This window comes from Urtica dioica, chromosome 3, assembly GCF_054948205.1.
Source record: "Urtica dioica subsp. dioica isolate 48M chromosome 3, U.dioica_male_clone48M_v1_H2, whole genome shotgun sequence".
Classification (NCBI taxonomy): domain Eukaryota; kingdom Viridiplantae; phylum Streptophyta; class Magnoliopsida; order Rosales; family Urticaceae; genus Urtica; species Urtica dioica.
The window spans coordinates 20,115,240-20,187,328 of NC_142758.1; the positions used below are offsets into that span (position 1 = coordinate 20,115,240).

At 49.1% G+C, this 72,089-nt stretch overlaps 1 pseudogene; it reads left to right on the forward strand.

Moving 5' to 3' along the window:
* Positions 1-21,776: 21,776 nt before the first annotated feature.
* Positions 21,777-49,312, forward strand: LOC149402469 (uncharacterized; annotated as a pseudogene).
* Positions 49,313-72,089: the final 22,777 nt, after the last annotated feature.

Here is a 72,089-nt window from a genome sequence, read left to right on the forward strand (position 1 = left end):
TAGAGCACTCGTGGGCTCAAGATTAATCGCTCGATCAAGAGAGGCGGCACTCGGGAGTCCCCGGAAAGCGCTTCAGAATCTCCGAGAGCGAGAAATCGTGGAGAATCCGCTTCAGGCCAAGGATGGCATCCAGAGAAGCGGAGAGAAGTCTCAAGTTCCTTGAGAAAGAATGGGATGGCTTTCCCCTCAATGGGAGGGGGTATTTATAGGTGTTTGGGGGCCTTAGAAGGCTTCTTTTTCGTCCATGTGGGACTAGGAACGCATGTGGCATCAAGTGGAGGCGCACGGCGCGCGCGGCGCACAACGCGCGGCGCGCGGCGCGCGGGTCACCAGGCGCGGCGCGCGATGCGCGCCGCTGGATGTGCGGCGCGGGATGCGCGGCGCGGGCGTGTCATCGCGCGGCGCGCGGTCTGCCTGGCGCGGCGCGCGGCCTATCTGGCGCAGCGCGCGGGCTGCTGCGCTTGGTTGGCCGGCGCGGCTGCGCGCGCGGCGCATGGCCCGTCTCGTCGGGCTCTTGCGGGCCTTCGAATACCATTCTTGCCACATGATATATGAAGGTTTCCACTTGGCGAGAGTGACTCGATTCGAGGAGCGACTCGAGGCTCGACTTGAGGAGTGAAGCTCAACTCGAGGAGACCAACTCGAGGCTCGACTCGAGGAACAACTCAAGGCTCGCCTCGAGGAGCGAAGCTCGACTCGAGGAGATTGACTCGAGGCTCGACTCGAGGAGCGAAGCTCGACTCGAGGAGATTGACTCAAGGCTCGAATCGAGGAGCGAAGCTCGACTCGAGGAGTCAAGAGTTTAGGCGAGGGCTTGAAGACCTTCCGCTCTTCAGGACCTCCGGCCTGACCATCGGCCCTTTGAGCGAGGTGCCTTCTTGGCGTCTCGGGTTTTCCGAAAACGACCGACAACACCTATCACCCTCGTTAAGGGCGCATCATTCAGGCGACGCCTTTGGCGGAGGCCGAGACCATCGACGTTGTCACCTTCACAAGGGTTTTGGACGCGGACGGTGAGCTTGGAGCGTCCCTCCCGGGACCTCGAGACCGAGCGTCCTCGGGTATTGCGCGAGTTTTGACGCCTTGACGTGGTCGCCCGAGGGTGTTCCCTCGAGGGCGCGTGCGCGTGCTCATAAGAAAGTTGACGTCTCGGTGCGGCCGCCCGAGGGTGTCCCATTGGAAGCGTGCGCGTGCGTCCCCTTTCGTGAGCAAGGTGGTTGAGGTCGGTCTCGAGGTTGATGTCATCGACATTGTTGGAGTCGAGGAGGTCGGCGATGAGCGCGCCGGTGACACCGGGGCGGTCTAGGAGCTCGGCGAGCCTTCGAGCCGTGTCCTCTCGGACTGCGGCCTCGGGGTCATTCGCCGGGTCTCGGGGCTGGCTCTCGTTATCACGAGGTTGCCCTTCGAGACGGTGCGCAGAGCCTTGGAGGTCGCGCCTCGAGCTAGTCGCTCGGGCGCCCACGGAGGTGGCGGGGCTACGACTCATCTCTCGAGAGTCGTAGAAGTGAGAAGAAAACCGGTAGAGGGGATGTGTTGCCAAGGTCGAGAGATCCCCTCCTTCTAGCGCCAAAATGTTGTCGCTGATTTTTGGACAACTATTTAGGAGCCCAGAGTGGTTAGACCCAAGGCCGGACCAAGTGGTCTCACTCCGGCTCGAGCGTGTCGGACTTGGTGTCCCAAGTCGTCCCTTAGCTGTGGGTGAAGCTCACCTTGTCTCGATACCTAAAAAGCAAGAAAGAGATTGTGAACTACAAAGGGGAAACAGGGGGGGTGCCCCTGTTTACCTCTCCGACGCTCAACATTAGTGGGATTGAGGTGGAGTACAGAGGTTTTAGGGGTGGTGAGAGGCCAAAGATGAGCGAAACGAGCGAAGTACGAGTTCGGCAGCGTTTCGGGACTCAAAATTGGATTACCTGGACCAAGGGGAGGTGCCTTGGTATTTATAGGCAGCCAAGGGGTGGTTTGAAGACCCCTTGGCCGAGTGAACAAGTTTGGGTCGGCCAATGGCCGAGGGAAGGCTCTAGAGCCGGCCATTGGCCGAGGGAAGGCTCTAGAGCCGGCCTTTGGCCGAGGGAAGGCTCTAGAGCCGGCCAATGGCCGAGGCAAGGCTCTAGAGCCGGCCATTGGCCGAGGCAAGCCTTGGGCGGGCCAATGGCCGAGGCAAGCCTTGGGTCGGCCAATGGCCGAGGCAAGCCTTAGGGCCGGCCAATGGCCGAGGCAAGCCTTGGGCCGGCCAATGGCCGAGGCAAACCTTAGGGCCGGCCAATGGCCGAGGCAGGCCTTGGGCCGGCCATTGGCCGAGGCAAACCTTAGGGCCGGCCAATGGCCAAGGCAAACCTTAGGGCCGGCCAATGGCCGAGGCAAGCCTTGGGCCGGCCAATGGCCGAGGCAAACCTTAGGGCCGGCCAATGGCCAAGGCAAGCCTTGGGCCGGCCATTGGCCGAGGCAAGCCTTAGGGCCGGCCAATGGCCGAGGCAAACCTTAGGGTCGGCCAATGGCCGAGGCAAGCCTTGGGCCGGCCATTGGCCGAGGCAAGCCTTAGGGCCGGCCAATGGCCGAGGCAAGCCTTTGAGCCGGCCATTGGCCGAGGCAAGCCTTAGGGGCGGCCAATGGCCGAGGCAAGCCTTGGGCCGGCCAATGGCCGAGGCAAACCTTGGGCCGGCCATTGGCCGAGGCAAACCTTGGGCCGGCTGCATGGGCATTTGACTTGGCCCTTGGTTTGGGCCGGCCCCTGGTTGGGTCAGGGCCTCGCCGTTCAAGACCTCGTACCGGCCACGAGGGTCGAGGAAATGCCTTTGTCCTCGTCGGCCCTAGACGGGCTTACAACACGCGCTCACCCGACTTGCTGCGCAAAAGAGGAAAGTCGAGAAGTACTACAACTCAAAGATCAAGCTGAGGAAGTTCGCCAACGGAAGCCTCGTTCTTCGAAGGGTGTTCCAAAACACCAAGGTGCAAGGTGCGGGAGTTCTAGGCCCCACCTGGGAAGGCCCGTACCGTGTGCGCCGAGCCATCCACAACGGCACGTACGAGCTCGAGAACATGGAGGGACTCGTGTTCACACACCCGTGGAACGCGGAGCACCTTCGGCAATGTTACCAATAGATGTTCATTCGTCCATTTCACGCTTTGTTGTTTTCATGTAATTTTTGATTCTAGCAAAGACAATTTAAAATTTCAAGTTTGGCCAACGGCCTGGGATGTAATTTTTGAACCATTTCAATAATTTAATGAATTACATTTCACTTCAAAACATTGTATCTTAGTTTCTAGCCTCCTCTACGAGCACCCAAGAAACTCCGGGGGCTAAGGAGGATAAGGTGTGGGTAACAAGCCCGCCTACTCCACTTTTCACGCACCAAGCGGTAACAAAACACCCGTAAATCGGATCCGCGCACCGGACCTCCGACTTCGTACCCTCCTCGTGCGACGCTCTCGCACGGGTTGAGGTCGTACGCCGAGAGATAGCGAAACGTCGACAAGTTGGATCCGCGCACCGGACCTCCGGCCTCGCACGTCTTTTGATGCGACCCTCTCGCGCACCGATGCACCTTGCGCACCGATAGGCGGCAAGACATCGATGGATCACGTCCGTGCACCGGATCGTCGATCCCGGCAGTCAAAACCCAAAACGTGACACGCGTACCAACAAGTACCACGCTCACTGGGAACTGCGAACTCATCCCAATACGCACGCCGATAGGTAGCGTACTCGCCGGAGGATGAGCGCGATGGCCACCCGGCTCGCGCACGCCGATAGGCGGCGAGTCACGAATGGATGGCCAAAAGTCGCACCCGCCGGATGAAACTGGTCTAGCCAGCGTCCGCGGGAAACTTCGCCGCCAAATGCGGCAGTAAGCCGTGCCAACCGGTTACGCTAAGCATAGTAAGCCGGGCTCGTAAGACACGCACTATTCAAATTGCGCAAACCGATATACTGAGCATGATAGATCGAGAAAATAAGACGCATAACGAATGTAAAAACTTCAATCAAAGCAAGACAATGTCACACAATCAAACCGGCGAGAAAAACAAAGAAAGTACGATGCATGCCGAACAAATGAGAATCCGAAAGCAAACGATACGTAAGCGCTAAACAATTGCACGAAAAACTAAAGAAAAGTTGGCTACTCCGAGCCGAAATCGACCTGCTCCTCATCTTCTTCGGGGCAAGAAACGCCGAACCCGCCGACAGCTTCTCCTTCCGGTTGATGGGCCGTCGATTGCGCAGCCTCGGCAGGGATTCGGGGATGCGGGTCGTCCTCCGGCAGCTCGTCGTCGTAAGGAGGGAACATGGTGTTGAAAAAGGAAAACGTGGTCCCGCAAGACGCATTCTCCTTCGCGGTCGCTTCCCGAACTCGCCTGGCCGCCTCGTAATGAGCCGCCTCCAACGCCAAGTCCCAGTCGTCCTCCAAGTCGGTCTTGGACCGCACGGCATCTTCCTTCTCCTCGGCAAGGGTCTGCGTCTCCATCCGAAGGGTATCCCTCTCCCTCTCGACCTTAACCCGAGCGATCTCGCTCGCCGATAGTCGAGCATGGACGATGCTCAGCTCTGCATCCCGGCTCGAGAGTGCCGTCTGAAGCTTCTTTGTTTCCCCCAGGAAGGTGTCGGCTGCCTGCTCCGCCTTCTCACGAAGCGCCTTCTCGGTGGCCAATTCCCTGCGAGTTCGCTCTAGCTCCCCCTCGAGCGCCTCAAACTCGTGGGCGGTGCGAGCCCCCGCTAGGGCGGCAGCATGCGCGGCCGCCATGCTCGTCTTCTCCTTCTCCATGATTTGCATGCGTCGTAGCATATCTCGGAGAATGCGATCGCCCCGCTCTTGGCGCGCGAGCATCTGCAAGAAAATGAAACGCGGATAATTACGGTAAGCACGACATTCATATATAACACAAGTAAACGAGTCATACCTTTCGGGCGTCGCCGATCCCGTTCTGGAAGTGCTCAAGGTCGCTCGTCGTCAGCAGACCCTTGAAATCCCGCAAGGAGGTCTCAAGGATCCCTCGGGAGCATTGGTCTCTCAGCTCTGCCGCCTCCGCTAGGAGCATGGACTCCAAGCTGTCTGACACCGTCGATGTGTGAGCGCGTTTGTGGCCGGACGGTGACCCGAGAGAAGCCGACGATAATGGTCGCTTGTTGGAGGAGATCGCTTCATTCCTCGCCCGCGACGGCGACCCCCCGCGACGGGTCTCAGCTGAAGGACGAGCCTCGATCGTGGCATCGCCGGTGGGCGTCGCTCTCGGCATTTGAGTACGCGGTCGATGACGTCGGGCCATGGTACCTATAGAGAAGAAAAGAGCATCGGTCAGTTAAAACATAACGATAGGCATAAGTGATGGAAAACGACGATAGCACGGTAACGCAAAAGTATATGCGCGGCCAGTACCCCCCGCGTCGGGGGAAGGAGCTGACGAACCCCCCGCCTCGGACTCGGAATCCCCCGTGGCCCCCGCGTCGGGGCCGGGGCACGAAGGAACATCGTCGCTAGGCACAAACCACCCAGTCCTTGCCATTAGGTCTGGGGACTCGAAGAGCGTTCCTTGCCGCCTCGATTCCGGGACCGCTCTAATCACCGCGTCGAGCTCGGATCCTTCGAGGTCACCCACGGGTGGGAAGTCAGACGCTGCACCGAAGACGAGAGGCGCAACCCCGAAAGCCGATTCGGACACCCATACCCAGGGGTATCTGTGCTTCGAATTCACCTTGGAGAGAATGGCGAGTCGCTTGCGATGCGACGCTAGGTAGAAGCCCGGCTTCCCGGGCACCCCTCGCACCATCATGAGGTCCTGAATATCGTCGGCAGTGATGGCCCTTTTCTTCGCCCGAAAAAACATCATGTGGCACGCCGCAACCACCCGATAGAAGGATGGGGACATCTGCGAGGCGTGCACCCCTAATCGAACCAACAGTTCTTGGATAACCGGCTGGAAAGGCAGTCTTAGTCCTCCACGGAGACTCGCCTCGTGAATCGCGGCGTACCCCTTTCGCGGGCGAGTTGGAAGATCGTCGGGTAGTGGTCTCAAGATCGACACGGACTCCGGGATGCTGTAGCGCCTTCTCAGACTCATGAAGTTGATGATCGAAAGCGAACTCGGGACGTCGACGCCCGAGCAATCGAGCTCACCTCGTATGGCCGACTCTCCAATCGGGAAGGCCGAGGCCCGCGTTTCTTCCCGCGCGGTTGAGGAAAGCGGCACGGCAGGTACGTCGTGGTGGTTAGGCGAGTCGCTCGAACGATTGGCGTCTGGAGCCACGCTGGGGCAAGGCGGGGCCTCGTCATGGCCGCCCTCACAAGCCGGCTGGCTCCCCTCGGCCCCGGCATGGTTGCTCGAGAGCGCGCCCGGTTGCCGTCCAGTCAATCCACCGTCGTCGGGCCGGCTCGGCTCCCGACCGGCCGCGCTTCTTCCGGTGTGCGCGTGTAACCCGAGGACCCAGCCCATCTCGTGGCTGGGCGATTCCTCCGCGCGCGGGCCCGGCGCGAGCGGCCCGGCGCCTCCCACGCACGCATCTGGCCCGCCGGTTCGGCCCGGCTCCCGGCTAGCCAGACTCTCGGCCCGTGGGCTCTGCCCGGGCGCCTCGGCGTTCGCCCCATGTGCACCCGGCCCGGCGATCTGGCCCGGCTCCCGGCCGGTCGGGTTTCCCTCGCGCGCGCACGGCCCACTGGCCCAGTCCAGCCCCTGCCCGGCCGGACCCTCTTCCCGCGCGCCTGATCCAACCCCCCGGCCCAGTTCCTGGCCGGCTGGGTCCTCAGCACACAAGCCCGGCCCACTCGGGCCTAGGGTTTCCCCAGGGGCCAAGCAGGCCGCCATCTCCTGCCCCGCGCCACCAGGCCGGGCCGCCCCCCGCCCGACGTCGGCTCCTCCATGGGCGGCGTCCCCCGGCGGCGCTCGACTCCACCGGCGCGGCTGGGCTCGAGGAGCTCTCCCCCGGGGCGCGGTCTACAGGCCACCCGGTGACCTCCCCCGCGTCGGGATCGACCCAGACGGCGCCGACGCCGGCCGACGCGCCCCCCCCCCGGCGCTGTTCTCGCCGTGCGCGGCTTCCCCGGGGTCGACCGCTGCGCCCGGGCGGCTTTCCCCGCCAACGCGACAGGTTGGCGTCCCGACGGCCTCCCCCGGCCGAGTGAGGGCCCCCTCGAGGTCGGGGTCGACCCAGTTCGCGCCCCCCGTGGCCGAGGCGCCATCCCCGCGGTCGCCCTCCTCCGGTGCGCCCCCTCTAGTGTCGGCCGCTCCGGGCGCGACTGCCTCCGGCACGCGCGCGCCATCCAAGCCACCGATGAGCGTCAGGGCGTTGTCCCTCGGCCTGGGTGGGTTTTCCTCGGCATCTCCTGGGCCGCCGGCGTCGCCTTGAGCCCAGCCACCTCCTCCGGCACACGCGTTGTCTCCGGCGTCCACCTGCCGGCGCTGGCCGTCTCCGGCACAAGCGCCCCCTTCATCGCCGGTCAACCATGCTTCAACCAAGGCGAGATCTTCCCCGGCCATCGTAACGACGCTGCTCGTGCTCGATGAGTGATGCGCGTTAGTAACGCTTGGAAGAGATGAGAATTGAGTCCAAAAAGTCTCAAAGTCCACGTGTTGATCCCCAAGCAAGTGAAACAAATCGTCTTCAATGGTCCCACACCCCGATAGGTGGTCAATGCGGTCCATGAGCGCGAATAACGAGACGAGAGTGACCGACAAAAATAAAATAATAATATAAAAGGGCGTCGAAACGTACCTCTTGGCGATGGGCTGTTCCGGTGGGCCAATGACGGCGGAGGCTTCGAGTTTATCACACGAGTTACACTCGATAATAAACTCGGGGGGCTAATGTTACCGGTCCGTCCCGGCCCGGTACGGCAACGACATCATATGGCGGCTTCCCCGAGCCTTTCCCGGTGCACGGCCACCTCAAAGCCGGCCATGGCCGAGTCAGAGCCGGCCATGGCCTTCACGGCCGAGTCAGAGCCGGCCATGGCCGGGTCAGAGCCGGCCATGGCCTCCACGGCCGAGTCAGAGCCGGCCATGGCCGGGTCAGAGCCGGCCATGGCCTCCACGGCTGAGTCAGAGCCGGCCATGGCCTCCACGGTCGAGTCAGAGCTGGCCATGGCCGGGTCAGAGCCGGCCATGGCCTCCACAGCCGAGTCAGAGCCGGCCATGGCCGGGTCAGAGCCGGCCATGGCCCCCACGGCCGATTCAGAGCCGGCCATGGCCGGGTCAGAGCCGGCCATGGCCGGGTCAGAGCCATCCATGGCCGGGTCAGAGGCGTCTCTCGGCCAAGGGGCTGTCCACGACGCTCCTTGGTCGCCTATAAATACCAAGGTACCTCCCTTGGTCCAGGTAATCCGAATTTGAGTACTGAAACGCTGTCGAACTCGTACCTCGCTCGTTTCTCTCAAGTCTCGACCTCTAAACACTAAACCCTCTACAAACCACCTCAATCCTGCTAATGTTGAGCGTCGGAGAGGTAAACAGAGGCAACCCCTCTGTTTCCCCTTTGTAGCTCACACCTTCTTTGCTTGCTTTTCAGGTGCCTGGACGAGTGTTGTCGCTGTTTTTCGGACAACTATTTAGGAGCCAAAGACGGTTAGACCCAAGGCCGGACCGAGTGGTCTCGTCTTGACTCGAGCGTGTCGGACCCGGTGTCCCGAGTCGTCCCTTAGCTGTGGATGTCCCTTGAGTTCGTCAGAGTACCTGAAAAGGAATAGAGAACATGTGAACTACAAAGGGGAAACATGGGGGGGTGCCCCTGTTTACCTCTCCGACGCTCAACATTAGTGTGACTGAGGTGGAGTATAGAGGTTTTAGAGGTGTTTAGAGGCCAAAGCTTGAGAGAAACGAGTGAGGTACGAGTTCGGCAGCGTTTCAGTGCGCAAGAATGGATTACCTGGGTCAAGGGAAGGACCCTTGTATTTATAGGCAGCCAAGGGGTGGTTTGAAGACCCCTTGGCCGAGTGAGCAAGGTTGGGCCGGCCTTGGAGGAGGGCCGGCCTTGGAGTGCCGGCCGTGGAGGGCCGGCCATGGAGGGAGGCCGGCCTTGGAGTGCCGGCCTTGGAGTGCCGGCCGGCCATGGAGGAGGGCCGGCCTTGGAGCGCCGGCCATGGAGGGAGGCCGGCCTTGGAGTGCCGGCCTTGGAGTGCCGGCCGGCCATGGAGGAGGGCCGGCCTTGGAGCGCCGGCCATGGAGGGCCGGCCATGGAGGAAGGCCGGCCTTGGAGTGCCGGCCTTGGAGTGCCGGCCGGCCATGGAGGGCCGGCCATGGAGGAAGGCCGGCCTTGGAGTGCCGGCCGGCCATGGAGGAGGGCCAGCCTTGGAGCGCCGGCCATGGAGGAGGGCCGGCCTTGGAGGGCCGGCCATGGAGAGCCGGCCATGGAGGGAGGCCGGCCTTGGAGTGCCGGCCGGCCATGGAGGAGGGCCGGCCTTGGAGCGCCGGCCATGGAGGGAGGCCGGCCTTGGAGTGCCGGCCTTGGAGTGCCGGCCGGCCATGGAGGAGGGCCGGCCTTGGAGCGCCGGCCATGGAGGAAGGCCGGCCTTGGAGGGCCGGCCATGGAGGGAGGCCGGCCTTGGAGTGCCGGCCGGCCATGGAGGAGGGCCGGCCTTGGAGTGCCGGCCATGGAGGGCCGGCTGAGCATATGGCCGGCCATTGGCCGGCTGACCTTTGGGCCGGCGATAGGCCAGCCAAGCATATGGCCGGCCGCTGGCCGGCTGAGCATATGACCGGCCACCGGCTGGCTGACCCTTGACCCGACCGTTGGTTTGGGCCGGCCAAAGGCCGAGGCAAGGGTTCGCCCTTCGAGGCCTTGCATCGGCCGCGCGGGTCGAAGTGACGCCTTAGTCCCCGTCGGTCCGAGACGGACCGACAACATTAGCCCCCCGAGTTTCTGGTCGAGTGGAAACTCAAAATCCACGCTTTCACATGGATTGGGTTTGCGTCATGAGGAATGGACTTCCCGCGTCGCGAGGGACGACTTTTTGTTTCGGGTTGATCGTGCGTGGCTCATTTTCTCGATCTACCAATGAGGGCGTGATCGATTAGCACGGCTTTACTGTGTTGTGCGCTTCTTATTTTCTCGACTCGCCAACGAAGGCGTAACCGATTTGCACGTCTTTGTCGTCTTGCGCGCGTCTTGTTTTCTCGATTTGCCCACGAAGGCATAATCGATTTGCGCGTCTGTTTCGTGTTGTGCGCGTCTTATGTTCTCGATTTGCCAACGAAGGCATAATCGATTTGCGCGTCTTTTTTGTTTTGTGCGCGTCTTATGTTCTCGATTTGCCAACGGAGGCATAATCGATTAGCACGTCTTTGTTGGTTTGTGCGCGTCTTACTTTTCTCGATTTGCCAACGAAGGCATAATCGATTTGCGCGTCTTTGTCGTTGGGACGCAGACCTTGAACCCATTTGTAACTCGTTTCCTGTCGGCCGACGAGCTGGGCGGCGAGCGCAATGCCACATTTGTGTGGCGAGGTTTCCCGTGGACTCTGGCTTGACCAGATACGCCCTGGCGGACGCAAGCCTTGAACCCATTTGTAACTCGTTGCCTATCGGCCGACGAGCTGGGCGGCGAGCGCGATGCCACATTTGTGTGGCGAGGTTTCCCGTGGACGCTGGCTTGACCAGATACGCCCTGGCGGACGCAAGCCTTGAACCCATTTGTAACTCGTTGCCTATCGGCCGACGAGCTGGGCGGCGAGCGCGATGCCACATTTGTGTGGCGAGGTTTCCCGTGGGCGCTGGCTTGACCAGATACGCCCTGGCGGACGCAAGCCTTGAACCCATTTGTAACTCGTTGCCTTTCAGCCGACGAGCTGGGCGGCGAGCGCGATGCCACATTTGTGTGGCGAGGTTTCCCGTGGGCGCTGGCTTGACCAGATACGCCCTGGCGGACGCAAGCCTTGAACCCATTTGTAACTCGTTGCCTTTCAGCCGACGAGCTGGGCGGCGAGCGCGATGCCACATTTGTGTGGCGAGGTTTCCCGTGGACGCTGGCTTGACCAGATACGCCCTGGCGGACGCAAGCCTTGAACCCATTTGTAACTCGTTGCCTATCGGCCGACGAGCTGGGCGGCGAGCGCGATGCCACATTTGTGTGGCGAGGTTTCCCGTGGGCGCTGGCTTGACCAGATACGCCCTGGCGGACGCAAGCCTTGAACCCATTTGCAACTCGTTGCCTTTCAGCCGACGAGCTGGGCGGCGAGTGCGAACTCAAGACTCAACTCGAGGGCTCATGTAGAACCTACACGAGGAATAGTTAGTTGGCTTGTGGAGTTGGGACTCAACTCGAGGATTCATGTAAAGCTTGCACGAGGAGTTTCGTGAAAAGTCGGCGCGAGGAGTATTGGTCGACTCGCGGACTCGTAGGTTGACCCGAGGAATGAATTCATCTCGAGGAGACATGTGAAGAGTCTCTCTTATTTTTATTTTTTGAGTTGTTGTTGAATTGTTTTTTGATTGAGCGTTTTGATTGAGCGTTGGTCCCCGTTAGCCCCCCGAGTTTCTTGCGTTTGTGAGACAAAGGTTGAGAAACTCTCGCGTTAGAGGGTTTACAATAGCATTTTTTCATGTGTGAAATAACTCTTTATTGCAATAAGGGGGTCATTACAGCTTGTCATGGCACTTGGCCTTCTTTGAAAAAAAAAAGAGATTACACTTTTGAAATGAAAGTGACCACGAAGCCGATCGAGTTCGGGCGTGAATGTCGAAGTCGCGATCATCATGGCTTGCTAGTAGACGCGACGAATTCCCTGAGATTCCCAACTCGAATTAGGGAATCAATTCGCTTCTTGAGCTGCTTGCATTCGACCGTCACGTGCCCGTGATCTTTGTGGTATTCGCAGAACCGACTTCGATCTCGCTTCGCGGGGTCCTTTGTGAGTGGAGCGGGGCTTCCCAGCTCATCGCGGTGTAAGCGCAGGATCCGGTCGGGCGTTGTGTTGAGCGGGACGAAGGATCGCTTCGGGGCTGGAGAAGGGTGGTCGTTAGGGACTTGACCTTTCCGGCGCCTTTTCCTTCGTGACTCGGGACCGACGGCCGGTATCATAAGCGTGGCTGCGCGCTCTTGATCGAGCGCTCGATCAATGTTGGGTGGTTGCTGCCCCAAGATGATCGCGGTCTCGCGTCGGGCGTTGAGCTTTTCTCTCAAGTCGAACTCGGGATCCTTTCTTTGAGAGTTGAGGCGGTTTCTCAAGTCTCCGGAGGCCGTCCCTATCACCCTTGTTAAGGGCGCATCACTCAGGCGACGCCTTTGGCGGAGGCCGAGACCATCGACGTCGTCACCTTCACAAGGGTTTTGGACGCGGATGGTGAGCTTGGAGCGTCCCTTTCGGGACCTCGAGGTCTAGCGTCCTTGGGCATTGTGCGAGCTTTGATGCCTTGACGTGGTCGCCCGAGGGTGTCCCCTCGAGGGCGTGTGTGCGTGCTCACCAGAAAGTTGACGTTTTGACGCGGCCGCCCGAGGGTGTCCCCTTAGAGGCGTGCGCGCGTGTCCACTTTCATGAATAGCGAGGTCGAGGTTGGTCTCGTGGTTGATGTCGCCGACGTTGTCGGAGTCGAGGAGGTCGGCGATGAGCGCGCCGGTGACGCCGGGGCGGTCTAGGAGTTCGGCGAGCCTTCGAGCCGTGTCCTCTCGGACTGCGGCCTCGGGGTCATTCGCCGGGTCTCGGGGTGGCTCTCATTATCATGAGGTTGCCCTTCGAGTCGGTGTGCGGAGCTTTGGAGGTCGCGCCTCGAGCTAGTCGCTCGGGCGCCCACGGAGGTGGCGGGGCTACGACTCATCTCTCGAGAGTCGTAGAAGTGAGTAGAAGACTGGTAGAGGGGATGTGTTGCCAAGGTCGAGAGAGCCCCTCCTTCTAGCGCCAAAATGTTGTCACTGTTTTTTGGACAACTATTTAGAAGCCAAAGACGGTTAGACCCAGGGCCGGACCGAGTGGTCTCGTCTTGACTCGAGCGTGTCGGACCCGGTGTCCCGAGTCGTCCCTTAGCTGTGGATGTCCCTTGAGTTCGTCAGAGTACCTGAAAAGGAGTAGAGAACATATGAACTACAAAGAGGAAACAGGGGGGGTGCCCCTGTTTACCTCTCCGACGCTCAACATTAGTGTGACTGAGGTGGAGTATAGAGGTTTTAGAGGTGTTTAGAGGCCAAAGCTTGAGAGAAACGAGCGAGGTACGAGTTCGGCAGCGTTTCAGTGCGCAAGAATGGATTACCTGGGTCAAGGGAAGGCCCCTTCGCCGAGTGAGCAAGGTTGGGCCGGCCTTGGAGGAGGGCCGGCCTTGGAGTGCCGGCCGTGGAGGGCCGGCCATGGAGGGAGGCCGGCCTTGGAGTGCCGGCCTTGGAGTGCCGGCCGGCCATGGAGGAGGGCCGGCCTTGGAGCGCCGGGCATGGAGGGAGGCCGGCCTTGGAGTGCCGGCCTTGGAGTGCCGGCCGGCCATGGAGGAGGGCCGGCCTTGGAGCGCCGGCCATGGAGGGCCGGCCATGGAGGAAGGCCGGCCTTGGAGTGCCGGCCTTGGAGTGCCGGCCGGCCATGGAGGAGGGCCGGCCTTGGAGCGCCGGCCATGGAGGAAGGCCGGCCTTGGAGCGCCGGCCATGGAGGGCCGGCCTTGGAGCGCCGGCCATGGAGGGCCGGCCATGGAGGAAGGCCGGCCTTGGAGTGCCGGCCTTGGAGTGCCGGCCGGCCATGGAGGAGGGCCGGCCTTGGAGGGCCGGCCATGGAGAGCCGGCCATGGAGGGAGGCCGGCCTTGGAGTGCCGGCCGGCCATGGAGGAGGGCCGGCCTTGGAGCGCCGGCCATGGAGGGAGGCCGGCCTTGGAGTGCCGGCCTTGGAGTGCCGGCCGGCCATGGAGGAGGGCCGGCCTTGGAGCGCCGGCCATGGAGGAAGGCCGGCCTTGGAGGGCCGGCCATGGAGAGCCGGCCATGGAGGGAGGCCGGCCTTGGAGTGCCGGCCGGCCATGGAGGAGGGCCGGCCTTGGAGTGCCGGCCATGGAGGGCCGGCTGAGCATATGGCCGGCCATTGGCCGGCTGACCTTTGGGCCGGCGATAGGCCAGCCAAGCATATGGCCGGCCGCTGGCCGGCTGAGCATATGGCCGGCCGCCGGCTGGCTGACCCTTGACCCGACCGTTGGTTTGGGCCGGCCAAAGGCCGAGGCAAGGGTTCGCCCTTCGAGGCCTTGCATCGGCCGCGCGGGTCGAAGTGACGACTTAGTCCCCGTCGGTCCGAGACGGACCGACAACAACGAGACAGATACCATAGACAGCTAAGGGAAGACTTGGGATACCAAGTCCGACACGCTCGAGTCGAGACGAGACCACTTGGTCCGGCCTCGGGTCTAACCGTCTACGATTCCTAAATCGTTGTCCGAAAAACTGTGACAACACGTCTCTCTTTCTTTCCTCAGCAATTCGAGCAACCACGAAAGTTTCTATCACTAAATCACTCGAAATAAAAGGAATTAGTGTGTGGGCACTTTTAAACACTACGACTTAAGAACGAGTCTAGAAGTCGCAGAGCTAAACTCTAGGTCAAATGAGGACCTAGGTGCCAAAACAATAAAACGAAATTGACTAGAGAGAGAGAGGAGAAGGGCGGCCAAGTCTAGAGAGAGAAGCTCTCAATCTCTAAAACTTTTGAATTGAGAAAAATGAGAAGAATGAGGCTCTTATTTATAGGAGAGGTCTTACCTTCAATAAGGTAGTTTCCTCTTCTATAGAATATCACATATTCATGAGCCAATTTCCTCTTTTCGTCTATGACATACTCGGCCAAGGCAAACCTTCTAGAAGGCTTGGATTTGTTTCCTTTTTTGTTCCTTGCCTTGCCTTGTCTCTCTCTTGGGCGCCTACCTCATTTCCTCTTAGGGAAAATTTGTTTCCTCTTTTTCTTTTGGCAAGTATCTTCATACATTTATGCACAAAATATTCTCTCTTTCTCTTGGGTATGTTGGGCACCTATCTCAATCTAGAAAGCCCTTCTACAAGCTTTTCCACTTGTTCATGACAACATGACAAAAGCCCATTATGAATTTTCAATAAAATTCTTATGAAATGAAATTAATCCACAACGCCCAATAAGACTTATTTGGCCGAGTGATGTTAAGTTATTAAATGACCTTGTCAAAAAATTTATTGACATTCATTTCATTCTATGTCTCAAAAGACAAAAATACCCTTTTGACAATTTTCGTTCTTGTTTTGACCTAGCTTCCAGTTTAACTATTCCCACTCGATGTGATTCGTGACAGTGACCTCATGGATCCAAATGACCAAAGCTTGAGCTAAATACTTGGACTCAAAAGTTCACAAACCTTTTCCAAGTTTAGCTTAATGTCAACTGACTCCACTAAAGAGTTGACACTGAAAATCTCTCGGTTCAAATGAATTTATTTTCTACTCAAGAATTCAACCTAATTGTAATGAGTGGATCCACAGAATATTATCAGTGTTTACCCTTCATGAATATCATCAGCTACTCGGGATTTACAAAATTACCATTTTACCCTTCTAGCTGTTATTTCCTCAACTCCTTTGTCGCTTGTGAATAAGTTAGAAACAATGTATTGACGAGGAGCTAACAAGTCACATTGTTTCATCCAAAAGAGTCAAGACTCAATTTGGACACTGGCCAGTTCATTTATTCACACTCCAAGGAACAAAGCATGAGGTGATATACATTGCATTTCAGCAATCTTGTACATGAATTCCATATCTATGAGATCTTTACAAAGTTACTCATGACATTCTCACAACTTAGTACTTCACCAATAGGCCTTGTTCGGAATCACATAGTGAGTCCAAACTCTGACTTTCTCAAATGAGAATACTAAGGTGTGAAATGACATGTCTCATTTCAGGATTAAGGTAAGCACGATGCAATTCATACGTAGTGACTTCGAGACATAAGAGGTTAAATGGTTTGTTCTTATCTTGTCTCTAGAAGTACACTGGTCAATTCAGTACCTTCGGAAGATACCTAGAAGAACTATAGAGTCTCCAACTCTCAATGCCACATAACCAGACATCATAGATTCTTCTAACAGTCATACTGAGGTCAATAGTCCTTTGACCCTTAGATTGCGAATATATCGTTTTAGGAAAACTACGAAGAGTTTGTTCATGCAAATCTACATTTGTCTCTTCGTAAGTTGTTTAGTTTGTTTATGGACTTAAGACTAATGTTTTATCATAAAGCTTCAAACAGACGCGGAAGAATGAATGAACGTTTCAACTTTTTTTATTAATGAATAAGCAATTACAAGCAAGAGTCTTCATGAGACTTTATTACATCAAATGTACAATATAAAGATTACAACTCTTCTTGTGGGCACTATTGACAACATATGGCTTCGAGGTTCCTTAGAGTTAGCGACACCCCTACTATTATCACAATTAAGGGTCATGGGCTCGTCGACATTCCGAACGACTTCCAAATACTTAAGGAATTTTCGAAGCCATAAAGCCTCCTTGGATGCTTCACAAGCAGCAACATATTCGGCTTCCATTGTGGAGTCGGCAATGCAAGATTGCTTAATACTCCTCCACACAACAACTCCACCATTAAAGATGAACACAGATCCCGAAGTGGATTTCTTGGAATCCTTATCTGCTTGAAAATCAGACTCGATATATCCAGTCACAGTCAGGGCAGTACCTGAATATTTAAGCATCAAGTTCCTAATTCTACAAAGATACTTAAGAACATGCTTAACAGCAATCCAGTGCTCGGGTCCAGGGTTGGATTGAAAACAGCTGAGTACGCCAACTGCGAAATAGATATCACGTCTAGTGCAAAACATAGCATACATGAGGCTTCCTACGGCTGAGGCATAAGGACTTTTCCTTATGTCTTCAATGTCTTGTGCAGTCTTGGGTGACTGGTCCTTAGAGAGGCAGACTTCATGCCTAAAGGGTGTTTGGCCCTTCTTGGAGTCTTGTATCGAGAAGCGATCCATCACCTTATCAATATAAGATGCTTGAGAGAGCGACAAAATATGGTTTTTCCTATCTCGGAAGATTTGGATCCCCAGAATCTATGCGGCTTCTCCTAGATCCTTCATATCGAATTACTTTGCTAGCCAGACCTTAACCTCAGATAACTTACCCACATCATTACCTATGAGCAATACATCATCGACATATAGCACTAGAAACACAACTTTACGTTCGTGTATTAACTTGTAAACATACGGCTCATCTATTGACTGCTTATAGCCGAAGCTCTTCACAGTTTCATCCAATCTAATATTCCATGATCTAGATGATTGCTTTAATCCATAAATGGACTTAAGAAACTCACAAAAATTGGTCTCTTGACCTTCTTCCATGAAACTGTCTGGTTGAGCCATATAAATACGCTCGTCAAGATTGTCATTCAAGAAGGCAGTCTTGACATCCATTTTCCAGATCTCATAGTCGAGAGCTGCAACTATGGGTAGAAGTATGCGGATGGATTTAAGCATCGTGACTGGCGAGAAGGTTTCTTCATAGTCAATCCCTTCTTGTTGGGTATAACTCTAATGAGAAAATTTCCTTGAGTAAAATTGTTTTTTATAAGATAATAAACAAAATGTGAAAGATTAAAATGTTTTGATTTTTGAAAGTTTAATTGAAATTGAATTTTGACAAAACTAGTTTGAATTTTGAAAAACCATTTTCGTTTTCAAACTTGAAAATATTTTATCATCCAAATCAAATAAGTTTTCAAAATGTTTTCAAAACTATATCTATATCACATATGTTCAAAATCTATATATGCTCTTGAAAATTTGAGTGGGAGATCTCCTCGTAGACAAGCCGAAAAATAAAAGATGTGTAATCTCAAACTTTCAAGTGTTCGAGTGAGTTGAAGTTCATACTTCCCTCATGCACTTTCCCGAATAGAAAATAGGAAAATATCCGAGTATGTACCTTGAGCCTTTATGCACTAACACTGCTGTTCCTTGAACATGAAGACCTAGGATTCCTTTCTAGAAGTCCACTCTATCGCTCTATAAATAGTAAATTTGTTTCCAAACTTATAAAGACGATGTGCCAACTCCAAAAACTAAGTGGGAGGGTTATACTTGTTGTTTGTAATCCACGATCCCCAACACTAATGAAAGAAGCAATTAACGTGAGACTAAGAGTCACTCTTGTGGCACTCTCTTCAGTGGGAGTAATCTATGGTGTTTTTGCTTCGATCATTGCTCAATGAGCTACGTCCGAGAGTGAGACGATGAAGACAAGTCCTCGTCTTGGGGGATTTTTTTTTCAAAGTTGACCTTTTGGACTAATTGGTTGGTTGCACACTTAGGCTCAATCCCTAGTAATCCTCCCTTGAGGCTTTGCGAAAGGATGTGAGTGATCAAACCAATTTAAAAGGTGGTAGTCAAAATTTGTGTATTGACATCTTGGCTAAGCATTAATGATGTGTCATTTACTTATAAATGGAGATTTTTTACGGCCTTCTCTTGAGGGAGTAAATTATCATTTGGTTTATAACACCTTTGGATTTTATCAAATGTTAAAAACTTAAATCCTAAACCAAAGAGAAAATCATAAACTTGTTTCAACTCTCATAGGCAATAAATCTCTCAACCCTCTCTCAACCATTCTTTCCTCGAATAAACTCGAAGGCGAAAATTATGTCGACTGGAAACGTAACCTCGACGTAGTCCTTACTGTCGACAACCACAAATAGGATCCGTGACGTTGTCTTATGAAGGCCACACTTTAAATTTGAATAATGTTTAGTATGTTCCTTCTTTTAGGAAAAACCTAATATTTGTTGCTCAACTTTTCGAGCAAGATTATTATTTAAAGTTTATAAAGAATGAAATTCATATTTCTTATTCAAATTCTTTTGTCACTGATGCATGTATGAAGAATGGTCTTTTTTACATTTATCCCACTCAACCTTCTATTTTAGACACTGAAATAGATAATGATCTAGTTAGGGAGCCAAAGATGATCAAATTATCTGAATCCTCCAATCTAATAACATCAACATATCTCTGGCACTTAAGACTTGGTCATATCAGTCTAGACAGGATTAAGAGACTACTTTTGAGGGACGGTCCACTCCAAGCCTCTGCAATAAGTTCGCTACCTACTTGTGAATCTTGCATAGAAGGAAAAATGACTAAGCGACCTTTCTCCGATAAGGGTCGAAGAGCCACTGAGTTGCTGGAACTAGTACATTTTGATGTATGTGGTCCGCTCAGTCAACAGGCACGTGGAGGATACGAATACTTCGTTACCTTCACTGATGATTACTCAAACACAAATCCGAGACCTTTAACGTATTTAAGATCTTAAGGGATTTAGTTGAAAAGAAAACTGGCAAACAGATCAAAACCGTTCGATCTGATCGACGAGGTGAGTATATGTCTTTCTTAAAGAAGAACGTATCGCTTCTCAGCTTACCGCACCTGGCACACGTCAAGAAAACGGAGTGTCAGAGAGAAGAAACTGAAATCTTATGGAGATGGTTAGATCAATGATGAGTTACTCGTCACTCCATCTTTCCTTTTGAGGATATGCCCTCGAAATAGCCGCTTACATTCTGAACCAAGTTCCGTCTAAAATGGTTCTTGGTACTCCTTATGAACGATGGACTGGTCGTAAAGTAAATCTTGGCCGCATCACAATTTGGGGTAGCCCCGCACACGTGCAAATGCAAAAGACTAGCAAGTAGGTTAGTAGGTCACAATTGTTTTTGTTCGTTGGATATCCAAAGGAAACCAAAGGTTTCATATTCTATAGTCCCGAGGACGATCAGACTTTCGTTAGCACGAATGCTCGTTTCCTTGAGGAGGACTTTATGAAAGATGTAAAACCTAGAAGCAAAATTGTGTTTGAAGAGAAGTTGGGTGAGGAAGCTTGATTAGGGCATGAAAGTGTACTATTTTCGTGTTTAATTGTTAATATTTATTCAAACTAATTTAAGTTTATGTGAATATTTTCTTGATATTATTAATTAAGAGTATAATTAGAGAATACTCGTTTTTGTTAAGTCTACAAATATTTAATTGATATATTTCATTCTGTAGAATTAAATGGAGAAAACGAAGATGCAAAATCCCACAAGTCAACTCACGCACATTTGTTCTCCACATTCAGCATCAATTGTCTTCACGTGCATGGATTTCCATCATCATGGAAAGTATTTTCCCAAGAAATGCGTAAGGCAAGTACGTAAACTGGGATATATACTTCATCAATGCAACCACTCCTCCATTGCCACGTGTAAATAACTTCCAAAGCAACCAATTCGTGCATGACACATGGCGAAGACGACCAAGAATTTCTCTTCAGCGTTGGCGTTCAGAATCAGCATCAAATAATATCGTTCAATTATGGAAATCTTTATTTATGTGTGTAATATTTAGTTTCCATTTTATTTTAGTTTCCCTTTATTTTGCCACCTCTAAAACACTATAAATAAGAGGCTTTGGCTTAGTTTTTGGACACCATATATTTTATTCCGAAAATTAGTTAAATAATATCATTTTATTCTCACATATTTTCTCTAGAATTTTGTGAGAATGAGTTGTGTTCTTGGCTAAGTTTCTAGCAAGGCTAAGGGTGATCTCAATTGTGTAAGTTTACCTAACCAATTATGGTTCCACTTGTTGTGCTTGAATGTTTAATTTATTTATGAATCAATCTCTTTTCTCCTCTCATAAAATTACACTCTTTTATTTTTCATATGAATTTAGTCATGCTTGATTTATGTGGTTTTTAAAGAGTATCAATTTCTTATAACACTTATTTTGTTGCTTTTCTTTTATTACAATTTTTTCGATTCGATATATTGTAAGTTTAGGGATTGCCTATGAAATTTGTGAAAAGAATATTATTGTATTAGACTAATTCTTTACTGCGTTATAATCACTTTGATATATCGTCGTTTTGGTTTAGTCAACGAGATCTTAACGTTGATTTTCCGATTACTTGTTTGGGATGTGGAACTTGTAATTGAGTTATAAGTGTGTAACCGTATTGGTATTTCGTAAACGGAGCAATTGATGTAACCCGACGCCTTGTGTTTTCCTCTCATTTGATTTTATAAACATTTTAATCTCTAAATTTTTTTTTTTCATTTTTATATTTCATTTACCACTTGATGTTTGGTTTTAGTTTTTATTTTCAGTTTTAGCCTCCTCGTGGATACGACTCCGCTTTCTTTGTGCTACCAACGAACGCTTAGCGATTGCACAATTTGGGCGTGATCAAATTTTGGCGCCGTTGCCGGGGAGGCGCGACAATTGAATTCTTGAATTAAACGAAAAGTGGTATGTTTTGTTTTTATTTCTTTATTTCCAGATTATTAGAATAGGCATTAGCTTGGTCTTTGCGGCTATTGATTTGTTTTCACGTTGTTGCTAGTTATAGGTTTTATTCTAGTTAGTTTTGTTGTAAGTATTTAGAATAGTATTTTTTTTCTTTCTTATTTTTGCTTTTTTTTCTTAGAATTTTCTTCCTAATTTAGTTAGATTGTGTTTTTATATTTTTTTTGGTAACTTCTTTTTTACTCTTTTGACTAGGTTTCCCAAAAAAAAAAAAAAAAAAAAAACACTAAAAATTGACGGGTATATGCGTAGTGTGTGGTGGAAAATATTGAGATTTGTTCTATCTAGAAAGATTGGTTGTTAAATAAGGTTTCCTTTGCAATCTCCTCCAAGCTAGCCTGGGAACCTCGGGGAGTTCTGTCTAGAAAGGCTTGGGTCTAAAGTGGGATCATAGTAACCTTTCCAGTTTCCCTGGGAACATTCTTAGTACCGATTCATACTACTACATATTTATCCTCAAACAAAAAAAATTAAAAAAAAAGAAGTGAATGACCCAATTTAGAGACGAACTAGGTCGTTTTGCTAAGAAACATAGCGAAGACCTTGACCATATTCAAGAAACACCTAAGTCTCTGTATCTCTCGTCAACTTCCACTTCTTCTTCTTCCCATCCATCTTCTCCAATCTCATTGCCAAATAATTTTTTCAACCGAATGGCACACATAGAGGACAATCATGTCAAAACCCTTAACGAGTACTTGCATCCGGCGCGAACAGCGGTCCCATCATGCATCATCTTCAATCCTAACGCGCCAAATCATGAGTTCAAGCCTAGCATGATCCAACTTATGTCAACCTTTCACGGGGTAGAAAACGAGAATGCATATGTGCATGTTCGAGAATTCGATGAGGCAGTGGCAACTTTCTACAGCCGCCCAGATGTCGCTAGCATCATGAGGTTGAAATTTTTCCCATTTTCCCTCAAGGACAAGGCGAAGAGCTGGTTATACTCTCTAAGACCTAAGTCTATTGGAACCTGGGAGGAGATGACTACGTTGTTTTTACAATAAACCTTATTCACCCTACTCTGAATCTTACAATCATGGCTCGAAGAACCACCCAAATTTTAGTTGGAGGAACAATAATAATGCGCCATCACATGGAAACCAGTGGAAGCCGGACCAACAACAACAACCATCATCAAGAGTGTATTCAGCACCTCAACAAGCACAAGCACCACGAAGGCCCATCGAAGACACCTTGCACGCTTTTATAGAGGCTCAAGGGAAAACAAACCAAAAGTTTGAGGCAATGATCACGCAAGTGATGGAAGAGAACAAGGAGATCAAAAGCCAGGCCACTAACCTGATAAATACTTTGTCTGTTTCGGAGCGTGGCAAGCTTCCTTCACAAACACAGTCAAACTCGAAGGGTATTCATTTTGCACAAACCTCGGACTCCAAGGTCAAGGAGGTGAATGCCATCACTACTCGAGCTGGTATTGTAGTCGAGCCTCAACCAACAAAATCCACTACTTCCAAAAAGGACAATGGCTCATAAAAGGAACCCGCAATGATTCAAGTGCAAGCCCCATTTCCACAAGCTCTATAATCTCAAGGGAAAGAACTAGAGAATCAATGTGAGATCCTCGAACATCTACGACAAGTTAAGGTCAATCTTCCTCTGTTGGATGTGATCAAGCAAGTTCCGGCTTATGCCAGAGTACTCAAGGATCTATGCACCGTAAAGCGGAGACACGATGTCAAGAAGACTGTGTTCCTAACAGAGCAAGTTACTGCGGTAATTGAGCAGAAAACACCGCCGAAGTACAAAGATCCTTGTTGTCCCACAATCTCATGCTACATTGGGACACAACTTTTTGGCCAAGCACTACTAGACCATAGTGCAAGCGTAAATCTCATGCCATATTCGATTTACTTGCGTCTCGGACTTGGGGATATCAAACCTACTTCTGTAGTGCTCCAACTGGCTGATAGATCTATGAAGAAGCCTCGGGGTATAATAGAGGATGTCTTGGTTCAAATTGATAAATTTTACTACCCCGTGGATTTTCTGATCTTGGATACGTATTTTGTGGTTGACGTCGAGTCATAAATTCCAATCATCTTGGGATGGCCTTTTCCTGCAACAGCAAATGCCCTAATCAATTGTAGGTATGGCCTCATGAAGATGACTTTTGGAAACACGACTATGGAGGTTAACATCTTCAACATTTCAAAGCAACCACGTGATGAAGACGAGTCCGCCCACACCTACATGATAGACACACTCGTCGAAGAATCCAACCTTCTCCATGATTTCGAGTTTTTCGATCAAGAGGAGACACACAATGTTTCGGCGACAGTTGAAGACTCGCAAGATCGAAAAACTAAGTTTTAGCAACCACGCTTTGAAGAACTACCACAAGAAAGAACAAATCCAAAACCGTCAAATGAAGAGACCCCAAAACTCAAACTCGCTCAACTTCCCGAGGGTCTCAAACATGCATTTCTGGGAATTGGTGATACCTTCCCTGTTATCATATCGTCTAAACTCAATGCTTCACAAGAGAAACATTTGATTGACACGTTCGTGAGCATAAAGAGGCGTTGGGTTGGACGATCGCTGATATCAAAGGTATCAACCCTTTAATTTGCTCTCATCACATTCATCTGGAAGAAGGGGCTATACCAAGACGATACCCACAACGAAGACTGAATCCCGTAATGAAAGAGATTTTCAAGAAAGAAGTCTTGAAGTTGTTAGATGTTGGTGTCATATACCCAGTCTCGGATAGCAAATGGGTTAGCCCAACACAAGTAGTCCCCAAGAAATCAGGAGTCACAGTTGTTGAGAATGAAAAGGGGGCCCATGTTCCAACAAAGGTTATGACGGGTTGGCGTATGTTCATTGACTATCGAAAGCTTAATGCCGCCACCCGTAAGGACCACTTTCCTCTTCCATTCATCGATCATATTCTAGAGCGAGGCGCAGGTCCTCCTTTCTATTGCTTCATCGATGGTTATCAGGCTACTATCAGATAGAGATTGCTTTAGAGGACCAGGATAAGGCCACATTCACATGTCCTTTTGGAACATTTGCATTTCGGCGTATGCCGTTTGGCCTCTGCAATGCCCCTACCACATTTCAAAGGTGCATGATGAGTATGTTCAACGACATGATCGAAAAAATTTATGGAAGTATTCATGGATGATCTAACCGCCTTTGGAGGTTCATTTGATGCATGCATATCCAACCTACGAGCTGTTCTTCAAACGTGCATCGAGAAAGGTCTTGTGCTCAACTGGGAAAAGTGTCATTTCATGGTTTCATCTAGCATTGTTCTGGGGCACATTGTTTCTGAACGAGGAATTGAGGTTGATCAATCAAAAATTGAGCTCATTTCAAAGTTGCCGTCCCCAAAGTCTGTGAAGGACTTTCGTTCTTTTCTTGGGCATGCCGGATTCTATCGGAGGTTCATACATAATTTTTCAACTATATCTCGACCACTATGCAACCTCTTAGAAAAGGAAGCCACGTTTGATTGGACACAACAATGTGAGGATGCATTTCTTACTCTCGTCGCCAAGCTGACTTCTGCCCCCATCATTCAGCCACCTGATTGGAAATTACCATTTGAGATTATGTGTGACGCAAGTAATTTTGCATTGGGGGCCGTTCTAGGTCAAAGGAGGGACGGAAAGCCCTTTGTAGTTACTATGCATGTAAGACACTTAATAGTGCCCAAATGAACTACACTACCACTGAAAAGGAATTGCTTGATGTGGTCTTTGCACTTGAAAAGTTTCGTGCTTACCTGAATTGTTCACCTATCACGATTTTCACAGATCATGCAGCCCTTAAGTACCTTCTCTCCAAAAAGGATGCTAAGGCGCGTCTTATTAGGTGGATCCTTCTGTTGCAGGAATTTGATATAACGATCAAGGACAAGAAAGGAGTTGAGAATGTTGTGACAGACCATTTGTCTCGGCTTGAGTTTAACCACTCCCCCGAGGGTATCGCCATCAATGACAACTTCCCTGATGAACACCTTCTCTTTGTCACCAAAATGCCATGGTATGCTCATATTGTTAACTATTTGGTGACAAATGAAATCCCATCTGATTGGAGTGCCCAAGATAAACGCAAGTTTCTGGTTGAAGTTCTGAAGTTCTACTATGATGATCCATATCTCTACAAGTATTGTCCCGACCAGATCATGAGACGATGCATTCCAGATGATGAGGTGTCCAGTGTCTTGAACTTTTTCCATAATGAAGCTTGTAGTGGTCATGTTTCTATGAAGAATACTGCCGCGAAAATCTAACAGTGTGGCTTTTATTGGCCTACTTTGTTCAAGGACAGCGATCGTTATTGCCGTTCATGTGAGAGATGTCAGAAGTTGGGAGCCCTTTCTCGTCGTCACATGATGCCCTTGACCCCGATTCTTGTCATTGAAGTATTTGATTGTAAGGGGATAGACTTCATGGGGCCATTTCAACCGTCTTCGGGCTACCTCTACATTCTGCTGGCTGTTGACTATGTCTCAAAATGGGTGGAAGCCGTACCGTGTCATACCAATGATAATGCACCAGTCATAAAGTTCTTGAAAGAGAATGAGTTATCAAGGTTTGGTACCCCTCGTGCAATCATCAGTGATCAAGGTACTCATTTTTGCAACCGATCTTTCAAGGCATTGATGCAAAAGTACGGGGTAGTCCACAAGGTTTCAACGGCCTACCACCTACAGACAAATGTAGATTTGCATGAACAAACTCTTTGTAGTTTGCTTAAAACGATATATTCACAATCTAAGGGTCAAAGGACTATTGACCTCAGTACGATTGTTAGGAGAATCTATGATGTCAGGTTATGGGGCATTGAGAGTTGGAGACTCTATAGTTCTTCTACGTATCTTCCGAAGTGTACTGAGTTGACCAGTGCACTTCTAGAGGCAAAATTAGAACAAACCATTTAACCTCTTATGTCTCGAAGACACTACGTATGAATTGCATCGTGCTTACCTTAATCCTGAAATAAGACATGCCATTTCACAGATTACGTATTCTCATTTAAGAAAGTCAGAGTTCGGACTCACTATGTGATTTTGAACAGGGCCTATTGGTGACGTACTAAGTTGTGAGAATGTCATGAGTAACTTTGTGAAGTTCTCATAGATATGGAATTCATGTACAAGATTGCTGAAATGCAATGTATATCACCTCGTGCTTTGTTCCTTTTTTGAACAGGGCCTATTGGTGAAGTACTAAGTTGTAAGAATGTCATGAGTAACTTTGTGAAGTTCTCATAGATATGGAATTTATGTACAATATTGTTGAAATGCAATGTATATGACCTCATGCTTTGTTCCTTTGAATGTGAATAAATGAACTGGCCGGTGTCCAAATTGTGTCTTGACTCTTTTGGATGAAACAATGTGACTTGTTAGCTCCTCGTCAGTACATTGTTTCTGGCTTATTCACAAGCGACAAAGGAGTTGAGGAAATAACAGCTAGAAGGGTAAAATGGTAATTTTGTAAATCCCGACTAGCTGATGATATTCATGAAGGGTAAACACTGATAATATTCTGTGGATCCACTCATTAAAATTATGTTGAATTCTTGAGTAGAAAATAAATTCATTTGAACCGAGATATTTTCAGTGTCAACTCTTTAGTGGAGTCAGTTGACATTAAGCTAAACTTGGAAAAGGTTTGTGAACTTTCGAGTCCAAGTATTTTAGCTCAAGATTTGTTCATTAGGATCCATGAGGTCACTGTTACAAATCATATCGAGTAGGAATAGTTAAACTAGAAGCTAAGTCAAAACAAGAACTAGGCAAGTTTTACGAAAATTGTCAAAATGGTATTTTTGTCCTTTTGGAAAAAGGATGAAATGAATGTCAATAAATTTTATGAGGTTGTCATATGATGACCTATTATAACTCGGCCATAACAAGTTTATTGGGCCTTGTGGATTAATTTCATTTCATAGAATTTTACTTGAAAATTCTTAATGGGCCTTTCGTATGTTGTCATGAACATATGAAGAAACATCTAGAAGCTCATTCTAGATGTCTTGGCCATCCAACCCAAAGAAAAAAGAGAGATTTTTTTTGTGCATTGATGTATCAAGATACTTGCCAAAAGAAAAAGAGGAAACAAATTTCCTCTATGAGGAAGGTAGGGAATTCGACCAAACAAGCAAGGAGAGAGCAAGATAAAACAGGAAACAAATCCAAGGACTTGCTTGGCAAGTCTTGGCCGTGTGACTCTAAGGGAACAAGGGCAATATTTGCTCATGAATACATGATATTCTCTAGAAGAGGAAACTACAATATTGAAGGTAAACCCTCTCCTATAAAATAGAGCCCTAATTCCTCTCATTTTATTCATCCCACATAAGTTAGAGATTGAGAGATTCTCTCTCTAGACCTTGTGGCCTCCCCCTATCCCTTTCTCTCTCTAAGTTTTCTTTCATTTTTTTTTGGAACCTAGGTCCACATTTGACCTAATGTTTTAGCTCTTTGACTTTTAGACTTGTTCTTGACTCGTCGTGTTTAAAAGTGCCCACACAGTAATTACTTTCTTTCTCGAGTGATTCTTGTGATAGAAACTTTCGTGGTTGCTCGAGTTCCCGAGGAAAGAAGAGAGACGTGCTGCAAGGGGAGACGAACATTTCAACCTTACTAAGGCTTCTCAACGTTCAAGCTTTTAAAAAGTTAGTAAACATATAATGCTATTAATAGTTTTAATTTATATGTACTTGCTCTTTGTCTAGGTTAGTAAAATCGTTTTACTCGTTTAAAAGAAAATTTTTAAATTCCGCCACTTGCTCGAAGCGTTAAATATTTTCTTAACCATAGATCAATTCCAACACGTGTATGATACCAACCTTATTTTCCCATCATGTACGTGGAGACCATCTGCCAAGCGCTAGTAGGGGCAAGAGTTTGTAATATATTCAAACTAGCAACAAGGGAGTGTGATGAGGATGTGTTTGGGATTTATTCTCAGAGAGAGATATAAAATAGATTTTATCAATTTCGTTGAGAGATGGAGATGGTCGGGAAAATTGGTATTGGTGGGCCTGAAATCAGATGGCTTTACTCGGTCAAGAGTGCTTATAAACCTACTTCAACTGTTCAATAGCCGATGGAACCGTGATGGTCAGTTTCGGCGAGAATATTAATAATGGCTATCCCTTTTGAACAAGTATATATATCTATCTATATAATATAATAAGTCAGAATGATTACTTACTATTCATAGACTATTCATTTTTTTAACCAATCGTAACTCGACACGTCACTTACACGTCATTATCTTCCTCTCTCTCTCTTCCTTTTTTATTCTGTCTCTTACTGTCTTCCTTCTTCTTCGCCGCTCCTCACATCTTCCTCTCTCTCTCTTCCGTTTTTGTTCTTAGTCTGTTACTATCTTCCGTCTTCTTTGCCGCTCATCGCCTCCCGCAATTCCTCACCATTGCCACCGAAGCCCTAGCTCTGTCTCTGCAATCGGTTCTAAGGACCCAAAAAAGACTCAGCAACTATAAGATCAAAATGCTCGAGAACATCCGCCGTTACAGCGAAATGATGGTTTCTCTCAAGATTCACTACATCATCAAACCCGATCTCCGTCGCGGGTCCTACCGAGTCAGATCTTCAGCGGAATGTGGAATTGGAGAAGGTAAGTGTTTAATGTTATGGATGTTTGTTGATTTTTGGGGTTTTCTTCCAACTGGCGTCAAAGGTCCCGCACCTCGCTCCGGAAAACCTCCGTCGATCGAGTCGCCACTTCGAGAGCTTGACGCTCTGTTGTTAGCTCTTCAGCCATCTTCTCCACGGCTGACTGAGCACGGTCGCACTTGCCTAGGGTAACCCCCAGCTCCACGCGAGCCTCATGAAGTTGCTCGTGGAGACTCGCGAACTCTGCCTTTGAGTGAGAACCTCGCTCGGCACGGGCCAGCTGAGACTTCACTTGAGCAAGCTCCTCTTAGGCAAGGCCCATGCGACGGATAAGGTCGTGAAGGATCTTCTCGCCCCGGGTCGCGCAAGCAAGCACCTGAGGAGGCGAATAGACAATTCTTGCCGCCACGAAGAAGAACTCTTCGAGCAACGAGCCCGTCCTCATAACCGCACCCATGATCCACGCCTATTTGCTTTCTAGCTAGAAAGATCGAAGACGATTTGAATATCACAACTGGTATGGAGTCATTTAGCAATGACCCATATTTTTTAGATTGATTATTATTGAGCTATAGTTTGTTGTCGTTCGTAATATTCGTAATTTTATATAATTTAAGGGGATTCGTTCCTTGACGAGAATCCGAGGAGAAAAATTCATCCGAGGAGTTCGAGGTTTTTATCTATCCCTTCGGCTCCGCTGTGTGTCCTTCCCGGCTATTACCAACCCGCCACATCATCACCTACCGGGGCCCGTAGACGAGCTCGGACGAGGAGGCTGTGGCGGCTTGGAATTCGACTCCGGCGGTGGATGAGGGAGAAGACGAATGCTCGGTTCAGACGAATTGGGTGAGCCCGGAGTATTTGGAGGACGGGAATGTCATGATCGAGGGCTGTGATTTCGAGCACTAGCTCGTTATCAAGGGGTTTCCCGCGGGAAACAGGGTCTCCAAGGACGAGATGGTCCAAGATTATGTCTCCACTATCGCCCACGTTCTCGGAAGGTACTGTAATTTTGATTTTTAATTTTTTTTGTTGGTGTTTTTTGTTAATTCTGTGAAATCTGTAAGGGTTTTTTTTATAGGGATTTTGACATGAATTAGTGTATATATTTAATATTTGAATAATTAGACTACAATTGTAATTGCCTAATTGAAATTAGTCATTCAAGCATTTTTTTTTCTTATCTAATATGAACACCTAGATGCGAAGGACTTCTCCAACTTATTTTATCATTATTAAGCTCATTTTTATCTTGATAATAGTGCTGATTTTTATTAATATTTTTTGTTGGAGTTTTTGTTCATTGTGTGAAATCTGTTGAGGTTTTTTGTTCTCTTTGTAGTGAACAAGAGGCTAAAGAGAAGATATACTCGGCTTCGACGACTTTGTACACTGGTTTTGGCGTTGCAGTTTCGTGGGAGATTGCACTGGAATGGAATCATTTAGCGATGACCCGTGTTTTTAAGATTGATTATTATTGAGCTATAGTTTGTAGTCGTTCGTAATATTCGTAATTTTATAGTCTTAATTTTATATAATTTAAGGGGATTCGTTCCTTGACGGGAATCCGAGGAGAAAAATTCATCCCAGGAGTTCGAGGCTTTTATTTCTCCCCTCGGCTCTGCTGTGGTGTCCTTCGCGGCTATTACAAACCCGCCACATCATCACCTACCGGGGCCCAGAGACGAGCTCGGACGAGGAGGCTATGGCGGCTTGGAATTCGACTCCGGCGGTGGATGAAGGAGAAGAGGAATGCTCGGTTCCGCTGAATTGGGTGAGCCCGGAGTATTTGGAGGAAGGGAATGTCATGATCGAGGGCTGTGATTTCGAGCACTGGCTCGTTATCATGGGGTTTCCTACGGGAAACAGGGTCCCCAAGGACGAGATGGTCTAACCTTATGTCTCCACTGTCGCCCACGTTCTCGGAAGGTACTGTAATTTTGAATTTGAATTTTTTTTTATGGTGTTTATTCGTTAATTCTGTGAAATCAGTAAGGGTTTTTTTTTGTAGGGATTTAGACATGAATTAGACTATTTAATATTTGAATAATTAGACTACAATTGTAATTGCGTAATTGAAATTAGTCATTCAAGCATTTTTTTTTATTAACTAATATGACCACCTAGATGAGAAGGACATCTCCAACTTATTTTATCATTATTAAGCTCATCTTTATCTTGATAATAGTGTTGATTTTTATTAATATTTTTTGTTGGAGTTTTTGTTCATTGTGTGAAATCTGTTGGGGTTATTTTGTTCTCTTTGTAGTGAAGAAGAGGCTAGGGAGAAGATATACTCGGTTTCGACGACTTTGTACACTGGTTTTGGCGTTGCAGTTTCGTGGGAGATTGCACTGGTATGGAATCATTTAGCGATGACCCAAATTTTTAAGATTGATTATTATTGAGCTATAGTTTGTAGTCGTTCATAATATTCGTAATTTTATAGTCTTAATTTTATATAATTTAAGGGGATTTGTTCCTTAACGGGAATCCGAGGAGAAAAATTCATCCCAGGAGTTCGAGGCCTTTATTTCTCCCCTCGGCTCCGCTGTGGTGTCCTTCCGGGCTATTACAAACCCGCCACATCATCACCTACCGGGGCCCAGAGACGAGCTCGGACGAGGAGGCTGTGGCGGCTTGGAATTCGACTCCGGCGGTGGATGAGGGAGAAGAGGAATGCTCGGTTCCGCCGAATTGGGTGAGCCCGGAGTATTTGGAGGACGGGAATGTCATGATCGAGGGCTGTGATTTCGAGCACTGGCTCGTTATCATGGGGTTTCCTACGGGAAACAGGGTCCCCAAGGACGAGATGGTCCAAGCTTATGTCTCCACTGTCGCCCACGTTCTCGGAAGGTACTGTAATTTTGAATTTTCATTTTTTTTGTTGGTGTTTATTCGTTAATTTTGTGAAATCAGTAAGGGTTTTTTTTTGTAGGGATTTAGACATGAATTAGAGTATATTTAATATTTGAATAATTAGACTACAATTGTAATTGCGTAATTGAAATTAGTCATTCAAGTATTTTTTTTTCTTATCTAATATGACCACCTAGATGAGAAGGACTTCTCCAACTTATTTTATCATTATTAAGCTCATCTTTATCTTGATAATAGTGCCGATTTTTATTAATATTTTTTGTTGGAGTTTTTGTTCATTGCGTGAAATCTGTTGGGGTTTTTTTGTTCTCTTTGTAGTGAAGAAGAGGCTAGCGAGAAGATATACTCGGTTTCGACGACTTTGTACACTGGTTTTGGCGATGCAGTTTCGTGGGAGATTGCACTGGTATGGAATCATTTAGCGATGACCCATATTTTTAAGATTGGTTATTATTGACCTATAGTTTGTAGTCGTTTGTAATATTCGTAATTTTATAGTCTTAATTTTATATAATTTAAGGGGATTCGTTCCTTGACGGGAATCCGAGTAGAAAAATTCATCCCAGGAGTTCGAGGCTTTTATTTCTCCCCTCGGCTCCGCTCTGGTGTCCTTCGCGGCTATTACAAACCCGCCACATCATCACCTACCGGGGCCCAGAGACGAGCTCGGACGAGGAGGCTGTGGCGGCTTGGAATTCGACTCCGGCGGTGGATGAGGGAGAAGAGGAATGCTCGGTTCCGCCAAATTGGGTGAGCCCGGAGTATTTGGAGGACGGGAATGTCATGATCGAGGGCCGTGATTTCGAGCACTGGCTCGTTATCATGGGGTTTCCTACGGGAAATAGGGTCATCAAGGACGAGATGGTCCAAGCTTATGTCTCCACTGTCGCCCACGTTCTCGGAAGGTACTGTAATTTTGAATTTTCATTTTTTTTTTGGTGTTTATTCGTTAATTCTGTGAAATCAGTAAGGGTTTTTTTTTTGTAGGGATTTAGACATGAATTAGACTATATTTAATATTTGAATAATTAGACTACAATTGTAATTGCGTAATTGAAATTAGTCATTCAAGTATTTTTTTTTCTTATCTAATATAACCACCTAGACGAGAAGGACTTCTCCAACTTATTTTATCATTATTAAGCTCATCTTTATCTTGATAATAGTGCTGATTTTTATTAATATTTTTTGTTGGAGTTTTTGTTCATTGTGTGAAATCTGTTGGGGTTTTTTTTTGTTCTCTTTGTAGTGAAGAAGAGGCTAGGGAGAAGATATACTCGGTTTCGACGACTTTGTACACTGGTTTTTGTGATGCAGTTTCGTGGGAGATTGCACTGGTATGGAATCACTTAGCGATGACCTATATTTCTAAGATTGATTATTATTGAGCTATAGTTTGTAGTCGTTCGTAATTTTATAGTCTTAATTTTATATAATTTAAGGGGATTCGTTCCTTGACGGGAATCCGAGGAGAAAAATTCATCCCAGGAGTTCGAGGCTTTTATTTCTCCCCTCGGCTCCGCTGTGGTGTCCTTCGCGTCTATTACAAACCCACCACATCATCACCTACCGGGGCCCAGAGACGAGCTCGGACGAGGAGGCTGTGGCGGCTTGGAATTCGACTCCGGCGGTGGATGAGGGAGAAGAGGAATGCTCGGTTCCGCCAAATTGGGTGAGCCCGGAGTATTTGGAGGACGGGAATGTCATGATCGAGGGCTGTGATTTCGAGCACTGTCTCGTTATCATGGGGTTTCCTACGGGAAACAGGGTCATCAAGGACGAGATGGTCCAAGCTTATGTCTCCACTGTCGCCCACGTTCTCGGAAGGTACTGTAATTTTGAATTTTCATTTTTTTTGTTGGTGTTTATTCGTTAATTCTGTGAAATCAGAAAGGGTTTTTTTTTTGTAGGGATTCAGACATGAATTAGACTATATTTAATATTTGAATAATTAGATTACAATTGTAATTGCGTAATTGAAATTATTCATTCAAGCATTTTTTTTTTTCTTACATAATATGACCACCTAGATGAGAAGGACTTCTCCAACTTATTTTATCATTATTAAGCTCATCTTTATCTTGATAATAGTGCTGATTTTTATTAATATTTTTTGTTAGAGTTTTTGTTCATTGTGTGAAATCTGTTGGGGTATTTTTGTTCTCTTTGTAGTGAAGAAGAGGCTAGGGAGAAGATATACTCGGTTTCGACGACTTTGTACACTGGTTTTGGCGTTGCAGTTTCGTGGGAGATTGCACTGGTATGGAATCATTTAGCGATGACCCATATTTTTAAGATTGATTATTATTGAGCTATAGTTTGTAGTCGTTCGTAATATTCATAATTTTATAGTCTTAATTTTATATAATTTAAGGGGATTCGTTCCTTGACGGGAATCCGAGGACAACAATTCATCCCAGGAGTTCGAGGCTTTTATTTCTCCTCTCCGCTCCGCTGTGGTGTCCTTCGCGGGTATTACAAACCCGCCACATCATCACCTACCGGGGCCCAGAGACGAGCTCGGACGAGGAGGCTGTGGCGGCTTGGAATTCGACTCCGGCGGTGGATGAGGAAGAAGAGGAATGCTCGGTTCCGCCGAATTGGGTGAGCCCGGAGTATTTGGAGGACGGGAATGTCATAATCGAAGGCTGTGATTTTGAGCACTGGCTCGTTATCATGGGGTTTCCTACGGGAAACAGAATCCCCAAGGACGAGATGGTCCAAGCTTATGTCTCCACTGTCGCCAACGTTCTCGGAAGGTACTGTAATTTTGAATTTTCATTTTTTTTTTGTGTTTATTCGTTAATTCTGTGAAATAAGTAAGGGTTTTTTTATTGTAGGGATTTGGACATGAATTAGACTATATTTAATATTTGAATAATTAGACTACAATTGTAATTGCGTAATTGAAATTAGTCATTCAAGCATTTTTTTTGTCTTATCTAATATGACCACCTAGATGAGAAGGACTTCTCAAACTTATTTTATCATTATTAAGCTCATCTTTATCTTTATAATAGTGCTGATTTTTTATTAATATTTTTTGTTGGAGTTTTTTGTTCATTGTGTGAAATCTATTGGGGTTTTTTTGTTCTCTTTGTAGTGAAGAAGAGGCTAGGGAGAAGATATACTCGGTTTCGACGACTTTGTACACTGGTTTTGGCGTTGCAGTTTCGTGGGAGATTGCACTGGTATGGAATCATTTAGCGATGACCCATATTTTTAAGATTGATTATTATTGAGCTATAGTTTGTAGTCGTTCGTAATTTTATAGTCTTAATTTTATATAATTTAAGGGGATTCGTTCCTTGACGGGAATCCGAGGAGAAAAATTCATCCCAGGAGTTCGAGGCTTTTATTTCTCCCCTCGGCTCCGCTGTGGTGTCCTTCGCGTCTATTACAAACCCGCCACATCATCACCTACCGGGGCCCAGAGACGAGCTCGGACGAGGAGGCTGTGGCGGCTTGGAATTCGACTCCGGCGGTGGATGAGGGAGAAGAGGAATGCTCGGTTCCGCCAAATTGGGTGAGCCCGGAGTATTTGGAGGACGGGAATGTCATGATCGAGGGCTGTGATTTCGAGCACTGGCTCGTTATCATGGGGTTTCCTACGGGAAACAGGGTCATCAAGGACGAGATGGTCCAAGCTTATGTCTCCACTGTCGCCCACGTTCTCGGAAGGTACTGTAATTTTGAATTTTCATTTTTTTTGTTGGTGTTTATTCGTTAATTCTGTGAAATCAGAAAGGGTTTTTTTTTGTAGGGATTCAGACATGAATTAGACTATATTTAATATTTGAATAATTAGACTACAATTGTAATTGCGTAATTGAAATTAAAGCCTCGAACTCCTGGGATGAATTTTTCTCCTCGGATTCCCGTCAAGGAACGAATCCCCTTAAATTATATAAAATTAAGCCTCGAAATCACAGCCCTCGATCATGACACTCCCGTCCTCCAAATACTCCGGGCTCACCCAATTCGGCGGAACCGAGCATTCCTCTTCTCCCTCATCCACCGGCGGAGTGAAATTCCGAGCCGCCACAGCCTCCTCGTTCGACCTCGCCTCCGGGCCCCAGGAGGTGATGATGTGGCGGGTTTGTAATAGCCGCGAAGGAGACCACAGCGGAGCTGAGGAGAGAAATAAAAGCGTCGAACTCCTGGGATAAATTTTTCTCCTCGGATTCCCGTCAAGGAACGAATCCCCTTAAATTATATAAAATTAAGACTATCAAATTACGAATATTACGAAATACAACAAACTATAGCTCAATAATAATCAATCTTAAAAATACGGGTCATCGCTAAATGATTCCATACCAGTGCAATCTCCCACGAAACTGCAACGCCAAAACCAGTGTACAAAGTCGTCGAAACCGAGTATATCTTCTCTTTAGCCTCTTCTTCACTACAAAGAGAACAAAAAAACCAAACAGATTTCACACAATGAACAAAAACTCTAACAAAAAAATATTAATAAAAATCAGCACTATTATCAAGATAAAGATGAGCTTAATAATGATAAAATAAGTTGGAGAAGTCCTTCTCATCTAGGTGGTCATATTAGATAAGAAAAAAAAATGCTTGAATGACTAATTTCAATTAGGCAATTACAATTGTAGTCTAGTTATTCAAATATTAAATATAGTCTAATTCATGTCTAAATCCCTACTAAAAAAAACCCTTACCGATTTCACAGAATTAACAAAAAATTCCAACAAAAAAAATTAAAATTGAAAATTACAGTACCTTCCGAGAACGTGGGCGATAGTGGAGAGATAAGCTTGGACCATCTCGTCCTTGGAGACCCTGTTTCCCGCGAGAAACCCCATGATAACGAGCCAGTGCTCGAAATCCCAGCCCTCGATCATGACATTCCCGTCCTCCAAATACTCCGGGCTCACCTGATTCGGTGGAACCGAGAATTCCTCTTCTCCCTCATCCACCGCCAGAATCGAATTCCGAGCCGGCACAGCCTCCTCGACCGAGCTCGTCACCGGGCCCCGGTAGGTGATGATGTGGCAGGTTTGTAATAGCAGCGAAGAACACCACAGCGGAGCCGAGGGGAGAGATAAAAACCTCGAACTCCTCGGATGAATTTTTCTCCTCGGATTCCCGTCAAGGAACAAATCCCCTTAAATTATATAAATTTAAGACTATAAAATTACGAATATTACGAACGACAACAAACTATAGCTCAATAATAATCAATCTTAAAAATATGGGTCATCGCTAAATGATTCCATACCAGTGCAATCTCCCACGAAACTGCGATGCCAAAACCAGTGTACAAAGTCGTCGAAACAGAGTATATCTTCTCTTTAGTCTCTTCTTCACTACAAAGAGAACAAAAAACCCCAACAGATTTCACACAATGAACAAAAACTTTAACAAAAAATATAAATAGAAATCAGCACTATTATCAAGATAAAGATGAGCTTAATAATGATAAAATAAGTTGGAGAAGTCCTTCTCATCTAGGTGGTCATATTAGATAAGAAAAAAAAAAATACTTGAATGACTAATTTCAATTAGGCAATTACAATTGTAGTCTAGTTACTCAAATATTAAATATAGTCTAATTCATGTCTAAATCCCTACAAAAAAAACACCATTACAGATTTCACAGAAATAAGAAAAACACACCAACAAAAATAAATTAAAATTCAAAATTACAGTACCTTCCGAGAACGTGGGCGACAGTGGAGACATAAGCTTGGCCCATCTTGTCCTTGGAGACCCTGTTTCCCGTGGGAAACCCAATGATAACGAGCCAGTGCTCGAAATCACAGCCCTCGATCATGACATTCCCGTCCTCCAAATACTCCGGGCTCACCCGATTCGGTGGAACCGAGAATTCCTCTTCTCCCTCATCCACCGCCAGAATCGAATTCCGAGCCGGCACAGCCTCCTCGACCGAGCTCGTCACCGGGCCCCGGTAGGTGATGATGTGGCAGGTTTGTAATAGCAGCGAAGAACACCACAGCGGAGCCGAGGGGAGAGATAAAAGCCTCGAACTCCTCGGATGAATTTTTCTCCTCGGATTCCCGTCAAGGAACAAATCCCCTTAAATTATATAAAATTAAGACTATAAAATTATGAATATTACGAACGATAACAAACTATAGCTCAAAAATAATCAATCTTAAAAATATGGGTCATCGCTAAATGATTCCATACCAGTGCAATCTCCCACGAAACTGCAATGCCAAAACCATTGTACAAAGTCGTCGAAACCGAGTATATCTTCTCTTTAGTCTCTTCTTCACTACAAAGAGAACATAAAACCCCAACAGATTTCACACAATGAACAAAAACTTTAACAAAATATATTAATGGAAATCAGCACTATTATCAAGATAAAGATGAGCTTAATAATGATAAAATAAGTTGAAGAAGTCCTTCTCATCTAGGTGGTCATATTAGATAAGAAAAAAAAAATACTTGAATGACTAATTTCAATTAGGCAATTACAATTGTAGTCTAGTTATTCAAATATTAAATATAGTCTAATTCATGTCTAAATCCCTACAAAAAAAAAAACACCCATACAGATTTCACAGAAATAAGAAAAACACACCAACAAAAAAAATTTAAATTCAAAATTACAGTACCTTCCGAGAACGTGGGCGACAATGGAGACATAAGCTTGGCCCATCTTGTCCTTGGAGACCCTGTTTCCCGTGGGAAACCAAATGATAACGAGCCAATGCTCGAAATCACAGCCCTCGATCATGACATTCCCGTCCTCCAAATACTCCGGGCTCACCCAATTCGGCGGAACCGAGCATTCCTCTTCTCCCTCATCCACCGCCAGAATCGAATTCCGAGCCGCCACAGCCTCCTCGTCCGAGCTCGTCTCTGGGCCCCGGTAGGTGATGATGTGGCGGGTTTGTAATAGGAGCGAAGGACACCACAGCGGAGCCGAGGGGAGAAATAAAGGCCTCGAACTCCTGGGATGAATTTTTCTCCTCGGATTCCCGTTAAGGAACGAATCCCCTTAAATTATATAAAATTAAGACTATAAAATTACGAATATTACGAACGACTACAAACTATAGCTCAATAATAATCAATCTTAAAAATTTGGGTCATCGCTAAATGATTCCATACCAGTGCAATCTCCCACGAAACTGCAACGCCAAAACCAGTGTACAAAGTCGTCGAAACCGAGTATATCTTCTCCCTAGCCTCTTCTTCACTACAAAGAGAACAAAAAAACCCAACAGATTTCACACAATGAACAAAAACTTTAACAAAAAATATTAATGGAAATCAGCACTATTATCAAGATAAAGATGAACTTAATAATGATAAAATAAGTTGGAGAAGTCCTTCTCATCTAGGTGGTCATATTAGATAAGAAAAAAAAAATACTTGAATGACTAATTTCAATTAGGCAATTACAATTGTAGTCTAGTTATTCAAATATTAAATAGAGTCTAATTCATGTCTAAATCCCTAAAAAAAAACACCCTTACAGATTTCACAGAAATAAGAAAAACACACCAACAAAAAAAATTAAAATTCAAAATTACAGTACCTTCCGAGAACGTGGGCGACAATGGAGACATAAGCTTGGCCCATCTTGTCCTTGGAGACCCTGTTTCCCGTGGGAAACCCAATGATAACGAGCCAGTGCTCGAAATCACAGCCCTCGATCATGACATTCCCGTCCTCTAAATACTCCGGGCTTACCCAATTCGGCGGAACCGAGCATTCCTCTTCTCCCTCATCCACTGGCGGAGTCGAATTCTGAGCCGCCACAGCCTCCTCGTCCGAGCTCGTCTCCGGGCCCCGATAGGTGATTATGTGGCGGGTTTGTAATAGCCGCGAAGGATACCATAGCGGAGCCGAGGGGAGAGATAAAAGCCTCGAACTCCTGGGATGAATTTTTCTCCTCGGATTCCCGTCAAGGAACGGATCCCCTTAAATTATATAAAATTAAGACTATAAAATTACAAATATTATGTGTTGTCGGTCGTTTTCGGAAAACCCGAGACGCCAAGAAGGCACGTCGCTCAAAGGGCCGATGGTCAGGCCGGAGGTCCTGAAGAGCGGCAAGTCTTCAAGCCCTCGCCCAAACTCTTGACTTCTTGAGTCGAGCTTAGCCCCTCGAGTTGAGACTTGAGTCGGTTCCTCGAATCGAGCCTCGCTCTTCGAGTTGAGCCTTGAGTCGGTTTCCTCGGGTCGAGCTTTGCTCCTTGAAGTTGAGCTTCGAGTCGGTCTCCTCGAGTTGAGCATCGCTCCTTGAGTTGAGCCTCGAGTCGGTCTCCTCGAGTCGAGCACCAACTCGAGTCCTATCCGTCAAACAAACATTTGTGTCATAACCCAAAATACCATGCCCACAATAGTTCAACGGGCCCGGAAGCGAGACGGTCGAAAAAAGCAAACAGAAATGAAGCCCAGCGCGCGCCGCGGGTTCTGCACCGCGCGCCGCGCGCCAAGGCTCGCGTGCCGCGCAGGTCGTGCACCGCAGGTTGTGCGCCGCGGGTTTTGGCACCGCGCGCCAAGAGTCGCACGCCGCAGGTTGCGCGCCGCGGGTTTTGGCACCGCGCGCAGCGGGTCGCGCGCCGCAGGTTGTGCGCCTCTTCTTGAAAAGAGACGCGTTCCTAGTCCCACATGGACGCCGAATGACCCCCTTAGGGTCCTCAAACACCTCTAAATACCCCTCTCATTGAGGGGAAAGCGATCCCATTCATTCTCAAGGAACTTTAGACTTCTCTCTGCTTCTCTGGATGCCATCCTTGGCCTGAAGCAGATTCTCCTTGATTTCTCGTTCTCAGAGATTCTGAAGCGCTTTCCGGGGACTCCCGAGTGCCGCCTCTCTTGATTGAACGATTAATCTTGAGCCCACGAGTGCTCTAGCGGTTTTCGACTGAAAATCGCCTACGCGTCTAGCACCCTAGATGCCTCCACCATTTCTGACAAGAAATCGCCTACGCGTCCGGCATTTCCAACTAGGAATCGCCTACGCGTCCGGAATCTCCGCCACGACAATGAACTCTTGACTTAGAGTCTTCCACGTCTCCAAAAGAGAGAAAACACACATTCTCTCTCGCATACGCGATCTCTAAAGTTCTGAGACGTCGCTGAGGACTCCTCCGCGCCTCGTCTCCTTCGTCGAGCACGCCTCTCCACCAAGGCTCCACGCCTCATACTGCGTCTCACACGCTTGAACTACGTTCTGACCTGATCCCACACACGGGTACGTAGGTAGCTGACACCCAAGGCACGGTCACTCCTCCTCCTCACCCCTTTCCTCTCCTGAGAGGCGGGTTGATCGGAGAAACCCTAGCTCGAGACTATCGAGTTCACACTCTTGGCCCGGGTGCGATCACTTGGTCCGGCCTTAGATCGAACCGTCCGAGGTTTTCAATAGTTGTTCATTTTCGTGCGACAACATTTTGGCGCTAGAACGAGGGGACTTCCCGACCTATTCAGCCCGAAATCCCTTCTGTTCATCTTTTTCTTTTCTTCTCCGAACTCAACCTTCTCGAACTTGAGAAACGATGAGTAGCCAACCACCCGTACGTTCTGAGGGCGTGAACAACCCCGATAACATCACCGGGACCAAAAAATACTTCTTGCGCTCCCGAGCGCATGGTGACGAAGAGTCGCTCCACGAAGAGAGCTCGACCCGCTCACCATCTCCATCTCCAGATAGCAGGGACCACCGCATCATGGAGTTGGAGGAGAATGTCCGCCAACTAAAGGCGAAGAACGCGAGGTACCACAGCCGACTGGCTGCGAAGCAACCCGTGCATAACACGGCGATCTCCAACGGGGATCCTGAGAACCTCAATGAGGAAAGTCGCGACCGCGACCCTGACTACGAGGGTACTGGCGATTCAGAGGTATCGAGACTTCTCTCACGAAGGACGGGGGACTCCCCGCCGTGTTTGAAGCCGGTCCTTCAAATCCCCTGCCCCGGGTAGGAGACGCGCCGACGGCTTCTCAAGAGGGGAATTCCCGACGCTCAGCCCTCGACCGACTAGGTCAAAGGGAGAACGTTGCGTTAAGTCAAGGCGCGCGGAGAGCGCGCCGTCGCAGACGAAGCCTGCGCCTCCATACGACAAGCCTTGATCTTAGGGACCATCTCACTGCTCAACGCATCAAGCGTGGCGATGACCTAAGAGAGCGACTAAGCTCTCGGCCAAATGTCCCCGTAGCAGCCCTAACTAACGGGAACCGCCGCACGGGTCAAGGGTCATATGAAAGGCAACAGTTGACTCCTCCCGAACAGGGAGTTACTCCGACTACCGGTCTCGATGTGGTCACTATGATCCACAATCTTCGAAATGAAGTACGAGACTTCCGCGAACGCGGAATAGGCGGAAGTGCCGATGGGATCGTCGAGGAGAGTTCATCGCCTTTCACGGCTCAGATATTGGCCGAGGTATGTACGGGAAATTTCAAACTCCCGAACCTCGCTCCATATGATGGAAAAGCAGATCCTGCTTACCACATCCAGCACTATGAAACCTGGATGACAATGCAGGGTGTCACTCCCGGCGCTATGTGCCAAGCTTTTAGTCTTACCCTCGCCGGACCAGGCTTCGAGTGGTTCAAGAACTTAAGGCCGGGAAGCATCCGCTCGTTCAAAGACATGAAGGACATGTTCCTAGCACGGTTCCCTACGTCTATGGTCCAAAAGAAGACCAAGATGTACCTGTGGTCAATCAGTCAAGAGGATGGCGAGTCTCTTAGACGATACCTCGCCCGATTCACTGAAGAATCGAATAAGGTCGACTGCTTTAACGACAAAGACGCAATCACTGCCATCATTGAAGGCTTGCGCACAAGTGACTTCCTTAAGTCCATCGTCGGCCGTGTCCCTTCTACCATGGCCGAGTTAATGACTCGAGCTAAGACCTTCATGGGAGTCGAAGATTACCTCGATGGTCGCAAGGGCAATGATCAAAGCCCTCACCACCGAGACGAGCCTAGCAACGAGCAAGGAAACTCCCGTAAAAGGCGAAACAGAGGAGGTCAGACTTTTAATAGACGACCTCCGATGCCCCAGAAGCCGCGACTTGCGGAAGACTTTAAGGGCTACTCGTCGTTCACACTGTTGAACACGACGCCGGATCAAATCCTGGCTTTGGCGCGTGACAAGTTCACTCCCCCGGCTCCAATGAGCAAAGACCCCGCGACTCGCGACCGGTCTAGATATTGCAAGTTCCATCAGGAATACGGTCACCTGACCTCCGAGTGCCACAGTCTTAAAAGGCAGATCGAGGCATTGATCCAACGGGGTGAGCAGAAAGAGTTCGTGTTACGCATGATTAGCGCTGCGGGCCCCACCAGAAACAGACCACAGTCTGGCAAGGGAGGAGGAACAGCCGCTTCTGCAGACCGAACCACGGCTACCACCGACGCCAATCCACAACTCCACGTTGTGACCACCATACTGGGCGGTCCACAAGATGGAGACTCAGCCCGACAGCGGAAGAAATTCCTGAGGGCCGCGTCCCAAGGAGACGCTGCTATGCACGTCAACCTCACCTACGAGGAACCTCCGTCAGTACCTCACGAGATGATGTACTTCACCAACGAAGAGGCCAAGCGAGTTGTGCACCCGCACAATGACGCGATTGTGCTCAAAGCCCAAGTGGCTAATAACTTGGTGAAAAGGGTTCTCATCGACAATGGCAGTGCTGCCGACATAATATTCAAGTGCACCTTAGAGCGCATGAAGCTCGGGGGGCTACGCCCAAATCCGACCCAAACACCTTTATTCGGGTTCACTGGGGAGAGAGTCATGACCGAAGGCATCATCGATCTACCGGTCACCTTCGGAACTCCCGGAGGCATTGAAGTCGTTCACATGGTCCCATTCCTAGTGGTCGACCAAGAGTCCCCCTACAACGTAATCATTGGGCGACCCACGTTGAACCGGCTAAGGGCAATCACTTCAACATACCACCTACTGGTGAAGTTCCCTACCAAGGATGGAATCGGCATCATGGCTGGAGATCAATCCCAAGCAAGAATATGCTACATCCAGGGAATCGATGGAAAAACTGCTAGAAAGACGGTTAACACAATCTCCCAGCTCAGAGATAGCGTCGAGTCGACCAAGGTCCTCCGCGAAGTCCATGAAGACACCTGCATGACACCCAAGTGCAAGGTAACAGCGTCCTCATCAGGGACCCCACAGAGTCTACCAGGTCATACATGGACGAGACACCGATCTATCGCCTGTGGAATGTGGAACACTTGAGAAAGTACTACCAGTAGCCAGCGCTTCCCCCCATTTTATTTCTTTGCTTTCCAACATTCAATAAGGCCTACGAGCCAATGTTTTAGGATTTCAAATTTTTGCAATATTAATAAAGTTCGAGGTTTTTCTTTCAAAATCCACTTTATCAAAGATTTTCAATCATCAAAGATTACACTTGTAAACCCAAAACTCGGGGGGCTAGTGACATAGGCAATGGTAAGTACGCTCAAAATCCTCAAGAAAGTACGCTCCACAAAAAGAAAGCACGCTCCATCAAAACAAAACACCCGAACATAAAACGGGAACAAGCGTGCACATAAGACGCCTCCATGGAGCGCCGTAAGCCATCCCCGAGATGCAGGCTAAAGACGCCTCCACGGCGCGCCGTAAGCCATCCCCGAGATGTAGGTTAAGACGCCTCCGCGGCGCGCCATAAGCCATCCCAGAGATGCCGGCTAAGATGCCTCCACGGCGCGCCGTAAGCCATCCCCGAGATGCAGGCTAAGACGCCTCGGCGGCGCGCCATAAGCCATCCCAGAGATGCAGGCTAAGACGCCTCCGCGGCGCGCCATAAGCCATCCCAGAGATGCAGGCTAAGCCGCCTCCGCGGCGCGCCATAAGCCATCCCAGAGATGCCGGCTAAGACGCCTCCGCGGCGCGCCACAAGCCATCCCAGAGATGCAGGCTAAGACGCCTCCGCGGCGCGCCACAAGCCATCCCAGAGCTGCAGGCTAAGACGCCTCCGCGGCGCGCCATAAGCCATCCCAGAGATGCAGGCTAAGACGCCTTCATGGCGCACCTAAGACGCCTAAGACGCCTACATGGTGCACTTAAGACGCCTGCATGGAGCAACCAAGCCGTCACTCGTGACGCACCTAAGACGCCTACGTGGTGCACCTAAGACGCCTACATGGCGCAACCAAGTTGTCACTCGCGACGCACCTAAGACGCCTACATGGCGCACTAAAGCCGCCTACATTGCGCACCCAAGTCATCCCTCGCGACGCACCTAAGACGCCTACATGGCGCACGTAAGACGCCTACATGGCACAACCAAGTCGTCCCTTGCGACCCACCTAAGACACCTACATGGTGCACCAAAGACGCCTACATGGCGCAACCAAGCCGTCACTCGCGACGCACCTAAGACGCCTACATGGCGCACCTAAGACGCCTACATGGCGCAACCAAGTCATCCCTCGCGACGTGCCTACGATGCCTAAAACAACGTACAGAGCCGTTTCTAATGACGCGCTCCAAGTCACCACAAGGCATTGCATATGATGACTAACCGCAACGCACCTGAACTGCCACACTAGGCACAGTTCATGCTATCTCCGCCACCGCCGACTGAGCACGATCACACCCGCCTTGGGAGACTCTCCATTCCGTGCGAGCTAATCAAAGCTTCTTGTAAAAACTCGCAAACTCCGCCTCTGAGCGAGAACCTCGCTCAGCCTGAGCTAGCTGAGACTTCACTCCAGCAAGCTCCTCCTGGAAGAGTCCCAAACGACAAATGAGGTCGTGTAGAACCTCCTCGATTCGAGTCATTCTCCTCGAGTCGAATCTAGCTCCCTGAAACGAGTCAATCTCCTTGAGTCGAGACACGCTCCTCGAGTCGAGTCATTCTCCTCGAGTCAAGCTTCGCTCCTCGAGTCGAGGCACGCTCTCCTTGAGTCAGGCCTTGCTGCTTGAGTCAAGTCATTATCCTCGAGCTGAGCCTTGCTCCTCGAGTTGAGTCACTCTCGCCAAGTCAGTCTCCTCAAGTCGAGCATCGCTCCTTAAGTCGAGTCGCCCTCCTTGGGTCGAGCCTTGCCCCTCGAGTCGAGCCATTCTCCTCAAGTCGAGCATCGCTCCTCAAAGTCGAGTCGCTCTCCTTGAGTCGAGTCTTGCTCCTTGAGTCAAATCATTCTCCCCGAGTCAAGCCGTGCTCCTCGAGTCGAGTCATTCTCCTCGAGTCGAGTCATTCTCCTCGAGTCGAGCATCGCTCCTCAGAGTCGAGCACTGCTCCTCGAGTCAAGTCATTCTCCCCGAGTCGAGCATCGCTCCTTAAGTCGAGTAGCCCTCCTTGAGTCGAGTCTTGCTCCTCGAATCGAGTCATACTCCTCGAGTCGAGCATCGCTCCTCGAGTAGAGTCATATCCCTTAAAGTCCAGCCAATCTCCTTGAGTCGAGCCTAGCCCCTCGAGTTGAGACTTGAGTCGGCTCCCTGAGTCGAGCCTAGCCCCTCGAGTTGAGACTTGAATCGGCTCCCCGAGTTGAGCTTCGCTCCTCGAGTTGAGACTTGATTCAGTCTCCTCGAGTCGAGCTTCGCTCCTCGAGTCGAGCCTTGAGTCAGTCTCCTCGAGTCGAGCTTCGCTCCTCGAGTCGAGTACCGCTCCTCGAGCAAACACCGGGAGCGACCTGAAGAACAGGTTAGCCAAAGCAGAGACCCGCACTCACGTCTGGGGAATAAGGGCCGATCTTCCGAACGCAGACGGAGAAGCGTCGCCAGGGCTGGGATGGCGGATGCCCGTGAGACCGACTTATGCTTGGTGCGCTGTCAAACTTTGAGTGTTGACCCCCGAGCAGTCGAAGCCCTCCGGTGCGGCAGAGCCTTCCGCCAGGTACCACTCCGTCATCTCGGAGCATCGGCCCACAGCATCAGCCTCCGTCTCCGAGACCTCGGAACGAGCACGCCTTTGCGAAATGCAAAAGTGCAGTCACCTTCCAAGCTGACCGAGATGGACGCCATGATCTTCCCCTAATTGGTCACGATTACACAATCGTCGCCCTGCTATTCACAATCAAGTCCCACGGACTCCGCTTGAAAATATCCTTAAACAAAACGTGACTTCACCAAAAGACCAACATACCGCGACACGCCGGTACGCCTCTGCACAAATGCACGCCCTACTTGCGCGTGCATATCCCCGTTGCTACGGGGCTAGAGCGACGGACGCAAGCGCATTCGCCTCGCCCACGTTGAGCTATGCCTCCTATCCGCTTGGATCCTCCTCCACGTGTCGATCACACACTCGTGTCGAGAGAGACGGAAAAGCACTTACAGTTGTGAGAGTATTCTTTATAATCACAAAGGCTTCGCAACAGTGAAGCTCTGGGAAGTCTATTTCCCTCAAACACCGGGCGGAAACGACTAAAAGTTCACCGCCCGGGGCCTCCCGAGCAATGAACTTAGGGGGCTAATGTTGTCGGTCGTTTTCGGAAAACCCGAGACGCCAAGAAGGCACGTCGCTCAAAGGGCCGATGGTCAGGCCGGAGGTCCTGAAGAGCGGCAAGTCTTCAAGCCCTCATCCAAACTCTTGACTTCTTGAGTCGAGCTTAGCCCCTCGAGTTGAGACTTGAGTCGGTTCCTCGAATCGAGCCTCGCTCTTCGAGCTGAGCCTTGAGTCGGTTTCCTCGGGTCGAGCTTCGCTCCTTGAAGTTGAGCTTCGAGTCGGTCTCCTCGAGTCGAGCATCGCTCCTTGAGTTGAGCCTCGAGTCGGTCTCCTCGAGTCTAGCTTCGCTCCTCGAGTCGAGCACCAACTCGAGCCCTATCTGTCAAACAAACATTTGTGTCATAACCCAAAATACCGTGCCCACAATAGTTCAACGGGCCCGGAAGCGAGACAGTCGCAAAAAGCCCACAGAAACGAAGCCCATCGTGCGCCGCGCGCCAAGGCTCACGCGCCGCGCAGGTCGTGCGCCGCAGTTTGTGCGCCGCGGGTTTTGGCACCGAGCGCCGCGCGCCAAGAGTTGCGCGCCGCAGGTTGTGCGCCGCGGGTTTTGGCACCGCGCGCCGCGCGCAGCGGGTCGCGCGCAGCGCGGTGTGCGCCGCATGTTGTGCGCCTCTTCTTGAAAAGAGACGCGTTCCTAGTCCCACATGGACGCCGAATGACCCCCTTAGGGTCCTCAAACACCTCTAAATACCCCTCTCATTGAGGGGAAAGCGATCCCATTCATTCTCAAGGAACTTGAGACTTCTCTCTGCTTCTCTGGATGCCATCCATGGCCTGAAGCAGATTCTCCACGATTTCTCGTTCTCAGAGATTCTGAAGCGCCTTCCGGGGACTCCCGAGTGCTGCCTCTCTTGATCGAACGATTAATCTTGAGCCCAAGAGTGCTCTAACGGTTTTCGACTGAAAATCGCCTACGCGTCTAGCACCCTAGACGTGTCCACCATTTCTGACAAGAAATCGCCTACGCGTCTGGCATTTCCAACTAGGAATCGCCTACGCGTCCGGAATCTCCACCACGACAAGGAACTCTTGACTTAGAGTCTTCCACGTCTCTAAAAGAGAGAAAACACGCATTCTCTCTCGCATACGCGATCACCGAAGTTCTGAGACGTCGCCGAAGACTCCTCCGCGCCTCGTCTCCTTTGTCGAGCACGCCTCTCGACCAAGGCTCCGCGCCTCATCATGCGTCTCACACGCTTGAACTACGTTCTGACCTGATCCCACACACGGGTACGTAGGCAGCCGACACCCAAGGCACGGTCACTCCTCCTCCTCACCCCTTTCCTCTCCCGAGAGGCGGGTTGATCGGAGAAACCCTAGCTCGAGACTATCGAGTTCACACTCTTGGCCCGGGTGCGATCACTTGGTCCGACCTTGGATCGAACTGCCCGAGGTTTTCAATAGTTGTTCATTTTCGCTCGACAACATTACGAACGACAACAAGCATGACAAGCTCGAGGCTTTAATAGTGCTCATTATTAATCAATCTTAAAAATATGACCACCTAGTATTTGGAGAAGACGGTGGGAAGCTCATTGAAGGACTGGGCCCCAAACTCGACAACGCACTTTAGGCTTACCGGACAGCCTTCAAAACCCCGTTGGGAATGTCGCCATACAAGCTCGTCTATGGCAAGGTGTGCCACCTCTCAGTGGAAATCGAGCACAGCGCATTATGGGCAATGAAACTCCTCAACTTTGACCATAAGGCAGCCGGGAAACAGAGACTCCTCCAACTCAACGAACTCGACGAGTTCCGCTTAGATGCATTCGAGAACGCGAGGATCTATAAAGAAAAGACAAAAGCATGGCACGACAAGCATATCGTACCAAAAGAGATCAACCCGGGACAACAAGTACTTCTTTACATTTCCCGGTTGAGACTCTTCCCTGGAAAGCTCAAGTCAAGGTGGTCCGGGCCATTCACAGTTACACAAGCATTCTCATCGGGAATGTTCGAGCTCGAAGGCATCAACGGCGGGAAATTCATGGTGAACGGACAACGAGTGAAGCCGTACTATGGTGGAGTATTTGAAAACGAGAAAGTCGTGGCGTACCTGAACAATAACGAATAAAACGTGGTACCCCGTCAAGCTATTGACGTTAACTAAAGCGCTCCGTGGGAGGCAACCCACGTTTTCTTTCATCGCATTCATTCTTTTTTTTAGTTAGTTACGTGTTCACATCTTAAAAAAAATTTGGTTTTTTTTCTTCTGTTCTCTTTTCTTTCTTCTTGGTTTTCACCTAAAAAAAATTAAAAAAAGCGCCATCATCGCGGCGCTATGAAAATCATGGCGCCGCGATAAAAACCTGAAACAGATGGCACTACTAAGCGTTCACTGTGGCGGCGCGACAAAATTACATCGCGGTGCAATAAATATATGCGCGCCGCGATGATTCGAGATGTTTGAAAAAACTGGGCGGTTTTAAAAGAGAAATTTGTGTGTTTTCATTTAATTTTTAAACTCTTTCACTCTCTCTCACTTTGTGCACGGACCCTAATCCCATTTTTTCTCAAAATTTCACTACTCAACCTCGTTTTCACCCGGTTTCAACACAAAATTCATTCCTACTTGTGTGATTTGAGACTTTATTCATTCTCTCTTCTCCATTCTTGAGTGCTTATGTGGTGATCTTGCTAAGTTCCGAAAATCACAAGGTAAGAATTTGGATTTCGAATTTTGATGTGATTTGTTTACATTGGTTGTGCTTGAGTGATTACAATTGAATGTAGGTTTAATATTCATAGTTTGGGGGCTTAAAGAAACGTGTTTTGAGTAGGATTCCTTTGATAAAATTGTTGTTCACCACGTGTTTGATGAAAATCCCGAGAGAGAGTCTAGGATTATTTTTGTACGAATTTGTCAAGGTTCTTGAGTAGATTTCACGTGCCGTTTGTCTTCGATTGGTGATTTGCTGATATGGAGAGTTTGGGGTTTGGGAATCATGAGCGTTATCACGTCGGGGCTAAACCCGACGTGTGTATATTCTATCTAATGCTATCTTGTGAGTGTATAGAATGGGACAAGACCGGCGATCGACAGCGGATACATCAACTAAGAAGCGCAAAACAACGGCGGGAACCTCGAGCCAAGCAAGGGGAGGTCGACCAATCACACTCGTCGAAGGAGCGGAGAAGAAGTGGGACGACTTTCAATCGTTCAACTTGATTCACGAGTGCAAATTCAGATAGTTTGATCCTCTTTGGCTCCCTAACTATATCATTATCTATTTCGGTGTCTAATAGAGAAGGTTGAGTGGGATAGATGTAGAAAAGAGCATTCTTCATACATGCATCAGTGACAAAAGAATTATCAGGAAACGAAATACGAATTCCATTCTGAATGAACTTTAAACAATAATCTTGCTCAAGAAAACGAGGTATGGATATTAAGTTCTTCCCAAAAGTAGGAACAAAATAAATATTATTCAAGTTTAAAGTGCGGTCTTTAAAAGACAGCGTCACAGATCCCACAGCCTTCGCGGACACCAGGCTCCCATCACCCCATTTGAAACAGAAGTCACCTTCTTCTAAGCTTTTGGTTTTCTTGAAACCTTTTAAGGAACAACAAATATGGTTAGTAGCAGCGGAGTCAAGAATCCACGTTGCACTACTACAAATATAGTTTTCCGGTGCGGATGGCTTTTGGGTGCGACTTTTCGCACCTAAAAGTCGCACCCAAACAGACTTTCGGGTGCGAATAGTCGGACCCAAAACTCAAACAAGCGCTGTAAAATTTTCGTGACTTTTTGTAAAGTTGGGTGCGACTTGTCGCACCCAAAAGTCCGTTAAAACGTTTGGGTGCGACTAAGTCGCACCCAATACTTTATCCAAACTATTAGGTGCGACTTAGTCGCACCTAAATGTCCTAAATTTTTCCGCGGCCAAATTTTCTCCCTCTTTTTACAAATATCATTGGGTGCGAGAAAAGTCGCACCCAAAAGTACTGACACAAGTCATTGGGTGCGACAAAGTCGCACCCAAATTCAAAGTTTTTATATAAATTAAAGTGCTGCTCGGTTTTCATTCTATCCGAGCCAAAGACCCAAAACCCTTCTCTCTCTCCGATTTCTCTCATACAATTTCTCCGACCACCACTACACTCTGAGCTCCGTCGCCGCCACCACTCCGACCAGCCCCTTCTCTCTAACCCATTCTCTAACACACTCTCTCTCTCAGCCTCCGACCAGCCCTCCGATGACCAGCCCCTCCGCGACCAGCCCCTCCGCTGCTGCCCCTCCGACGACCAGCCCCTCCGCGACCAGTACCGAGCCTCCGCTGCAGCCTCTCCGACCAGCCCATCCGCTGCTGCCTCTCCGACCAGCTCCTCCGACCAGCCCCTCCACAACCAGCACCGAGCCGGCGCCTCGGCCCCTCCGATGACCAGACCCTCCGCGATCAGCACCGAGCCTCCGCTGCAGCCCCTCCGCTGCTGCCTCTCCGACCAGCCTCGAGCCTACCAGCCCCTCCGCTTCATTCGGTATTTTTCATAATTTGATTAGTAGTTTAGTTTATAATTAGTTAGTTAGTTTGTAATTGATTTGTAATGAATTAGTTAGTTAGTTTGTAATTAATTTATTAAATGAAATTTGTTCTAATTAGTTTTAGGTTGTTTAGTTTAATACTTACATGTTTAGGTTGTTTAGTTTTGATTAGTTTAGGTTAATTGAAATTGTCAAATTGAAATTGTAATTAGTTTAATAATATGTGTTAAATTGTTAATCATGAAATTAAAATTAGTTAAGTTATTGTATAATTTAGTTTTATTTCACATATTTTTTTTATAAATGAGTTGAGATTATTGTATTTTTGTTGTAAACGAGCCACAGAGGTTCTGTTTAGGGTTTAGTTGATTATTAGGATAGTTTTGGATGATTTGTATATGCTTTTAAATGAGTTTGCAGGTTTTTGGTTTGTTAGTATTATAGGGGAAACTCTGCCGAAATTTAGATTGAGTTCCCAGCCTATTATTCTCAAAACCCTAATTTTTCAATTCGACTTCAAATAACCTAAAATTCATAATCTCATCTTCATTCATTCTTCGTCTCCTAGAAATAAGTAATCGACTTCATTCGTCTTCGTCACTTAGCAACAACTCTTAATAATTGTTAATTTTCCCTTTCCTTTAGCGAAATCAATGTCCAATCCAAGTAGAGATTGGATCACCGAGAAAAATCAGTTGTCCTTGTAGTATAAAATCAAAGTTAATGAATTTATCCGCGCTGCAAGAAGATTTCCGAACGATAATGGCGAATATCGATGTCCTTGCAAGCCTTGCAACAACGTGAGATGACACGACATTGGGGTTGTAAGGCATCATCTGCTAAACACAGGGTTTACCCCGAGCTACACAGAATGGTATCATCATGGCGAGGTCGTGCGTTCCGTCTGTCATCTTGAAGAAGTCCCCATCGGAGAAAGAGCCCAGAGAGGAGTAGGAGGAATACATGCTGCTGTAAGGATATAAGAGATCACGAGGATTTCGACGGTGTTACGGAGTTGCCTCCGAGCGAGGTGCGTGCGGAGGAGCAAGTGGAAGACTTGTTCGCCAAGTTGGAAGCGGAATTGTACCCTAGATGCAAGGAGTTTTTGTCTTTGTCATTCTTGGTTCAGTTGATGCACCTTAAAGTCACGAACCATTGGACGAACAAGTCATTCACAGAAATGCTGCAGCTCTTGAGGAAGTCTCATCTACCCGGTAATCGAATACCGGAGAAGCACTACGAGGCAAAAGCAAAGCTGAAGCGTTTCGGCATGGGATACGAGATGATCGACGTGTGCATTAATGATTGTGTCCTATTCCGAAAACATCTCGCAAACGTCGACGTGTGCCCGATATGTAACGAGAGTAGATGGAAGCCAACTGGTAAGAAGATACCGCAAAAGATATTGCGATATTTTCCCTTAAAAGATCAATTGAAGCGACTGTACGCATCTCGACACACGGCGCTTCAGATGCAGTGGCACGAAAGAGATCGCGTCAGGGAAGCTGGCGTTCTACGACATCTTGCGGATGGTACAACGTGGAAGAATTTGGACGAGAGATACCCTGGCTTTGCTGTAGAGCCTCGGAACGTGCGGCTTGGGCTAGCTGCGGATGGATTCAACCCGTTTGGGGATATGAACCTATCGTACAACATGTGGCATGTAGTACTTACGGCGAACAACTTGCCGCCTTGGTTGTGCATGAAGAAAGAGTACCTGATTCTCACGCTTCTGATCCCGGGGCCTCATTCACCAGGAAATGATATGGACGTTTTCTTGCAACCTGTTGTTGAAGAGCTTGAAGAACTGTGGGAGAATGGAGTCCGCGTTCGTGATGGAGCCAAAGATGAAGTGTTTCGGTTGCGTGCCGCGTTACTCTGGACGATTAAACGATTTTCCGGCTAGATCGTATTTATCGGGATGGAGCGGCCAAGGGTATCTCGCTTGCCTTACATGCAACTTTGACACGCCGTCCCTAAAAGTCAGAAACAGGATCGTCTACTACGACCATCGTCGATTCTTGAAAAGGCGTCACCGATTGAGGAAAAGCAACGATCACGACAGAGATAAGCACGAGAAACGAAATAAACCCGAGAAGTTGACTTCGCAAGACATACTCGCTCAGTTGGCTGGTGTTTCTTGCACGACTACTGGCAAACACGCTGACTCTGTAGGCAAAAAACGAAAGTGAGCTGAGTGCGAACTGAATTGGACCAAGAAAAGCATTTTTTACGAGTTGCCGTACTGGTTTGAGTCACAGTTGAAACACAGCATGGATGTGATGCACGTAGAGAAGAAAGTGTGCGCTGAATTGGACCAAGAAAAGCATTTTTTACGAGTTGCCGTACTGGTCTGAGTCGCAGTTGAAACACAACATAGATGTGATGTACGTAGAGAAGAACGTGTGCGAGAATCTTCTCAGGACGATGCTCAGCTTGGAAAAGAAGAACTAAGACACCGAGAAGGCGAGGCTTGATTTGATGGACTTGGGCATCAAGACCGCTTTGCACTTGGAACCAAATGGGGGTGGGTATTACAAACCGCAAGCGTCGTACGTTTTGACCCTTGAGCAAAGACAGCGATTTACAGAGTTCTTAAAATCTGTCAAATTTCCCGATGGTCTCGCTGGGAATTTAAAAAAAATGTGACAACTGATGGGAAGCTCACAGGTTTGAAGTCGCATGATTGCCACGTGATCTTGCAAAGATTGTTGGCTGTTGGTATTCGCCCTTTTGTGACACAACCAATACATGATACGATCACTGAGCTTTGCAACTTTTTCAAGTTGATAAGTTCGAGAACATTAAGAGCCTAAGATCTTGAAAGAGCGCAAGAGTCTACCGTTGAGATCTTATGTAAGCTTGAGATGATATTTCCACCCGCTTTTTTCACGATCATGGTTTACGTGGCGATGATGCATCTACCAGAGGAAGCGTTTGGATTTCCTGAACGAATCTGGAGTTAGCGATATTGAAGCGGAGCATAGAAAAAGATTCAAAGATTGGTTTGCAAACAAGGTAATAACACAATATTGTAGTTTTTTTTTATAAACACACAAGTGCTAACCAATGCTTTGTTTCGTAATAACCAGATTTTTGAAATGAAAGCTAGTGGCTTTGACGTGTCTGACGAGATCTACTCGCTTTCTATCGGTTCCCTTCAAGTCGCTTATCAATATCCCAGCTGCTTTGTTAACGGCGTGAAGTTCATTACTCATCGTCGCGATAATCAACGAGTCACTCAAAATAGCGGTGTATGTGTGCATGTGGATGATTTCACTTACTACGGTCGGATGGAAGACGTCATTGTGCTGAATTATAGGTACGACTGTCATGATATATTATTCAAATGTATATGGTACGGTGACAAGCACGATTCTCGGCGACTAGTGCACAACGATAAAACTACTAGATAAACGAGTGCTTTTACCGCGAAACAGTGGTTTACAAAGGAGCCGTACATACTCGCGATTCAGGCGAAACAAGTCTTTTACATCAAAGATCTTGTTTTAGGTGGTAACTGGGAAATCGTTCAGGAATGCAATCATCGAGGGATTTGGGACGTTCCTGAAGTTGACCCTACCACCTCAGCCTCGATTCCATTGACAATAGAATTGTCAAACATCGATCGTCTGAATCATCGACACGAAATCGAAGATGCTGAGCTAGTAAATATTGTTGGTGATGGTGAGGAAGACGATGATGATCATGAGGAACGCATCGTTTTTTAGGGAGAAGATGTTGATGTTGATGTTGATATAGGCAGTGATGACGATGAATGAGTACTATCTATGTAACCACGGTTTTCCTCATATGTGAGGTCTTTTAATAAAAAAAATCCGTGGTGTCACCAACGTTTTTGTATGATGTTGTTCCCTTTTGTTTTGTGACGTATGTTGTTCACAAATGTTTTTTTATTTTATACGATGTTAATTTACAAATGTTATTTTCATTTTATAGGATGTCGACCGCTACAAGTTCTGGTGAAGATTCGCCACAGAGACCAGGTTCTCAAGGTCTGCCATAGGAACCTGATTCCCAAGGTCCCAAGAAATCAAAGGGACCAACAACCGGCTCGACGTCGGCGCGAGCAAGACATGGTGTACCTGGTGCGAAGGTGGTCAAGTGGGACCCAATAAACCAAACCTTCTATCAAGAGATAAGGAAAAAAAATAAAAAGATTGAACTATTTAACAACCGCCTCGGTGCTTTGGTGAAAGCACATATCCCGCCTACGACTCGTGATTGAAGTGAAGTGACGCCCCAGACGTTGGCTGCTATTTTGAGCGCACTTCATTCAAAGTTCAGATTTGTGTACACGGATCCTGATACCGGCGATGATCTGCCTGCGGATTGCTTTCAGAATACGATTGATCAGGCTATCATTCGGAATGCCAAGATCAGGCGACGCAGCCAGAAGTCCAAGCTATCAGAGAAGTTCAGGTTGGAGTTTTACGGGAGCAAAGAAAACGCTAAGGTGGAAACACCACCGGGATATAAGAAAGAGGATTGGGAGGCGGTGGTAGACGAGTTCGCAACTGACGATTGGAAGGTACGTAATGTATGATTGTAATAAATCACAATATCTTTATCAGATTGAGTAATGACACAATTAATTATTTGCAGAAAAAGTCTAATTGTAAAAATCAAGGATCTCTATCTTTCTTGGCTCATCGTCATTTGAACGTAAGTATTCTAATTTTGAAATACTTAATTTGAAATAAATTCAATACTTATATTTTCATAACAATTGCAGAGTAAGGATGATGAGACTTTGGGCTCCGCGTTAGAGACGTGGGAGCAAAAGCACCATAATAGAAAAGGTGAATGGAAAACAGATTGGGTGAGATGAGCACGTGTAAGTCATATGTGATAATTACTATTACGTTACTTATATAATAATTAATTTTTGATAATTTTTTTTATGTGTAAAGGCGCGGATAGGTTACTCTACTGGCGGATCTTCGACGACAAGCAGAAAAGCAAGGCGTAGTATTTAACCAGGACGACACAGAGAAGCACGCGATGCTAGAGATTCTCGGGAACCGTCAAGATTGGTATGTTTGAATAGGTCTAGCGGTCCCGAGATCATCTTGGGCTATTGCTCAGGCTCAGGACGAAAGCTCGTTGTCAGGTTCGTCATCGCGGCGCGTTCGAGATCCAGTGGTTGGCGAGCTCCAGGCTCAGATGGCGGCACAACAAGTCGCTATGGAGGAGATGGAGCGACAACTGTTTGCGTTCACGCAGCAGTTTTCGCCCTTGCCTCAGATGTCGCTCGCCACAATGCCACACATGCCTCAGATGTCGCCGGGCACGATGCCACAGATACCTCAGATGTCGCCCGGCATGTTGCCACGGATGCCTCAGACGACGCCGTCGCCTCAAATGCACCCGTCGCCTCAGATGCACCTTATGCATCAGATAACGCCGCCATCAGTTTCAATGGCAGATGCTCAGACGACACCGCCAACTTCAGCAGAGTTCTAGCGAGAGCGTACGAGCGGCAGTGCACGAGGAGGTAGCAGCAGTTCAGGAGGAAGATTTGGCGGAAGAGGGAGTAACACATTCAAGGAGTGGTTTAGAGGAAAGGGAAAGGGAAAGGGAAAGGGAAAGGGAAAGGGAAAGGGAAAGGGAAAGGGAAAGGGAAACGGAAAGGGAAAGGGAAAAGATTCAAAAAAAATTGAACATTTTTTTAATTATTTGTCGTACATTATAATCATTATTGTAATCGAAGAACAAACGGTTAATTTTTATTATTATTATGAATATTAATTAATGAATTTTCTAATTAATAAACTATTTAGTACATATTATTTGATTACAATCATAAAATTTATAAGCATAACCAAACAAAAAACAAATTAAAAAAATACTATCGGGTGCGACTATCCGCACCCGAAAATGAAGCGGGTAGACCTTTGGGTGCGAATCGTCGCACCCAAAGGTCAATATTCCCCGCCAAATTATGGCGGGAAGACCATTGGGTGCGACTGTTCGCACCCAAAAGTTTGGCGGTAAGGCAATTGGGTGCGACTTTTCGCACCCAAACGTTTGGCGGGTAGGCCATTGGGTGCGATTAGTCGCACCCAATGGTTTGGCGGGTAGGCCTTTGGGTGCAAATAGTTGCACCCAATGTCATTCATGTGGACTTTTTCTAATCTCTTTTCTGACTTATGGGTGCGAATTTGGCTGCGAAAATCCGCACCTAAAAGTCGCACCTAAAAGTCTTGATCATCGGGTGCGACTTTTCGCACCCATGACCTTTAGGTGCGGACTTTCGGGTGCCAAAACATCGCACCTAAAGTCGCACTGAAAGGTATCAATGGGTGCGACTTTTGACTTTTAGGTGCGAAAAAGTCGCACACAATGTTGTTTTTTGTACTAGTGTTGATACATTATCAGCTACTAAGCATGCTTCGGTAATTAGTACAATAATATGTTCCTTTGCTTTGAGATAGGTAGGACAGCTCTTCTTCTTGGCCTTGTGAGGTCTCTTCTCAGATCCAGAGGTGGAGGCTTTGTGCTCAATAGCATATGTCTCTCCTTGATTCCTCTTTCTCTTAGTGAGACCTTCAGCAGTGTGAAGCTCCTTCATAAGCTCGGTAACAATGTACTCTAGCTTGTTCATGGAGTAGTTCCACTTGAACGTATAAAAAAATTCGGGGAAAGTTTCCACGATCATATCTATTTCGGTCTTCTCGTTAATCATAGATCCTAGGATTTCCATCTCATTCATGTAGCTAATGATCAACATCATATTGTGCCTGATAGGAGTCCCAGCCTTCATGCGACAGTTCATAAACTGTCTGACTGCTTGTTGTCTGGCCTGAAGCTTTTGCCCTCCAAACATTGTTGGAATTGATCTAGGGTTTAAGAAAAAGTTTAACGCTTCGCAAAGCGGCGGAATTTTAAAAATTTTCTTTTCAAGTAAAACGGTTTTTACTAACCTAGACAAAGAGCAAGCACATGTAAATAAAAACTATTATGAGCATAGAAGTTTACTAACCTTTCTTGAAGCTTGAACTTTGAGAAGCTTTTGGAAAGTTGCAACGCTCGTCTCCCTCGCAGCACGTCTCTCTTTCTTTCCTCGGCACCTCGAGCAACCACGAAAGTTTCTATCACTAAATCACTCGAAATAAAAGGAATTAGTGAGTGGGCACTTTTAAACACTACGACTTAAGAACGAGTCTTGAAGTCGCAGAGCTAAACTCTAGGTCAAATGAGGACCTAGGTGCCAAAACAATAAAACGAAATCGACTAGAGAGAGAGGAGAGGGGCGGCCACAAGGTCTAGAGAGAGAGGCTCTCAATCTCTAACTTATGTGGAATGAATAAAAATGAAGGGAATGAGGCCTCTATTTATAGGGGAGGTTTTACCTTCAATAAGGTAGTTTCCTCTTTCATTGAATATCACATATTCATGAACAAATATTGCTCTCCTTCCCTTAGAGTCACTCGGCCAAATAGGCTTCTAGAAGCCCTTGGATTTGTTTCCTCTTTTGTTCCCTTCATGCCTTGGCCGAATTCCTTGTTTCCTCATAGGGGAAATTTGTTTCCTCTTTTTCTTTTGGCAAGTATCTTGATACATTTATGCACAAAATATTCTCTCTTTCTCTTGGGTATTTGGGCGCCCAACATGTCTCTAGAAGGAGATTCTAGAAGCTTCTTCATTTGTTCATGACAACATGAGAAAAGCCCATTAAGAATTTTCAATAAAATTCTTATGAAATGAAATTAATTCACAAGGCCCAATTATTCTAACTTAGCCGAGTGACATTAAGTCATCAAATGAACTTGTCAAAAGATTAATTGACATTCATTTCATCCTATGTCTCAAAAGACAAAAATACCCTTTTGACAATTTTCGTTCTTGTTTTGACTTAGCTTCCAGTTTAACTATTCCTACTCAATGTGATTCGTGACAGTGACCTCATGGATCCAAATGAACAAAGCTTGAGCTAAAATACTTGGACTCAAAAGTTCACAAACCTTTTCCAAGTTTAGCTTAATGTCAACTGACTCCACTAAAGAGTTGACACTGAAAATCTCTCGGTTCAAATGAATTTATTTTCTACTCAAGAATTCAACCTAATTGTAATGAGTGAATCCACATAATATTATCAGTGTTTACCCTTCATGAATATCATCAGCTCGTCGGGATTTACAAAATTACCATTTTACCCTTCTAGTTGTTATTTCCTCAACTCCTTTGTCGCTTGTGAATAAGTTAGAAACAATGTATTGACGAGGAGCTAACAAGTCACATTGTTTCATCCAAAAGAGTCAGGACTCAATTTGGACACTGGCCAGTTCATTTATTCACACTCCAAGGAACAAAGCATGAGGTGATATACATTGCATTTCAGCAATATTGTACATGAATTCCATATCTATGAGAACTTCACAAAGTTTACTCATGACATTCTCACAACTTAGTACTTCACTAATAGGCCTGGTTTGGAATCACATAGTGAGTCCGAACTCTGACTTTCTCAAATGAGAATACTAAGGTGTGAAATGACATGTCTCATTTCAGGATTAAGGTAAGCACGATACAATTCATACGTAGTGACTTCGAGACATAAGAGGTTAAATGGTTTGTTCTTATCTTGTCTCTAGAAGTGCACTGGTCAATTCAGTACCTTTAGAAGTTACCTAGAAGAACTATAGAGTCTCCAACTCTCAATGCCTCATAACCAGACATCATAGATTCTTCTAACAATCATACTGAGGTCAATAGTCCTTTGACCCTTAGATTGCGAATATATCGTTTTAAGCAAACTACGAAGAGTTTGTTCATGTAAATCTACATTTGTCTCTTCGTAAGTTGTTAAGTTTGTTTATGGACTAAAAGACTAAGGTTTTATCATAAAGCTTCAAACAAGGAAGATTGAATGAACGTTTCAACTTTTATTAATAAAAAAGCAGTTACAAGCAAGAGTCTTCGTAAGACTATATGACATCAAATGTACATAAATACACACTACAACTCTTCTTGTGGGCACCATTGACAACAAACATCTCATGGAGATTGTAGAGCATGTCGGCGGCTGTCTCAATGTTACAATGTTGCTGTTTTAGCACATTGTTCATAGATGCTAAGATATAGCACCTCACAATCTAATCGGAGCGGAGCCTGCCACGGCGTCTTTGTCCTCTTGACTCGAATCATCATTCGTTTGAGGAGGACACGGGTTGGTAAGTACCCATTTGTGCTTGTTAATGGTAAGGACGATGTCGAGGTTACATATTGTTGTCGCACGAAAAAGAACAACGATTAGATACCTCGGGCGGTTCGATCCAAGGCCGGACCAAGTGATCGCGCCCGGGCCAAAAGTGGGAGCTCGTAGACCGAGCTGCACCCTCCAGACCCTGAGGTGTGTTTTGGGGGGTGTGACCATGCCAAAGGTTGGCTGCCTACGTACCCTTTAGTCGGGATTAGGTCAGAACGTAGTTCAATGTGTGTATTGAGGGCTATCTTGGGCTCGGAGGCTTGAGAATCCAAGGCTTTAGAGTAGGACCCGGCTCGTAGCTTCTAGTGAAGACTTTAGAGAGGTTGCTTGCCTCGTAGCTCGGAGTTCTAGCTCAATGGCCAAGAAACTGGAGAGCAGCGTGGACTGCTAAAGCTCGGGCCGCAGAAAAGGAGCGCGCTCCCTCTCGTGGAGGAGGGTCCTTGTGTTTGTGAGCCTAGGGAGGAGAGGTGCGCGCTCTTGGAATGTCACAAGAGCACGATAGAGAGTTCTCAAGAGAAGAGAAGTGTTGTTGGAATGAAAGTTGTGGGGCTGAATGAGTGTGTCCTTTCCCTCCCCTTAGGGGGGGGGGGGGGGGTATTTATAGTATTTGGAGGAGGCCTTGGGCCGGCCCCCTGAGGCCCATCGGGTGGCCTAGAGCGGGGCGCGCGAGGCATCACGTCCAGGAGGGCGCAGGGCGTGCGGGACTTGGCCGGGGGCGGCGCGCCCGGCAGCAGGCGTTTGGGATTGCTCGGCCGGGGCAGCGAGGACGCTCGGCCGGGGCAGCAGGGCCACCCGGCCTAGGTGGCAGGGACACCCGGCCGAGGTAGCAGGGGCACTCGGCCTGGGCAGCAGGGATGCTCGGCCGGGACAGCAGGGGCACCCGGTCGAGGCGGCGGGGACACTCGGCCGAGGCAGCAGGAGCACTCGGCCGGGGCAGCAGGAGCGCCCGGCCGAGGCAGCAGGGGCGCTCGGCCGGGGTGCCGCGGCGTGCACGGGCCGGTAGGCCGGGGCGCGCGGGAGCGTGCGCGGGCCGGGAGGCCGGGCTACGGGAGCGCGTGCGGGCCAGTAGGCCGGGGCGCGGGAGCGCGCGCGGGCTAGGAGACCAGGGCGTGGGAGCCGCGGGCCGAGAGGCCGGGGCGGGGGAGCGCGCGCGGGCCGGGACGGCAGGGGCGTAGGGTGCGCGCGAGCCAGGCGCGCTAGGGCACGCTGAGGCCCATTGGGCCGGGGGCGCAGGTGCACGCGTGCCGGTTGTGCCGGGCCATGGGTGCGTCAGGGCGCTCGGGCCCGGTAGGCCGGGGCCCGTTGGGCTTCCTGCCGGCAAAGCCTGGCCGGCCTTGAATCGTTTTTGAATTTATGGTGTCCCGAAAACGACCGGTAACATTAGCCCCCCAAGTTTACGGCTTACGGGACGCAAGTCGTGAACTTTAGAAAAGAAAAGGGCGTTGAGGTAATTTCTCCTTCGATCACGCGTGACCGTACGCACGCATATCTTCTTTTTTTTTGTGGCCGGACCCCTGGGGCCGGATCGGGCCGGCCGGGCAGCAAGACCCGCGCGCGGCCTGGCGTTGGGGGACTGGCGCGCGCGCGAGGCCGGCCCGCAGGCCGGGCCTTTTGCGGCGCGCAAAGGGGGGGGGGGGGGGGGGGGAAGGAGCAGTGTCTGATCTTTCCTCTCCTATAAATAGGAGAGCCCCCCTCCCTTTCTGTTCACACTGGCAGCCTGTGGGTAATTGGAAAATTCATTTGAGTTTGAAATTCCCCCTGGGCAGCAGACTTTTTTCTTTTTTTAATGGGGAGTGAGCTTGTTTCCCACGTTGATGATCCCGAGGTCGACTCTTCATGCCCTCTCCCAAATTTTGGGAGGGCGGCCAAGGGTCCCTTTGAGGAACTCGACGGGGTCCCCATCTTTGTCGAGGAAGACTGTAGCGCGGCCAACAAATGGCTCGCGGAGTTGGAGACCGACGCCGCGGCGATAGCTGAGCTGGCGGGGCCCGGGAGTGGCCCACCTACTAGGTGTGGCCCCGAAGGGGAGGACGAAAGGTCCAAGGACCCGCGTTCGTCACGGTTGGTGATCAACCTGGTCTCCCGCGAGGCGTCCTTTGACGCCCCCTCGCTCAAGCAACAAGGTGAAGCGGTAGTGGGTGCTGAGCTCCCCCGGGCGTCTAACTTGGATGCCTCGGGTGCTGAGCTTGCGATAGTGCTGTCCGAATCTTTCTTGGACGAGATTTATTCCGACGATCCCCTAGGGTCGGGCTCAGAAGGCACTGAAGAGGACTTGGAGGCTCCTCCCGCGAGGGGGAAGGAGAAACGCAACGGGAAAGTGTTGGCGATGGCCTGGACGGCCTTCGAGTCCGCTGAGGCCTCGGGCTACACTTATGCCAGGTCACTGGAGAGGACTCGTATGTACGGAGTAGGCGACTCTGTCGCCCCCGTCGGCTTGGACTGCAGGGGGATCGATGCCGCGAGCACACTCACTTCCCGAGTCTTCAGCACGCTTTGGGAGACGTATAACATCCCTCCCTCGGTGGGATTGCTTAGACCTGCCCCCGAGGACAGGCCCTCTCGCCCCAGGGACGGGTACGCAGCCGTGACGATCGGGATTCTTGTCTGCGGGTTGCGTCTCCCGTTCCCCACGATCGTCCAACAGATCCTGACCCGACTAGGGGTCCACGCATGTCAGATGAGCCTGACGTTTTACCGCCTGTTGGCCACATGTTTCATGGAGTGGCACTGCCAGACGCACCGTGCCATGACCGTGGACGATTTCCGTAATCTAGTCGCCGTTTTCCCGGCGCCGGGGCAGCCGGGATTTCATATGGCCCGTGCTCGGGGCAACGTGAGGCTCGACTAGGATTGTGACCCGCCTAGCCGCCGGGCGTGGTTGTGGGTCACCTCGGACGCCTTTGGTGAGGCACCCCTCCGCTTTGGTCGCTTGGCCGACTTTCCGGCGGATGAGGGGGCAGCGGAGCTCCCCTTTGTGAGAGAAATATCGGAGATGTCAAAAGCCCGCAAGGCTGGCGAGCAGTTCCGTTCCCCCGAGCTGATGGCGCTCACCGGGTGGTTCCCGCCCTTTGCCCCGGGCACCGAGGAGGCGCGCCGGGCGAGCAGGCCCCCGAGTCCCGTGGCTCAACCAGTCGCTCTTGCTTCTAGAGGTAACTTTACGGTTTTTGTACAAGTTTTTCGTTTGACAGGAACCTGACCTTCGTTGCTTCGCCTTGTATAGCTGCTAAGAGGCGGGCTAGAAGGCTGGCCCTCGCTTCTCGGGATCCCGAGTCGATGGCGGAGATTTGCTCTAGGGTCGCTGACCGCAAGGCGAAGGGAGAGCGTGTCGAGGCTTCCGCTGTAGCTGAACCAGAGCCCCGCGCTTCCTTGAAGAGGGCTTCGACATCGGCGCCTCCTGAAGAGCGTTCCGAGCCCAAGAGGGCGAACTCGGCGGTGGAGCTGGAGGCGATAGAGGCTCGAGGGGATTGCTTCCGCCACCTCGAGGGATCCCCACTGTCCTGGTGGAAGGGCGTGGTATCGAAGAACGATATTGCCTTCTTCCAGGCGGGGGTTACCGACGCTCAGAGGGTCAGTATTTCTGTTTATTCTGTTGTAAGCGTAGGTTTTAGTTTTAACCCTTGCTTCTTTGTCGTCACAGGCGTACGCGAGGGCCGTGCGAAGCGACAGGATTTTGCACGACTTCATCCGGCGCTTGGGGGCATCCCAGGAGGAGCTTGCTCGGACGAAGGCCAGGCTGGCTCAGGTCGAGCGAGGTTCGCACCCTGGGGCGGAGACCGAGACGCTTCGAGACCGGCTTCGTGAGGCTAAGGTGGAGCTTCAAATCGCACGGGATCAGCGTGACGGAGCCCAAATGTCTGTGGCCAAGATGGCGGGGGAGCTTACCGAAGAACGGCGAGCTAGTGAGGTGGCGACCCGATCAGCGGAGATTTTTCGCACTGAGGTTACCGACCTTCGGAGGCAGCTGGATGCTCGATCCAATGCTTTGGAGACGTCGCACCGCCAGCTTACTTCAAGCGAGGCGGCGCGTGTTCGGGCGGAGCGCGAGCGTGACTCTCTGGCGGAGGAGAACGTTCGCCTCTCATCCTAGCTTGCTGAAGCGGAGCGAAGAGCGTCCGACTTGCAAGATGACTACGACATAGGGACCGAGGAGGCCCGTCGTGCCGGAGCGGTGGAATGTCGAGATGCGACCGCGACCGAGAACGAGGCCCGGGGGGTCAAATTTGACTTCTTTGACACCCTGTTTCCCCTACTAGATGAGGGTGCTGCTTGAGCCGTGTGGCTTCTTTTTTAGCGCGTATGTTTAGCGCTTTGCTTTTCTTTTCCTTTTCTCAGGATTTTATTTATTTTCCACGCACTTTTTATTTAGCACGTGTTTATCGGATTCAGAGCCGTGGCACCTTTTATTTATAAGATATTTTTGTCACTTTCGTGTTGAATGCTTATCTCAGTTTTCGAGTAATTTTACTCGTATGCGCCTTTTTCGCGGGCTAACGTGGCCCGAAGGGCTTGTATCCTTACCAATAGTTTTGGCAGGTTTTGCGTCCTTAACTGGGGTTCATCCTCCGCTCGTTTCATCGTTACTACTCGTCGTCGTTTATACGTTCGAGGTGAGGGGGCGTTTGTGTCCAGCTAGGCGATGGGCCGACCCGTGTTTGAACGGTGGTATCGGCCTGTCGGGTTAGGCCGACGATTCAGCGTGCCTAGTGTGGCTGTGGCCCAGCGACTTTGCTTCGTGCCCTTCGGCGATCGAAGAGGTCGTACCGGGTAGTTCCCGGGGGCTCTGCGTCTGTGCCATTGGCAACTAGACGTGTATGTCGCGCCGGGTTGGGCCGGCGTCTTTTGAATTCGCGCCCTGGAGCAAGCGAATGAGAACTACACCGGAGCTAAGCCAGCGTCTTAGGAGCTCGTGCTTTTGAGCAACGAGCATAGGTTGCGCCGGGTTAGGCCGACGTCTTCATGGGTTCGCTTACCCTGGAGCAAGCGAACGCGGGTGCGTCGGGTTAGGCCGACGTCTTTTTAGGTTCGCTCACCTTGGAGCAAGCGAACGCGGGTGCGTCGGGTTAGGCCGGCGTCTTTTTGGGTCCGCTCACCCTGGAGCAAGCGAACGCGGGTGCGTCGGGTTAGGCCGGCGTCTTTTTGGGTCCGCTCACCCTGGAGCAAGCGAACGCGGGTGCGTAGGGTTAGGCCGGCGTCTTTTTAGGTCCGCTCACCCTGGAGCAAGCGAACGCGGGTGCGTCGGGTTAGGCCGACGTCTTTTGGGCTCGCTTGCCCTAGAGCAAGCAAACGCGGTTGCGTCGGGTTAGGCCGACGTCTTTTACTCAAACCCTGTTGCGCCGGGTTAGGCCGACGTCTTTGGTGTTTGTGCCCTGAGGCTAGCGAATTTGGCTCAGATTTGGCCTTTTTAGGGTTTGAGGCAGCGCCTTTACGCGACTTACATGCGTCTTGGGAGACGTCTTTCACCTGCGCCTTTACGTGTCTTACGGCACGCCGGGAAGGCCGACGTTTTACTCGAACCCGTATGCACGAAGGGCCGTCGGGGTCCGAGCTTCCTAAGTCTGTATCCCCATGGGGGACTTAGGCCTGGGTTGAGCTCGTGGGTTGAGCGACCGAAGTGCTCGTGGGTTGAGCGACCGAAGTGCTCGTGGGTTGAGCAACCAATGTGCTCGTGGGTTGAGCGACCGAACTTATGCGTTGCGCCGGGTTAGGCCGGCATCTTTGAGCTCGTGCGATTGAGCGACCGAGCAGGTGTGTTGCGTCGGGTTAGGTCGACGTCTTTTCTCGGGCCCGTATGCCTGATGAGCCGTCGGGGCCCGAGCTTCTTAAGCCTCTGTATCCCATGAGTGGGGGGCTTAAGGTTTTTTTTTGCCGTAATTTAATTTTTCGAGTGTACGTCTCAGGACCCATAGCCCCCCGAGTTTTTAGTTTACAGGTCGTGCCATGATGACTAAAAACTGTGATAAAGTGGGTAAAAAAACCTCGAACTTTATTTCTCATTCAGTTTTGCTAACAGGGAACATCCTTGAACAGTGGCGCGCAGGCCTTTTTGAATAAGGGAAATCAGAGCAATAAATGGGTGGACTTGGTCACTGGTGGTACTGCCTCAAGTGCTCGGCGTTCCACGGGTGCCGGATTGGAGTTCCGTCCATGTGTTCGATGTAGTAGGCTCCGTCGTGTATGACCTGTCGAACTCTATATGGTCCTTCCCAATTTGGGCCGAGGACCCCGGCGCCTTGCACTTGGGTGTTTTGGAACACGCGTCTGAGTACAAGGCTGCCGACGGCGAAGATCCGCCTTTTGACTTTGGCGTTGTAGTATCTCTCAACCTTTCGTTTTTGTGCGGTGACTCTGGTTAGGGCCTCGGATCTTTTCTCGTCGATTAGATCCAGTTCGAGGCGCATGGCCTCATCATTTTCTTTTTCGTCGAAAGTGTCGACCCGGTAGGTGGGGACTTCCGTTTCCACGGGGACCACTGCTTCAATCCCAAAGGCTAGGGAGAATGGGGTCTCTCCGGTGGCGTTTCGAACGGTCGTTCGATAGGCCCATAGGATGAAAGGCAATTCCTCAGCCCAAGCGCCCTTTTTGGCTTCGAGCTTTTTCTTGAGGTTGCTTTTAATCGTCTTGTTGACGGCTTCCACCTGGCCATTAGCCTTTGGATGTCGCGGGGATGAGAACGTCTTGCTTATCCCTAGCTGGGCGCAGATCTCTCTAACCCTCGCGTTGTCGAACTGCGTGCCGTTATCGGTCACGATCGACGCGGGGATGCCGTGGCGGCATATTATGGACTTCCAGATGAAGTTCGTAGTGTTGGCCTCGGTGATCCTGGCCAGAGGCTCGGCTTCGACCCACTTAGTGAAGTAGTCAATAGCGACGATGGCGTATTCGTATTGCCTCGGGGCTTTGGGAAGCTTGCCGATAATGTCCACGTCCCATTTTGCGAAGGGCCGTGGAACAACGATGCTACTTAGGGGAGATGGCGGCTGTCGTGGAACATTGGAGAAACGTTGACACTTGTCGCACTTTCTCGCCCAGTCATAGGCGTCTTTTTTCATCGTTGGCCAGAAATAGCCTTGTCGAAGCGCTTTGAGCGCGAAGGACCTCCCAGCGGCGTGGTTCCCGCAGAGGCCTTCGTGGATTTCGCGGCGGACCTTAGTCGACTCAACGCTGTTGAGGCATCGGAGCAGCGGGGTCGAGTACCCGCGCTTGTACAGGGCTTTGCCTCTCAGGACGTACTTAGATGCGAGGGCTTTCAGCCTTTCGGCTTCTTTGCGGTCTTCGGGAAGTGCCCCTCTTCGCAAGAAGTCCGTGAGCGGGGTCATCCAAGTCGGATGAGCGGCGCTTTCAATCGTTCCAATCTCGTCACGTGAGACGGATGGTCTCAACCCGTCTTCGGTGATACCGGATCCGAGGCGAGCTAGGGCATCAGCCTCGGAGTTCTCTTCTCGTGGGATCTGGATGATCTCGAACCAGGAGAAGGCATCTAGCTTGGCATTTTTCTTTGCCAAGTAGGCGATCATGTTAGGTTCTTTGGCAACGTAGTCGCTTTTAACCTGATTTACGATCAACTGCGAGTCACAGTGTATTCGTAAATTCTGTACGTTGAGCTTGTGAGCGAGCTCTAGCCCTACGATGAGGGCTTCGTACTCGGCCTCATTGTTGGAGGCCTGGAATCCGTAGTGGAGGGCGTAGCGTAACTTTTCCCGGTCGGGATTTGTCAGAATCACGCCGGCGCCTGCTCCTTGGGCATTAGATGCTCCGTCTACGTGTAGTTCCTAGATGGGACCCGTAGGGTCGACCTTTCTCTTTCGATCCGACAAGTCGTCGGTCGAGTCGTCTTCTGCTCTTCCCATGTCGGGAGTGTAGGAGAATTCTGCTACGAAATCAGCTAAGGCTTGAGCCTTTATTGCTGGTCTCGGGTGAAACTCGATCCCGTACTCGCTCAATTCTTGGGACCAGACCGCCATGCGAGTCGATGTTCCCTTTTGAAGAGCTTTACCGATCGGGTGTCCGGTTCGGACAACGATTGGGTGAGCCTGGAAGTAAGGGCGTATCTTTTTGGCGGCTACGAGGAGAGTGAGAGAGAGCTTCTCGATCTCTGTGTAACGCCTTTCGGCGTCAAGTAGGGCTTTGCTTTTGTAGAAGATGGGCCATTGAGCCCTATCCTCTACACGAATTAGCACAACACTCACAGCTCGTTCGGAGACGGCGAGGTAGACGTAGAGCATCTCGCCTTCCTTTGGCTTGGATAGGAACGGAGGTGTCCCGAAGTAGGCCTTCATTTCTTGAAAGGCCTTCTCGCACTCGTCCGTCCATTCAAAGCCGTCTGTCTTCTTTATTGCTTTGAAGAACGGTTGACACTTGTCGGTTGCTTTGGCCACAAAACGTGAAAGGGCGGCAATTCGACCGGTCAGACTTTGGACTTCCTTGACACGTCGCGGAGACTTCATGTCAAGGAGTGCCTTGATTTTCTGGGGGTTCGCTGCGATACCTCGACGGCTAACTATGTAGCCTAGGAACTTCCCGGATTCGACCCCGAATACACATTTGTTGGGGTTGAGCTTCATTTTGTACCGGCGGAGGATCAAGAACATCTCCCTCAGGTTGTCTACGTGGTTGGTAGCCATTAGGCTTTTAACGAGCATGTCGTCCACGTATACTTCCATGGTCTTGCCAATTAGGTCAGCGAAAATCCGGTTTACCAATCGTTGGTAAGTAGCTCCTGCATTTTTAAGGCCGAAAGGCATGACCTTATTGCAGTAGAGACCGCGATCAGTGACGAAGGTCGTCTTGATCTAATCGGGCTCGTGCATTCGTATCTGGTTATAGCCCGAGTAGGCGTCCATGAAACTTAGCAGTTCATGTCCTGCCGTGGCGTTGACCAGTTGTTCGATGCGCGGGAGTGGAAAGCAATCTGTTGGGCAGGCTTTGTTAAGATCTTTGTAATCTATACAAATACGCCACTTCCCATTAGGCTTTTTGACCATGACCACATTGGCCACCCACTTGGGGTACTTGGCTTCTCGGACGAAACCAGCGGAGAGAAGCTTTCCGACTTCATCGTTTATCGCTAGATATCGTTCGGGGTTGAACGCACGTCTAGCTTGTACTTTTTCACCGATAGTTTTATCATCATTCAATCGGTGCACAATCACATCGGGGTCTATGCCAGGCATGTCTGCATGGGTCCACGCAAAGACATCCTTAAACTCCCGAAGGAAGGACGCGAGTTGAGTTTTGATGGCGAGAGGGAGTTGTGCACCGATCTTCACTACCTGGTCAGGTTTAGCCTCGTCGAGAACGATCGAAGTGAGATCATCGGGGGTGTCAACTTTCAACCTCTCGATATCTTCGCGAGGGTCTAATTCCCCGAGTTGCCGTGCATCTTTCTGATCACACGGGTAGTCGTCTTCCAGTTGGTAGATCGTGTTAACCCTTTTTTCAGCGGGCTTGCCGTCTACGCCTTGGACATAGCATATCCTCGCTTGGGTTTGATCACCGGCCATGACGCCAATTCCCTCTTCGGTGGGGAATTTCACTAGTAGGTGATAAGTGAACGTGATCGCCCTTAGTCTGTTCAAAGGGGACCATGTGAACGACTTCGATGCCTCCGGTAGTTCCGAAGGTGACTGGTAAATCAATGATTCCTTCAGTCATGACCTTTTCTCCCGTGAACCCAAACAGAGGGGTTTGAGTCGGGACAGGGCGGAGCCCCCCGAGCTTCATGCGCTCCAGGGTGGTCTTAAAGATTATATCGGTCGCGCTGCCGTTATCAATAAGAACTCTTTTTACCAAGTTGTTGGCCACCTGGGCCTTTAGGACTATAGCGTCATTATGCGGGTGCACAACTCGCTTGGCCTCTTCACTGGTGAATTGTATCGTCTCGTGAGGTACGGACGGAGGTTCCTCATAGGTGAGGTTAACCTGCCCGGCAAGGCCTTCTTGAGAGGCAGCTCTGAGGAGCCTTTTCCTTTGCCGGGCCGAGTCCCCGTCTTGCAAGCCACCTAAGATGGTGGTGACGACGTGGAGTTGCGCATCGGCTGTAGCTGCGACCGCTGTGCGGTCGGTGTTAGCGTTGGTCCCTCCACCTTTCTCAGGTTGTGGCCTGTTGTCGGCGAGGGCTGCCGCTCCTACCAAGCGAAGGACAAACTCTTTGAGCTCTCCCTTCTGGATTAATGTCTCAATTTGTTTCCTAAGATGGAAGCATTGAGCGGTCGTGTGACCGTAATCCCGGTGGAACTCACAATAACGGGACCGGTCGCGAGACGCGAGGCTGCCCCTTATTGGAGCCGGAGCGACGAACTTGTCACGCGCTACAGCGTAGATTTGCTCTACCGGGGCGTTCAGGGGAATGTAACTCGAGTAGTCTCTAAAATTGCTCGCGAGACGCGGCTTTTGAGACGTAGGGGGCCGGTTATCGGAAGCTTGACCTCCCTTGTTTATCCTCTTACGGGGATTGCCAGGCTCATTGCCGGACTCATCCCGACGGCGGGAGCTTTGGTTGCCCTCCTGTGGCAGTCGAGGTAATCCTCTACCTCCATGAAGGTTTTGGCTCGGTTCATTAACTCGGCCATCGTAGAAGGGACTCTGCCGACGACGGACTTTAAGAAGTCTCCGGTGCGCAAGCCCTCGATGATGGCTGTAATTGCGTCACTGTTGTCAAAGCGATCAACCTTATTTGATTCTGTGGTGAATCGGGTGAGATTGTCTCAAGGACTCGTTACTCTCTTGCCTGATTGACCATAAGTACATCTTGGTCTTCTTTTGGACCATGGATGTAGCAAATCGTGCTAGGAACATGTCATTCAGGTCTTTGAATGATTGGACGCTCCCCGGTCTTAAATTCTTAAACCACTCAAAACCGGGTTCGGTGAGGGTAAGACTAAAAGCTTGGCATAGAGCCCCAGGTGAAACGCCTTGCATCATCATCCAAGTTTCGTAATGTTGGATGTGATACGTGGGATCAGTCTTCCCATTGTATGGAGGGAGATTCGGGAGTTTAAAGTTTCCCGTGCATACCTCAGCAAGGATTTGGGCGGTGAAGGGAGAGGAATGTTCTTCTACGACCCCGTATGTATCACCGGCCAAGCCCCCTTCACGCAGGTCACGCACCTCATTACGAAGATTGTGAATCATGGTGA